Source organism: Hibiscus syriacus, unplaced genomic scaffold (assembly GCF_006381635.1).
Source record: "Hibiscus syriacus cultivar Baekdansim isolate YM2019G1 unplaced genomic scaffold, ASM638163v2 tig00110160_pilon, whole genome shotgun sequence".
NCBI lineage: Eukaryota > Viridiplantae > Streptophyta > Magnoliopsida > Malvales > Malvaceae > Hibiscus > Hibiscus syriacus.
This window is the reverse complement of record NW_024062608.1, coordinates 59,752-131,840: the sequence shown is the minus strand read 5'-3', so window position 1 is coordinate 131,840 and position 72,089 is coordinate 59,752. Positions and strand designations below refer to the sequence as shown.

The 72,089-nt window shown below is 34.4% G+C and overlaps 2 protein-coding genes and 4 pseudogenes across 4 annotated transcripts; 3 read left to right on the top strand and 3 right to left on the bottom strand.

The window, feature by feature from the left end:
• The first annotated feature begins 38,269 nt into the window (after nt 1–38,269).
• LOC120216337 lies at nt 38,270–40,655 on the top strand (annotated as a pseudogene).
• Nucleotides 40,656–45,076: 4,421 nt separating this feature from the next.
• On the bottom strand, nt 45,077–45,733 carry LOC120216477. The gene is made up of 2 exons (XM_039213893.1): nt 45,719–45,733; nt 45,077–45,666 (listed from the first exon to the last, which is right to left on the bottom strand). The coding sequence occupies exons 1-2, from the start codon at nt 45,731–45,733 to the stop codon at nt 45,145–45,147; spliced, it is 537 nt and encodes a 178-aa protein (XP_039069824.1). The 3' UTR covers nt 45,077–45,144.
• A 359-nt stretch (nt 45,734–46,092) lies between these two features.
• On the bottom strand, nt 46,093–54,394 carry LOC120216476 (annotated as a pseudogene).
• Nucleotides 54,395–61,969: 7,575 nt separating this feature from the next.
• On the top strand, nt 61,970–65,399 carry LOC120216358 (annotated as a pseudogene).
• A 925-nt stretch (nt 65,400–66,324) lies between these two features.
• Nucleotides 66,325–68,243, top strand: LOC120216357 (annotated as a pseudogene).
• A 272-nt stretch (nt 68,244–68,515) lies between these two features.
• On the bottom strand, nt 68,516–70,741 carry LOC120216355 (B-box zinc finger protein 19-like). 3 transcript variants are annotated; one of them, XM_039213803.1, is made up of 5 exons: nt 70,563–70,739; nt 70,037–70,133; nt 69,804–69,919; nt 69,498–69,701; nt 68,516–68,850 (listed from the first exon to the last, which is right to left on the bottom strand). In XM_039213803.1, exons 1-5 carry the CDS (start codon nt 70,653–70,655, stop codon nt 68,842–68,844), a joined length of 519 nt encoding a protein of 172 aa, XP_039069734.1. In that variant the 5' UTR covers nt 70,656–70,739; the 3' UTR covers nt 68,516–68,841. The 3 variants fall into 3 exon arrangements, with proteins under 3 accessions (XP_039069734.1, XP_039069733.1, XP_039069732.1); XM_039213802.1 differs by having other exon boundaries at nt 68,753–68,876; nt 70,563–70,734; XM_039213801.1 differs by lacking the exon at nt 68,516–68,850 and adding an exon at nt 69,007–69,048 and having other exon boundaries at nt 70,563–70,741.
• Between the last annotated feature and the right edge of the window lie 1,348 nt (nt 70,742–72,089).

Genomic DNA, 72,089 nt, shown 5'->3' with positions numbered 1-72,089 from the left:
GAATAAGCAAAAGAAGCTTTAAAAGAAACTTCTTAATGAAGACGATCATGCAATTCATCTTTTAATTCCAATGATTGTTTCTGGGTTTTACATCAAACCAAATCAGATAACTCAAAGAACACTTCCAGAAGATGCTATGAGCACATTCCTCTTCCAAATTCAATAACTGGTTCTGTGATTCATACTAAACCAGATCAGATAATTCAAAGAACACTTTCAGAAGATGCTATTGGGTCTCCTTATTTTTACTATGAGCAAATTCAACAACAACAACAACAACAACAAAACCCAATTCCCATGTGTATGGGGTAAGGGGGAGGTAGGGTAGTAGGATGCCCCCAACGCCAGGTTGAGAATAGCTTCCGTGAAAGACCTCCGGCAGTCAGAAAATTAAAAATATAGATAAAATGCAATGCATGTATAAATAATTACATAAATACATAGCTAAACAGTTTTCATATGCAGTCATTAATATCATATGTGCTTCTGTAATGGGGAGTAATCCCTGCAAAATAATCCCTGCGAAAGAGTCTCTGCATATAGACAGAAACCTAAGACCCGGCTAAAATTAACATAGGAAACATGATGAGAATGATACACATGAGACAACGATAGCAAGCCCAGTTCTAATATTTCATAAATACCAATAACAGAAAAGTATAAAAAGTAAAAGTCAAGGAAATAACTACAAATGCATTTAAAAGAAGACAAAGATGATACACCCTATAGATGTGACCCACACTACTCGACTACCCTAGTCTTAAGCCTCCATAATTTCCTATCATAGGTCATGTCTTCGGTAAGGCCTAAATCCCTCAAATCAGATCTCAAACAGTCATCCCACTTCCGCCTTGGTCGTCCTTTCCTTCTGGCACCGTCGACTGTAATCGACTCTACCCTCCTGACCGCATCCGACGGTAGTCGCCTAAGGACGTGTCCAAACCACCGTAGTCTTCCCTCCCTCATTTTTTCGGAAACAGACATCACCCCTAAGGACATCCTAATAGCAGAGTTTGTCGTCATATCCCACAGAGTCCTACCACATGTCCATCGAAGCATTCTCATTTCTGCGGCCTCTATCCTCCTAACGTGATCCTTCTTGGGTGCCCAACATTCTGATCCATACAACAGCGCTGGTCTTATTGCCATTCTATAAAATTTTCCCTTAAGTTTTAGAGGCACCTTCTTGTCACACAAAACTCCAGTAGCAGCCCTCCACTTTAGCCATCCCGCCTTTATACGGTGTGTAACGTCATCATCTACACCCCCATCTTTATGTATCATTGACCCTAAGTACTTGAAACAATCCTTTGAGGGAAGGACGTGTCCTTCTATGCATACTTCTACATTTTCATCATTTTAGTTCCCACTGAAGTTTGAACATAAATACTCTGTCTTTTCAATATTGATCCTTAAACCTTTTTCTTCCAAAGCAGTCTTCCAGGTAGCCAGTCTGCTATTCAACTCAGATTTTGTTTCAGCCACTAAGACAATGTCGTCAGCGAAAAGCATACACCAAGGTACACCGTCTGGTGTCGCACAATAGATGTCGTCCATAATCAAGGCGAAGATGTAAGGGCTAAGAGCCGACCCCTGGTGGAGTCCGATTTCCACCGGGAATGCCTCGGTGTCGCCAACTGTAGTCCTGACGTAAGTAGTAGATCTACAATACATATCACGAATCGTCCGGATATAAGCAGTTGGTATCCGTCTCGTTTCCAAAGTCTTCCAGATCGTATCGCGAGGAACGCTATCATAAGCCTTCTCAAGGTCAATGAACGCCATGTGGAGATCTCTAGACTTTTCCCTATATTTCTCCATAAGCCGTCGAAGTAGATGAATCGCCTCCGTGGTAGACCTGTTTGGCATAAAGCCAAATTGGTTTTTCGAAACCCTAGTGACTTGTCTCAACCTAGCCTCTATCACCCTTTCCCATAGCTTCATGGTATGGCTGAGTAGTGTAATACCTCTGTAGTTACCACAACATTGGGGATCTCCTTTATTTTTATAAATTGGTATCACCGTAGACTCTCTCCACTCCTCTGGCATCTTGACAGTCTCTAAAATAATATTAAAGATGTTGGTCAACCACTTAACTCCCTCATCTCCTAAGGCTAACCACACAGTGATAGGAATTTGATCAGGACCGACAGCTTTCTCCCTTCCCATCTTTCTAAGAGCCATTTTGACTTCCTCAAACCCAATCCTACTTGTAGGGCAGTCATTGGCCGTAGTATGATGGTCGGCTGACCCAACAACGATATTATCTCTACATGGAGAGGCACCGTCATTAAATAAGCCAAAGAAGTAACTACCCCAAACCCTCTTAATATCCTGTTCTTTCGTTAAAAGAACACCATTGTTGTCCTTAATAAACCTAATGTTACCTAGATCTTTTTTCCTAGTCTCCCTAGATTTTGCAAGTCTGAATATGCCATTTTGTCCTTCCTTAGTGTCTAATCTCTTGTACATTTCCTCATATGCCTTATCCTTTGCTTTAGCTACCGTTTTCTTGGCTTCCCGCTTTGCCTCCATGTATCTTTGTTTAGCTCCCGACCTTTCTTCGTCGTCATTGCATTGAAGAAACTTCTTGAAGAAAGTTTGTTTTGTCTTCACCTTAGTTTGGACTTCGTCGTTCCACCACCACGATTCTTTATGTTCCTTGGCCTTCCCCGTCGACAACCCAAGGGTTTTTTTGCCCACCTCTCTGATGTAATTTGCCATATTTTTCCATAACATATCTGCGTTATTTGAGTTTGTAGTTTCAAAACCTGTATTAGACAAAAGCTTACTCCTAAAGTCATCAGTTGTCGCTCCATGTAAGTTCTTCCAGAGGATCCTAGGTTTACCCAGTTTAGCCCTCCTATGCGTGCTCCGCCCGTTGAGTACGCGGAACACCAAAACCAACAATTTGTGTTGTGATGCACATGCCTCTTCAGGGAACACCTTACAGTCAATGCAAGCCCATCGTTCCCGATTTCTAACCAAGATGTAGTCGATTTGGGTACAATGTCCCCCACTGTGAAACGTAATCAAGTTCGCATCTCTTTTATTAAATAAGGAGTTAGTGATCACTAAGTCTTGAGCAGTAGCAAAATCAAGCAACGTACGCCCCTCATCATTCCTGTTACCATAACCGAAACCCCCATGAACACCGTCATACCCGTCGATTGCACTACCTATATGGCCATTGAAGTCTCCCCCTATGAAAACTCTTTGGTCCTCCGGGATGCTCCTAATTACAATATCTAACTGATCCCAGAAGCAACGTTTCTCCCCCTCCCCTAGGCCAACGTGTGGAGCGTACACTGAAAGGACATTCACCACTTCCGCTTCTATAATAACCTTAATCATCATGATCCTATCCCGGTATCTACAAACTTCAACAACATTCTCCTTGAGACTAGAGGATACCAAGATACCCACCCCATTTCTAGCGTTATCTACTCCTGAATACCACAACTTGTACCCATTACACTCTCTGGCGCGAGCCCCTTTCCACCTAGTCTCCTGAATACATGCAAAATCTATTTTCCTATTACTAAGTACGTCGGTCAGCTCCAGCAGCCTAGCATTTAATGTGCCTACATTTAACGAACAAACTCTAAGTCTAGTCTCCTTGACACCACTCCGTTGAGCCCTCCCCCTATACGCCCTATGGGATCTAAAAGAATGACATGACCTCACGTAATCATCTATAATCGAAGCTATGTGGGACTATGAGCAAATTCATTTTTCAATATCTCATGATTGGTTCTGTGGTTTCATATCAAACCAGATCAGATAACTCAAAGAACACTTCCAGAAGATGCTATTAACACATTCATCTTTCAAATTTAATGATTGGTTTTTAGGGTTCATACCAAACCATATCAGATAACTCAAAGAACACTTTCAGAAGATGTTATTAACACATTCATCTTTCAAATTTAATGATTGGTTTTTTAGGGTTCATACCAAACCAGATCAGATAACTCAAAGAACACTTCCAGAAGATGCTATTAACACATTCATCTTTCAAATTCAATGATTGGTTTTACCAAACCAGATCAGATAACTCAAAGAACACTTCCAGAAGATGTTATGAGCACATTGCATTTGTTCCAGTTAATGTTTGGATTGGGATATCACAGTACTTATTCGATGTAGAGCCAGAATTTGTAGATTCGAAGCATTTTCATGCTACTATACTGAAAAGGGCTATATTCATAATTCTGCTAATTAAGAACAGATTTTCTCTTTATTCTGCTTCCTCCATGTGCTGATGATTTTCCATTGACAAAGAAATGATGGCCTTCCTGGGATCCAAGAACAAAGTTGAACTATTTATAAACATGTACAGGAAGTGCCAAATTGACAGAAAGGATCTGTAAGGATCTTGAAGCTTATGGCAATGAGCCACATTCGAGTGTTCAGAAGTATGTTTTTGATGAGTGCTGAAAATAGAATCTAGTATGGGTTGGAAGGAATCAAGTTGCTCCACTTGAACCTGATGAGGCGGATATGCTTCTAGGTTTCATTAAAAACCATACACGAGGAGGAGGATTTGCTAGAGATATGTTACCCAGTGATATCGATGTCCTGTTTCTTTTTGCTGGAATCAGTGCTGCAGAGGTCGCCTTCTACTGTCTTAGTATATCTTTGAAAACAGATGTGCAAGAACTGAATGGTGATCGGTTGGAGCAATTGATGAGTAGATTTGGCGGATTCGACCTTGTTGTCGGTAGCATCCCGTGTAACAATCTTGATGGAAGCAATAAACATCATCATGATGAACTAGAAGATTTTTATTGGTGCATTTTCTTGCAATGACTGTTACGACAGCTGTCTCTTCTGCTATTCCAATATATCCCATTCTTTTCAAATCATGGAATGATTTAGTTAACAGTAAAACTGGTCATCCTCAACTTTTAGAATATTGTAACAAATGTTACCCTATATATCCAGAGTGCAAATAATGACTTGTTCATGGATTTATGATGATGAAGATTGGCTTACTTTGTATTCCATGCATTTAAAAGTATTAACATAAAGTGATATTCAGAAATCTTTAACTTATTTCAAAATTATGTTAATTTATAAAAGAATAAATTGAATTTTCGAAAATAAATTGAATCTCAAATAAATTGAACTTGAAATAGATAGAATTGTATTCAAAGTTATGGCAAGCATAAGAATGATAAAAATTCAAATGTCCCAACAAATTATTAGCATAAATATTTCTAAACTAATCAAACTGACACAATTTAGAGTAATGATGTAAGCTTTTGTCTGGAAGATCTCAAACGTTGTCAAAATGCTTGTATATGTGAAGTTTCTCCCAAACTGTCAAAATCTTAAGAGGGTTCAATTGCCAGATGTCTAATATCCACATGCATTTGAGCTGCCCTTTCAGGTTTTCAACTCAAATCATTCATTTGGTTACAAGATGCCCTTTGCAGGTTTTCACCTTGACCCCCTTTTTTTCTTTTTCTTTCTTTTTTCTTTTCTTTTCTTTTTTTCTTTCTTTCTTTTTCTCTTCAAGCATAATATTTCTTGACAGAATCCGAGTTTATTGGATTTCTCAGAATTTTTTCATCCATTTCTGCCAAGATCAACGCTCCTTCGGAAAAGGCCTTTTTCACAACGTATGGCCCTTCCCAATTAGGCATCCATTTCCCATGGAAATCTTTATGTATAGGCAAAATCTTTTTTAGTACTAGATCACCCTCTTGGAATTCTCTTGGATGTACTTTTTTGTCATGAGACTTCATCATCCGTTTCTGATACATCTGTCCATGGCAAATAACTTTCAATCTTTTCTCCTCAATAAGGTTCAATTGATCAAATCTAGCTTGGATCCATTCAGATTCATCCAATTTTATTTCTCTCAATATTCGAAGCGATGGAATCTCAACTTCAATTGGTAAGACTGCTTCCATCCCGTAGACTAAAGAAAAAGGCGTTGCCCCAGTAGATGTTCGAACAGTAGTTCGGTATGCGTATAGAGCAAAAGGTAACTTCTCGTGCCAATCTTTGTAAGTTTCAGTGGTCTTTGTAATGATTCTCTTGATGTTCTTATTTGCTGCTTCAACTGCCCCATTCATCTTTGCACGATACGCCACTGAGTTTGCATGTTTAATCTTAAACTGTGCACAAAGTTCGGTCATCATTTTGTTGTTCAGGTTCAGAGCATTATCTGTAATGATCCTTTCTGGTAGGCCATACCGGCAAACTATCTCTTTCTTTATGAATTTGCAGACTGTGGACCTCTTAATATTGGCATATGAAGCAGCTTCAACCCATTTGGTAAAATAATCAATTGCCACAAGGATGAAGCAATGTCCATTCGATGCTTTTGGTGTGATTGCTCCAATGGCATCTATTCCCCACATAGAAAATGGCCAGGGTGCTGTCATTACATGTAAAGGAGATGGGGGTACATGAATCTTGTCTGCATATATCTGGAATTTATGACATTTCCTTGCATAATCAATGCAATCTGTGTGCATGGTAGCCGAATAGTATCCATATCTCATTATTTTTCTGGCCATGGAAAGACCATTTGCATGTGTTCCACATATTCCACTGTGTACTTCTTCAATGATGCTTCTAGCTTCGCTGGTATTTAAACATCTCAATAGCATTTGATCATTGCTTCTTCTATACATAATCTCTCCATCAAGAAAATATCCAGCAGCCATTCTTCTCAAGGTTCTTTTATCAATTTCCGATGCATTTGGTGGATAACTTTGATTTTTGATATATTGCAAAATATCATGATACCATGGTTTACCATCTACCTCTTCTTTCACACTATAACAATGTGCAGGAATTTCATATACTTGCATTTTGATTGGAATCATATCAACTTTCTTAGTTGCTTGAAACATAGCAGCTAATGTAGCCAAAGCATCTGCCATTTGATTTTCTTCTCGAGGGAGATAATTGAAGTTGACTCTCTCAAATTCTTTCACTAATTCGAGGGTAAAATTTCGGTATTCCAACAATTTGGGATCTTTTGTTTCCCATTCTCCTCGTAATTGATACACCACTAAAGATGAATCTCCATATATTTTAAGACATTTGATTTTTCTTTCTATAGCTGCTTTCAATCCCATGACACAAGCTTCGTATTCCGCCATGTTATTGGTGCAAAAGAACTCCAGTCTACTTGTAAAGGGATAATAAATATTTTCTGGAGAAATTAACACTGCCCCGATTCCTCGTCCCAAAGCATTGGATGCTCCGTCAAAGTAAAGCTTCCAAGATGCAGATGCATCATTTGTCCTGACTTCTTCATTCATGGATATGACAACAAATCTTCATCGGGAAAATTGAAACTCAAAGGCTGATAATCATTTGATACACGACTGGCCAGAAAATCAGCTATGACACTTCCTTTTATCGCTTTTTGGTTGACATATACAATATCAAACTCAGATAATAACATTTGCCATCTAGCCATTCTGCCTGTCAAAGCTGGTGATTCCATTAAGAATTTTAAAGGATCAAGTTTGGATATCAACCAAGTAGTATGGTATAACATATATTGTCTGAGTCTTCGAGTAGCCCACACCAAGGCACAACATAATTTTTGTATTGGTGGATATCGAATTTCACAATCAGTAAATTTCTTGCTCAGATAATAAATAGCTTTTTCTTTCCTTCCAGATTCATCATGCTGTCCTAGTACACATCCCATCGAATTTTTGAAGACCGTCAAGTAGAGAATTAACGGTCTATCAGGCATTGGTGATACTAAAATGGGGGCATTGGATAAATATTTCTTAATAATATCCAAAGTTTCCTGACAGTCTTCATTCCAGACTTCAGGATTGTTCTTTCGAAGTAATTTGAACACTGGATCACATTTGTCATTTAATTGAGAAATGAACCGAGATATATAATTTAATCTTCCCAAAAAGCCTCGAACTTCTTTTTTTGTATTGGGTGGTGGAAGATCTTGAATTGCTTTTACTTTATCTGGATCAATCTCGATTCCTTTTTTGCTGACCACAAATCCCAAAAGTTTTCCAGAAGTTACCCCAAAAGTGCATTTAGCGGGATTGAGCTTTAATTGATATTTCCTCAATCTCTGGAAAAGCTTTCTCAGATTTTGAATATGTTCTTCTTCAGTTCGGGATTTGGCAATCATGTCATCCACGTATACTTCAATCTCTTTGTGCATCATGTCATGAAACAAAGTTACCATGGCTCTTTGATACGTTGCCCCTGCATTTTTTTAATCCAAATGGCATCACTTTATAACAGAATGTGCCCCACATGGTTACAAATGTTGTTTTTCCATGTCTTCAGGATTCATTTTTATCTGATTATATCCTGAAAAGCCATCCATAAATGAAAACCATGCGTGTCCTGCAGTATTGTCCACCAAGGTGTCTATGTGAGGTAATGGAAAGCTATCTTTCGGACTAGCTTTGTTGAGATCTCTGTAATCCACACACATTCGAACTTTCCCATTTTTCTTTGGTACGGGAACAATGTTGGCTACCCATTCTGGGTATTTGGCTGCCTGTAGGAAACCTGCATTGATCTGTTTCATCACTTCTTCTTTGATTTGCAATAACATTTCTGGCCTCATTCGTCTGAGCTTTTGTTGGACCGGTTTATATTCTGGATTGATTGGAAGCTTATGCATCACTATATCTGTACTCAAGCCAGGCATATCTTGATAAGACCAAGCGAAGATATCTTTGAACTCTTGAAGAAGATTTATCAATTCTTGTTTTATCTGGATTGTCAGAGTAGTACCAATTTTCACCTCTTTCATTTCTTCATTTGTTCCCAGATTCACAGTCTCAATCTCTTCTTTGTGGGGTAGAATTTGTTTGTCTTCTTTTTCTACCAATCTTAATAGTTCAGTAGGAACATCACATTCCAGTTCATCCTCACACCCATTGATTTCTTCCAGACATATGGGCTGCTCTAAATTTATCTCTTGATTAAATTTAGGAATGAACATGCTATTAACATGGTGACACCTGCAAATTTAAGTCGGATATATTTCCGAAAGAATATAGTAAATTTATGAAATAAATAAATGTAAAAATGTAAGAAAATGTAAAGAATGATTGCCATCTGAAAATTTTAAAGAAAATTTCTTATATTTAACATAATTTCCTTTACAAGATAACAAAAAGTTTTCATATTTTTGAGCTAAACATAAAGATTAGTTCTGAATATTACTCTGCATTAATATTAAAAACTATAGGAAGATCTTCAATGGTCCAATTGTTGAGTGTTTCTCCAGGAAAACATGGGCGAATCCTATCCAAGTATTTGCCAGTCTTGTTGTCATTCATGATCATGTTGATAAATAATCCATTATATAGCTTCTTCAAATATGCTTTGATCTTTCATCAACTTTTCTTCTTTAAAGGCCTCAACAAGCTGTTGTTCTACATTAATTGTTCCCCCTGATCTGAATGTGGTCTTCAACTGTGGGAAAAACATGTGTTCCCAAAGGATTTCTTTCCCTTTCAACCTTGCCTTTCTGTCTTCACATCTTCTTTTCATCTCTTTGTTCTTTTGCTGAAAATTGGGCTTAAATCCAAGCCCAAAACGATCTTTCTTCATCTGTATATTTACAGGAACCGAAATCCCTTGAATATTCTTTCCTAAACCTTTCCCAGCTTTAGCTCCGATGCCTAAAGTTTGTCGTACCGTCATCTTGGTGCAATCAGATAATCTGGGATATGGAATTTTGCTTCCTTCTGCAATGAAGGTTGCATTGACAAATTCAAGAGCTCGGAAAGAGCATTCAAGTGCATCATCATTGGTTTCAATATATGGAACATCACTTGTTATAGACGCAATGATTTCTTCTTCAGCTCCTACGCATATTAGTTGTCCATCAACAACAAATTTCAATTTCTGATGTAATGAAAAAGGAATGGCTCCTGCTGAATGAATCCATGGCCTCCCTAATAAACAATTATATGTAGGGTGGATGTCCATCACCACAAAGTCAATATTGAACACGACTGGTCCAATTAACAACGGTATTTCCATTTTCCCGAGCACCTCTTTTTGAGTACCATCAAAGGCTCGCACTACATTCTGATAACTTTTCATGTGTGATTGATCCACAGGCATTCTTTGAAGAGTGACTAGAGGCATCAAGTTGAGAGCGGATCCATTGTCAATCAATACTCCTGGCAACACATGACCATGACAATGTGTCGTGATGTTCAAAGCTTTTACTGACCCCATTCCGCCTTCTGGTATTTCATCATCCGTGAACGTTATGTAATTGTCAGCGGCTATATGTCCCACAATTCTGTCAAGTTTATTGAGGGATATATCCTCAGGGATAAATGTTTGATTGAGCATTTTCATCAAAGCATTTCTATGTGCTTCTGAATTCATCAATAGATCAAGAATAGAAATTCTCGCTTGTTGTTTGTGTAGTTGTTCAACCACACTATACTCACTATGTTTCAGGAATTTCAAAAATTCTTGGGCTTGTTTTTCTGTCACAGGCTCATTGAATGCTGGAGGGGATTCATCATCAAATACCTTCTGAGGTATTGCCATGGCTTTTCCTTTTGCTTTCACTTGTTCTGAAGCATTGGATGTTTCGGGAGAGTAACATCTCCCACTTCTTGTAAAGAACCCGACTTCGCTTACTGCTTCAGACGTTGATGTTGTATCCAAACTCTGTATTTTCTCTTCTATTTTTTCTAGAGAAACATATCCTCCTACCATTGAAACATTGGTAGTATAATTCCAAGGTACCATGCGGGTATCTTTGTATGGAAATGGTAGAGGAGTGGTGATAACTACTTTCGGCTTTATTGGTGCAGGAATCACCGTAGATGATTTCACATTAATGATCACAGGATCATTTATTCTTTGAGTAGGTTTAGAATCCTCTGATGAGCAAACATCATCTTCTTTTTTCCTTGGTTCTTCTTCAAAGAATTCTATTTCTCTGTTGTTCATCAATTTTTGCACCAAATCCCTAAACTCGGGACATAGTTGAATTTTATGCCCCTTCTCTTGATGATATTCACAATAATTCTTGCCTTCATTCTGCTTTGGCCTGAATTGTTGTGGAATTATACCGGCTAAAGAGAGTTGTTGGAATACCCAAACAAAAGGAGATTTAATTTCAGAAATGTCAGTTTTTGCTTTCTTTCTGTTCTCTTCCTGAATTGCATTCACGTTTTTATCTCCATGATTTGGCAATGGATGATTTGATGCAGATGGTGTATTGAATTCCAGCTTTCCAGTGTTGATCAAATTTTGAACCACCATTTTGAATGCCAAACAGTTTTCAATAGAATGATCCGTAATTCCTTCATGGTAAACACAGTGTGCCTTTGTATCATACCAAGGAGGGAATGGTGGTTGCATGGGAACCAAAGGATAGGGCCGTATGACATCTTCTTTTAACAGCGAATCATAGATCTCCGCATATGGTACTGGTAAAGGTGTAAAAGACAACCTTTCATTTTCCTTTCGAGATCCTCTGGACTCTGCTCGATTAGTGTTTGTTTCCTCTTTCTTAACCCTTGGCTGGGTTATTGTAACACTTTTTGATGAATCCTTGTTGTAAGAATTTGCATTGTTGACTTCATTCTCTTTTTTCCGGTACATAGGTCTTTTGGAACTAGACCCCTCATTTGATTTAATTTTGCCACTTTTCAAGACATTTTCAATGAGTTCTCCAGAAATGACCAAATCTGAAAAATTTCTGGTTGCATTCCCCATTAGATGATTTAAATAAGGAGCTTTCAATGTATGGACAAATATTACTGTGGCCTCTTTTTCTGACAAAGGTGGTTGAACTTGGGCTGCTGTGTCACGCCATCTCTGGGCATACTGTCTGAACATTTCATTATTCTTTTTCTCCAAATTTTGGAGAGTCTATCTATCAGGGATCATGTCTGTTACGTGGCGATACTGCTCTAAGAATGCTTTAGCCAGATCTTTCCAGGATCTAATGTTGGCTTTGGTCAATTGAGTATACCATTTTAAAGCTGGTCCTGTCAAACTATCCTGAAAGCAGTAAATTAACAATTTCTCGTCTTTCACATAGTAATGTGGGATGAAGGGCATGTAGTACCGTCATATTTATCAAATTCGGGAGCTTTGAACTTGATGGGGAGGATTAGGTCTTGAACCAAACTCAACTCACTAGCGTCAAACCCATAAAATGATTCAGTTATTTCCACGGATTTCATTCGTTCTTCTAAGCTCTTGATCTGTCTGGTCAAATCTTCATTTACTTTTTCTTTCTCATTCAGCTCATTCAAATCTGGGATTAAATGCTCAGTATTAAGATCCCATATTTTCACATCTGATATAAGCGGATTTTTGCTTGAAGATGCAGGATCCACTTGTCGATTTTCATGTGGTTTGGCTTCTTGAAATGCAGATGTACGAGCATTGATTTGTATAGGTGTAGTACCAGAATGATAAATTGGTTCTGGTGGAAAACCTAGAGGATACATAGGTTCTTGGTCGAAAGATACAGGATTTTCATGCATTTTTCCAATGATAGCCTGCCTTTTAAGCATGTCCTCTATTTTCTGTATCATGCTGTCTTGTGAATTTGCAATATTGGCTTCAATTTTTTCCAGCTTCATTCTCATTTCTGCTTGTTCTTTATTATGCTGTTCCTCAATACGTTGTATTTTATCCTCCATAATTCTCTTAGTAGCTTGTCTAGTACCGTAGTGATGTTGTATTTCTCTTTTGGCCAGAATAATTGCGATTGAAAAATCTTTTGATATTATTTTTTCCAAATTTTAATTAATGAATTTTATCTTAAAAAAATATCCATAAAGAAAATCATGAAATGAATAATGAATGTATGCAAAATGCATGTATGCAAAAAGGTATTGATCCCAAAAAGTTAACTGTCATTGAACAACTTTCATCGGCATACAAAAGTTTCTTTATAATAGTCCATAACTACATATAAGGCGTAGCTTTCCTATTAAGTTCTATAATTTCTTTCATTAACCATGACACCTTCTTTCCGCACTTAGAAACTGGATCAACGTGATGCTCAATTATTTTGGCTTCAACAGCTAGTTCCCCCATATATCTAGCAACTTCGCTCATTTGTACCATGGCCTCGAACACCATATTACTTCTTTCTTCGCTTCTTTCAACATAGAAATCAGTTGACTTTTGCCATTGTTCATTCGTTCCTTCAAGAGTTTGCTCTAACTTAGTGATTCTGACTTGACAATTGTGCAGAATTTTTTCAAGATCTCTAATGCGTCTTCGCAGTGAAGCACTTTCCTCATTACTTTCTTTGAGATCATTCGGTCCTAGACAAACCTTTTCTTGAAATAATGATTCTTCAAGTTGCAAAATGTAAGCGTTAAACTCTGAGTTTTTGTTTCTAGACTGATCCAGATCTTCTTCAAGTTTTGTTCGTGCTTCTTGCGTTCTTTGATTAATCTTCTGGATTTGAACATTCTTGTTTCTGCATCTTTGCATCCAATTACTAGCCACTTCTTGCTCTATCTCAAGTTTGGTGTTGAAATTCTTTCTTTCCAGCTCCCATTTTTCTTTTTCAACATTGAATTCTTCAATCTTTTGGCCCCTGGTTTCAAGTTCGGCAATCAGCTGGTTCATTTCAGATTCAAAACCCTTGAACATGATATTTTTCTCACCTTCAAATTTATCAAAAATGTCATTCTTCATCTCTTCTAAATCTTTGGCTCGATCCCTTTCTCTTTGCATTTCATTCATGATCTCACGGTGTCCAGCCTTGTGTTTTATAATTCGCTCTCTTCTGTCGACCTCAAAATCTTCCATTTTTTGCTTTCCTTTCTCAAGGCTTTTGAGTAGACGGGTATTCTTTCCTTTCAGATCTTCAACTCGACTTTTCTCGATGTTCAATTCTCTGGTCATCTGTACCGTCAATTGGCTTGGTCCTGATGCTTTCCGGGATTTATATAACTCTTGGTAATTTTTCTTTAATGCTCTAAATTCACCATCAACTTTTTCTTTGTTTTCTCTCAACATTGCACATTATGATGAATGAAAGTCAATATCCACATCCAACATAGCTTTATCTCGTCTCATTTGCTCAAATTCTCTTGACCAGCCTTCTCTTTCTGCTTCAAACTCAGCTCTCATGATTTCAATCTCTGATGGAACCACCTTAATGCGATCTTCCATAGAGATATCCTCATTTTGATCTGGTAGAGGAATATTTTCATTTTTCCTGACATATCTCCATTCTTCATAATCAGGAGTTAGCATTTCTTTTGCTGCTTTAGCTCGGATACAAAAAGTTGTTTTCCAAGCTGTAACAGCTTCCATGATATTTCTTTTATAATTTTTGCTGTGGAATGCGAACTCAGATGAATGTAATCCAGCGGTGACAGGTACAAATTGACGACCTTCATACTGTCTTATGACCAGAAGTGGTGCGTATCCAATTCCTCCCCATAATCCGAGCAGCATTATCCAATTGTAATCTCCACATTTGTAAAAGAATTCCCTTTGGATTTGCCACGGGGCTCGCCAAACAATGTCATTGCTTTGCAGATTTCGAAAGGCATTAATCCACATATCTTTCTTAATTTCTTTCGGCCATTCCTGCTCCAGAAATTCTTTTAATGGTGAGTAATCCGTATTAAAGCGTCGGTATGAAACCTTTTCTGTCCTCTAGAAATGACTACGGATCCAAACATATAACAACTGGGTACACCCTGAGAATCGTCCACCTCCTAGCTTTCTACAAGCATTTAACGATCTGAAAGTTTCCGCTAGAATTGCAGAAGCATGATTAATCTTTTTCGGTAGCTGTTCAAACAAATCTACCACTGCAGCTTCAACATATCCCAATACTTTTGGGAAGATGACCATACCATACATACCCAGAGCAAATAAATCGAATCGTACTTTAATATCTGGATGGCTCTGAATAAGTTCTTTAATGTTGGTCCAAGCAATGCCTTCGCTTTCGCCTTTTTGTTTTGTACGGGATGCCACCCATTCTTCTCGTACCCCGGCAATCTTTGCTAATTTAACTCGAAAGGGTTGAGTTTTAATTGACTTTGAATAGATTCGATTCTCCAAAGCCCCTTCGATATGTAACAAAGTTATGTACTCTTCAATAGTAGGGACCAAGTCCTCTTTATTGAGAGTGAAGCAATTGTACCCTGGATTCCAGAATTTAATTAGGGCTCTGAGTAATTCATCATCAACTTCGACATAGAGCAAATATGGGATGTCTCCGTAAGTCTGATAAAACTGCAATTTTTTGTTTGAATCCCAACTTTCCCAAATACTTCGCAAATCTTGCATATCATTTCTTTTTAGCGAAACTGGAGCATAACTGGCCAAGTCAGATACATAATCATTCTGCAGACTGTCTCCTTCTTGTCTTTGTAAGTCCTCAGCCCACTGTCTTACTTCTGAGTTTAGAATTACTTGATTTGAACACTTTTTATCCATGGATGAAGGCTTTCCAATGAGACAATTAACACGAGGATCAATTCCTTTTATCCTGTACGATGCTATGCAAACAGAAAAGATAAAGAACACACAAAAAGAAATGAATTAGTTTACATAATAAAGAAATTTAATAATAACATTTACCTAAATATTTTTATTTAAACATGCTTTTTCATAATTTAAATAATTTAAATATACATGTAATTTAATCAGTAAAAAAATAAATTAACAGAAAAATTAGAATTCATTTCTCCTGTGTGTACACCTATTTTGGACAAAATTTCGGCATGACTTCGGATCGGAAGAGTTTCTAGGGTTTATTATATGCAGGGTTTCAGATCTAAGAATAAAGGTACCCGAATTGTCTTTGTTAGTGCCCCCTTGGGTTACTAACCCTCAATCCTAGTCCATCACAGACTAAAATGGATCGAGTTTAATTCGAGGGGATACATTTCTCTATGCCTGACACGGAGAATAAATTCTCACGAAGACATAGAGCATATGAACCCCGAAAGTTACTTGCTAGGTCTGACACGGAGAATAAATTCTCACGAAGACGTCGCTTTCACTCCCACTTAAAAGGGACAAACTCAATTATAGAGCTTATGTTATGCAATGTAAGTATTGTGTGTGAGGAGAAATGTTCAAACCTTTGACAGAAAAATAAATAATGAAATAACATACTTGTAAATAAAATGAAATATTAATAATATATATAAATACTATAAAAATAATATGTATATATAAAAAAAAGAATTATAAATTAAATATATGAAATTTTAATTTATAATTAATAGAGACAATTTATAATTGATTTTTAAAAGTTTGACCAGGTCCCCAGCAGAGTCGCCAAGCTGTCGTAACCGGTTTTCGTCCGGGCACAAAATTTTTATTTGGCGGGAAAAGTGATGTGAATAAATGGTTTTTGAAAATAATTTGAGAGTCGCCATCGGCCTTTTGGGTCAGGTAGGTCGAATACCTGAAAATTATTTTTTAAAAGAGTTTTAAGAAATCATCAATTAAAAAATGAACTGATCTGCGTTTATAACCAAAAATTCGTTCTTTTTAATAATAAAAAGGGATTCGTGGTCGGTTACGTTTAGGGAAGGATTAGCACCCCTACAACGCCCAAAATTGGTACTTTTTAATTATAAATTGTCTCTATTAAAAAATTTTAAAATATATTTAATTTATAATCCTATTATTTCGAAATTAAAAAATATTTATTTATTTAAAAATACCGGAAAAGGACTTCTAGGTGCCTTAAGACAGTTCTTTTCTTTGATATTAATAAATATTAATTTACATAAAATTAAATAATATTTTTTATAATATTTAATTTTAAAATACCAGAATAGGAGATCCAGTTGTATTAAGCCTGTCCTTTTCTTCGATATTGAAAAATAAATGTTTAAAATAATTTATTTAAAATAAATATTTATTTACTATATATATATTTATGACTACATAATAAAAATATTTAAATATATAAACAAGTAAAATTAAATGATAAAAATACAATTAGAACTATATTTAAAAACAATAAAATAAATAAAATTATTTAAAATTATTAACTAAATTATAATAAATTAAAATTAAAAACCTAATTCAATATTAATCAAAATTATAGGGATTAAACATGCTATTTTCTTATTCATTAATTTAGTGACTAAAATAAACTTATCTAAAATTCGAAATATCAGATTAAAATAAATTAAAAATATAAACTCAGGATTAAAATATTACTTATTAAAATTGAGGGATTAAATCTGTTATTTACCCTAAATATATTATTTTAATATAAAGGACTAAAATAAATAAAATTAAAATTAAAGATCTGAATTAAAAGGATTATAAACTCGATTTAGTGACTAAAATGTAAAGTTTACAAATTCAAGGGATGGCGGACGGGATTTAACAATTAAAAATTACACAAATAGCCCTCCCCAAAATGACGTCGTTTGGGAAGGGCTATTTAATGCCCAAAACCGGCTGGCCCGAAGGGCCAGTCCTCATTTTCTTTCTTCCTTCTCTCTCTCTTCTCTGAGACAAATCAGAATTCTCTCGCTTCTCTCTAAAACAGAGAGAAACACACCGGCCGGCAGCCGTTCGCCGGTGTTGACCTCGCCGCCGGCCACCGCATCTGGTGGCCGGAAAAAAAAATTTTACGCCTAAAGATAGATCGGACCATCTTATTGATGGTTTCGATGACCGTTTCCCTTAAAACAATCCCTATCAGAGCAAATCTACAAAAATACCTTCGGTTTTCGAAGGTTTCCGATGACGCGTAAAGGTTCCGGTGATGCTGCAGCTTCCTCGGTAAGTATTTCTCCGTCTTTTCTTTGCTTATTTTGACGTTTGGAGTTGCTAGTTTGATCGATCTTTTCTTTCCTTGTTGTTTCTTTTCTTTTTTTTTCTTCGTTTGTTCTCGTGGTCTCTTCTTTACAGGTTGGGTGATGGCTTTATAGCCATCACCGGTGCTCGTCTCGGACCGGTCCGAAGGGTGGAGTTCGGTGAGTCACCGGACTCCCAGTGGTGACTCACTGTTGGGATGACAGGTGTGCGGCCGGAGTGGCGGCGAGGCTGAAGCAACGCCGCGTGGTCTTCTGGAATCTATGGCGGCGCTGGGACGTGTCCCTAGGGTATTGATACCCTAGGGTTTCCTCTGGCAAACTGTGGACCGTTGGATCAAACCAGTTCCAACGGCTGAAATTGAGCAGCGACAGCTGGATAGAAAACCCTAATTGGGTTTTAGGGTTTCTGATTTGGGCCAGTTGGGTCCTTTGTAATTGGGTCGGTCCAATCTGGGCCTGTTTGTAATATTAATAAATAATATATATTAATAATAATAATAATAATAATTATTATAATAATAATAATTATAATAATACTAATAATAATAATAAAATGAGTAAAAAAAAATTTAGTATCTTCATTTCGCATATATGAATAGGATTAAAAGGTATTTCATTTCTTCGAGTCAAATTACCTGCACGTTGGTAATTATCACATGATTTTTCAAAATAAGTAAGCATCACGAAAAATATGAGGCCAAAAGAACCTGCATTCCAAAATTTTATGAGCAGTTCGCTTTGGTTTGAAATGTCCACCACATGAATAAGAATGACAGAAATTTAAAATTGAGCTTACCTCACTTTCAGGAACACATCGTCATATTACCTAGTCTGAACAATGCTTCCAAAGATATGGATCGTCCCATATGAAAAAAATGAGATTTTCTTTTAATATGGTTTACTTCGGCTCTCATCAAATCAGATGGTAATTTACTTGTGGCTAAGTAATTAACTATATCTGCGAACCAAGGCATTGACTTCTATGCCATCATCAAGTTTTCCTCTAGGAATTCCTCACGAACGGGAGGATCAACTATAGTGATTGGAAGCCGGCTTAAGTGATCAGCCACCAAATTTTCATATCCTTTCTTGTCCTTGATTTCCAAATCAAATTCTTGGAGGAGTAAGATCCAAAGGATTAGTCGTGGTTTCACCTCTTTTTTGCTAAGCAAGCACATCAAGGATGCATGATCAGAGAAAACAACTTTAGTGCCAATAAGATATGATCTAAACTTATCTAATGCAAAAATAATAGCAAATAATTCTTTTCCAGCTGTTGAATAATTCTGTTGTACGAAATCTAAGATGCGTAATGCATAGGCGATAACATGAGGCTCTTTCCTGATCTTTTATCCGAGCACGGCTCCAACACTTCCATCCGAAGCATCACACATGACTTCGAATGGAAAATCTCAATTTGGCGGTTGGACTATGGGTGCTGAAACAAACTTTTCCTTTAAAACGTTAAAGAATTCTCTATATTGTTCGTCGAAATCAAAGATTTTATCCTTCTGTAACAACTCACATAATGGTTGTGCCACATTAGAGAAATCCTTAATGAAAATGCGGTAAAAACCTGCATGACCAAGGAAATAATGAATTTCCCTCACCATAGTGGGGTAAGGAAGTGAACGTATTATATCAGTTTTTGTTTTATCTGCCGCAATTCCTTTAGACGAAACAATATGGCCTATAATTAAACCTTTATCAACCATAAAATGACATTTTTCATAATTCAAAACAAGGTTAAATTCTAGGCACCGACGCAACACATTTGTCAAGTTTAATATAAACTCATAGAATGAATTACTATAAATAGTGAAGTCTTCTATGAAGACTTCAATACATTTCTCAATAGAATCAGAAAAAATACTAATCATACACCTTTGGAATGTGAAAAGTGCATTGCAAAGTCCGAAAGGAATTTGTCGGAAAGTGAAGGTGCCGAAAGGGCATGTAAACGTTGTTTTTTCTTGATCTTCAGGTGCTACTGGAATTTAGAAGAAACCTGAAAATCTATCAAGACAACAATAGTGAGTTTTACTAGCTAACCTTTCTATTATTTGATCTATGAATGGAAGAGGAAAATGGCCTTTTCGGTTTAATGAATTCAACTTCCTATAATCGATACAGACTCTCCATCCATTCTGAACTCGTGTTGGAACAAATTCTCCCTCATAATTTTTTATCAAAATAACTCTTGTTTTTTTAAGAACTACATGTATCGGACTTACACACTTACTATCCAAAATTGGATATATAATATCTACATCAAGGAGTTTTTATATCTCCTTTTTTACCACTTCCATCTTCGGTGGATTTAGCCGGCGTTGGCCCTCACGTGTTGGTTTTACGCCTTCTTCGGTTTTAATTTTGTGCATACAAATGAATGGACTCAAACCTTTTATGTCAGCGATGGTCTATCCTATAGCCTCCTTGTGTGCACGCAAAACTGTTATTAAATCTTTTTCTCCCTCCTCAGATAATCCTTTCGATATGATCACTGGTAAAGTGTTATTTACTCCGAGGAAGGCGTATTTCAAGTGATCCTGCAACAGTTTCAGTTCAAGTTCAGGCACCTGTAAAACAGAGGGTAAAACTTTAGGCTTATAAGAAATCAATTTCAATTCGGCATAATCAAAATATATGTTCTCATCATGATCTTCTAGCTCTCTGCATAGATCAAAGGAAAAATAGTCTTTAAAAATTCATCAGCCAAAAGATTAATTTTATCAACATAATTTATACTTTTCACTTTATCAGGATATCTCATTGCATTATATAAGTCAAACTTAATGACTCACTGTCAAATTCCATTGTTAACATCCCGCTTCGTATGTCAATCTTCGTGTTTGCAGTACTTAGGAAAGAACGCCCCAATAGGATATCAGAGGATGTGCTTGTGCGATCATTCTCCATGTCAATTATATAAAAATCTGCGGAAAATATTAAGTCGTTTACCTCCACCAATACATTCTCTAAGAGTCCTTCCAGATAGATCACCGATCTGTCGGCAAGCTGAATTGAGATCTTTGTATCCTTCAAAGGCTCGTTAGTAATCATTTTGTAAACAGATAGAGGCATTACATTAATAGAGCCACCAAGATCATACATGGTTCGTTTTATCCCAACTTTACCAATTTTACAGGGTATTGTGAACATACTTTGGTCTTTTAGTTTCGGTGGTAACTTTTATTGGAAGACAGCCGAGACGTGTTCTCCCAAATTCACCTTCTAGACCCCAGTAAGCTTCCTCTTTATTGTAAAGATATCCTTCAAAAACCAAGCATACCTTAGAACCTTTTGGATAACCTCAAGGATAGGTATGTTAACTTCCACCTTCCAAAATACGTCTAGTATTTCCTTTTCCTCAGCTTGTTTATCCCTTTTAACTAACCTCGATGGAAAAGGTGGTGACACATCATAAGGAGATGGTGTCGGATCCGTTTGTTCTTCGTCACTCTGATTCTGGGATCCTGAATCATCAGTCTTCTTCCCTTTTTGGACTGCTTCATCTTTTAGAACAAGTGGCGCCACTACTGTACCACTCCGAAGAGTGATGGCACTGACATTCTCCCTTAGGTTTACCTCGATTTGAGACGAAAGCTTACCTTGTGATTCCAACCGTCCTACGGTTTGAGCCAGTTGGCTTATCTGTTTGTCCATTTCTTGGAAGTGGGCTTCAGTAAGAATCTGAAATTTTTCTTGGGAAATTGCTAACATCTCGACAATTGGCTCTAATGATGTCTTTTGCGGCTGTTGTGGCGGTGGAGGTGGCCTCTCTTGATAACCTTGATTCGGCCTTGAATTTTGAGCATAACTGAAGTTTAGATGATCCCTCTATCCTGGGTTATAAGTATCACCGTAGATATTATAAGCTCTTTTGGGAGGTCCTGCAAAGTTTCCAACTGCATTGACTTGATGTGTCATCTTCATTCAGTGGACAATCGTCTGTTGGGTGATCAGGTAATGCACATATTCCACACAATCTATTTGGTCATGTCTTTCCTGAACAAGAGAGTTGACGACTTCAGTTAATTTATCTATCTTATTTTCCAAAGAAGATGAACTTATCTCATGAACCCTTTGAGGAGGTTCATTATTTATGCGGAATTGTTGGGAATTTGTAGCCATTGTGGAAATTAAATCTCTAGCCTCAATATGAGTCATGTTCACCAAGGCTCCACTGCTGGCAGCATCGATCATCTTCATTTCCATGGGAGTTAATCATTCATAACAGTATTGAATGAGTGTTTATTCAGTTAAACCATGTTGTGGGCAACTAGCACATAACTTTTTAAACCTCTCTCAGTAGTCATAGAGCGACTCTTCATCAAGCTGCTTGATTCCAAGTATTCTCCTTCGTAGTTCACTTACTTTCGACGTATGGAAAAACCTGTCAAGAAAAAGACGAGTTATTTGAGCCCAGGTAGTAATAGAATTAGGGGGTAGATAAAATAACCACTCCTTATCCTAAGGAAAAAGGAAAAGCTCTAAGTTTGATTTTGTCCTCGGTTACTCCCTGTGGTCTCATGGTGGAGCAGACCATGTGAAATTCTGTGAGATGCTTATGTGGATTCTCGTTTGGCAATCCACGCAATGTAAGGATGATATGAATAAGGCCAATTTTTAACTGGTATAAAGTTTCACATTGGGGAAAATCAATGTACAAAGTCTCTTGTTCAGTAGGTGTCGCAGCTAACTCTCTGACAGTGGGATCGGCCATCGAAATCGGTTATGTATTAATATATTCACTTGAATTTGATTTTGGATCTGATTGTTGTCTCTGTCTTTCCCGAAGCATCTGTGCATGAAGTCTCCTAGCTCTGGCTTTGATTTCCTGGTCGTACTCCACTAATACGTCTGGATTAGTCCTGGTCATAAAAAGCAAACAAAAATTAGTAAAATTTGCGAAGTTCTCCGGCAACGACGCCAATTTGATAACTATCGTTTTGATGTCAAATAAAATTCATTCTTCTCGGTTAATAAATAAGGAAATTCGTTGTAAAGAAAGGTACGGGTCGATCCTCAAGGACTTGGTAAAATTCCAAATTTATGTTTGAATGGTTTTAACTAGGTGAAAAGTAGTAGGGGTTTTATTTAAAATGCGATTAAGTAGTAAAAGAGATTAAATAAATGAAGGTAATTAAAGTAAAAATATGATAGTAAAGATTGTAAAGATTGTAAATGGTTATGGTAAAAACAGCCTCAAGCTTCGCTTTGACTCAATTTCTTTTAGATCATCGAATTAGATTTTACCTTCGGGATTCACGTCGGTTACTTTATCTACAAGGTAATCCCCGTGACTCTATTTTGTATACGGAATACCCAAGGCAATCTTTGATTCCGGCTTCAGAAATTAATCTAATCAACATCAATTGTCGTAGATCAATTACCGTTTAAGTTCGTGGAGACCGACTCGGATTGTTGCTTCAATAGCCGCTAATTCTGATCTCAATTCTCTCTTGGAGAAGCTATCTCGCCAAGTGTGTTCACAGGAAGTCGAATGTGCTTTTAATAAGTTGATCCTTCCTCCCACACATTAAATCGCAACAACCTCTTGACCAAAGTCAATCTTTGATTTTGAAAACTATTTTGATTTTGAAAAAATAAGCACAGAGATTGAGAGATATATTCCAAAGTTATTAAGGGCCTGTTTCAATTCTCCAGTTGAAATTGAGTCATCGCTTCAGCTCTCGGCTTATGAGAAAATTAGCTAAGCATGACAAAAGTCATACTTAGCATATTTGAAAACAAAGCTGAAAAATAATGTAAAAACCTAAAAACTTGAAAAATAAAATAAATGAGAGAACTTTTATAAAGCTAGAAAGAAAAGAAAATCGTAATCTGAGTTGTGAGTTTAGGCTCACCCCAAGAGGGTATTTATAGCCTCTAAAAACCTAGAGATAAATAAAGAAATTAAAATAAAATAATCCTAAAGATAATTGTTTTTCCTAAATTCAAACTTTAAACAAGTCTCCTAATACAACTATGTTCGTCCATCTTCCAAAAGGCGCGCTGACTATATCTTCTAGAAACTGTCGCTGACTGAACCTTCTAGAAACTACCACGTCAGACCATGTCGTGCCCAGAGTCGTGCCCATGTCTCCAGTAGTGACCAAATAATAAAAAAATGCAGAATGAGTTCGTTTTACCACTAATTCTGGAAAGTAAGTCCCTGCACGAAAACAAGCATAACATAACCAAATCAGCAACAATAATTTCATAAGATCGAAGAATTAACGAGCAAATACTACCGATTTTGAACACTCATCAACTAGTTAAAAGTTATATCGAAGATGTCTTACTGATACAGGTAGTAGGTGTGATTTCTAAAAAGATGCTCGGGAGGCTCCTCATTGCATGTCTTGATCTCTATATGAACCTACGCATGAAATCATCACGCGCTAAGTATAACTTAATGAGGCAGTACTAACTCAAGGTGAAAATAAACATATAAAATATCATGTGTAAATTAAAACATTCAAAAATAAATTAAATAAAATTTCAAAACGTTCAAACCAATATATTCACTTTTCCTCTTCATCAGAAACCTGAAAAGAAACATCTTATGATTTTCTCAAAAATCATTATAATCAATATCAGACAGAATAATCGTATAATATTTATTTCCAGTCATATACTTTTTAGTACTTTCATATTTTGTTTTCATAGCCCAAAGTGTATTTAAGATAATGCAAGGTACGTGAGTCAGACGAGTGTGCGCAATAAACACTTCAGTGTTATCATCAAATCAGACTATGCACTTTAAGTGCAATCATATAATCTTTACCAACGGTGCTACACATAATGTACATAAATGTACAAAATAAGAATCAGATTCACTCCACCTCATAGCATATCAATTGTACCTAAGGCTCTCAATGCAACATTCAATGGGCTTTCAAATCATTTCAAATTCATTTTATAGTCAACATTTCAATATTATAATCATTTTTAATTTATCATCATAAAATATAAATTTCGGTAGTTCATACCCTAAAACATTCATAAACTTTATAAAAATAATATGGAAATAATCCATAATTAAAACATAAATTATACTTTTAAAATAATATGAGGTTGACTTATTGGAAGTCGTCCTCGATCAGAATAATTAAATAAGTAAATTGTATTCGCATTTGCCTCATTACAGAACTTTTGTACAAACACCTACTCGCGAGCTTTTTTCTTTCCTTTCAAATCGTTCGGACAGCTAGATTTTTCGTAGTCTAACAACATTACATAATAACACAAGTATTCAAATCATATGTTAGTATCTTACTAACATAATCCCAACTTATTAATATAAAAATCTATAAAAATAAAATCGATAGGAAATAAAATCATATTTCCAACATAGTTTCAAACTTCTCAAAATATTTATTGTCATCATAAACTTTTTCTAATTTCACAATCAAGCCACTAGTTATTAATTTTTTCTAGAATTCACCTTATTTTTTCCATTAACTTCATAATAGCCCTTCACCATTATGATCATTTCACCTTAATTATTAAAACTTCTATTAACTTGAAATTTCATCCTAAATTTTCTTAGGCTTTTCGAATTCAACCTCTAATCTTTACAAACTTGCAATTCAATCCTAACTCAAATAATTAAACCAAAAAATCTGTATGTTAAGAAAATTTCCAACATTGCAATATCTTACTCAAATGATACTTTCACATTGAATAAACTTGCAACCAAGTCCCTATAATATTGAGACCTTTCGAATTCCACCATCAAACTTTACCAAACTTGCAATTTGGTTCCAATCAACTTTCTACCTTAAAATTCCAGCACTTCAAATATTAATATTCAGCATTGACACTCCAATTATCACATTTATACAATAATGTCCCACAATTCACAAAACTTGTAAATTAGCCCTTTTTCCAATTCAAGCTTCCAAATTAATTCAACTTGATTTCCAAATCACATAGAATACTTTTAATATCAATTCAAGGCCATAGGAAATATTTCAACATTTCCCCCCTAATTTTCCTTTATAGTCGAATCTATATGGTACTTTAGGGCAAGGTTTTCATTCAACTTCAAGCATGAATTCAACCTCTTAACACCAAATTCATGTTATTCTAATCATCACAACACCAAATAAAATCAAAATCCAATCAATCCCTAAAACCCTAATTAGGCCGAATGCTTTAGATTACTCCACACTTGATTTTAAACATCACAAATGCTTGAAAATTAATCTTTAACATCGAAAACATAAAAATCTTTCATCAATTCTTCAAACTCCTTAAATCCTATATAAACCCATATTTCCCATCTCAACACATAAACATCTTCACCATGTAATACTTACACCAAATGACAGAGAATTTAATGTAGATCAATTTTTTATTTCAACTTAGTCCAAAAATCAATCATGTAGCTTTAAAAATCAAAACAAAAATTCTTACCTTGCAACAATGGTGGTTTCGGCCTTAAGAGAGTTTGTAGATAAAAATGTGCAATTTTTCTTGATTGTTCTAGTATCATAATCCTCGACACTTGGCTTATTCCTAATATAATTGAATTTAAAATTCAATTAATGAGAAATCCCAAAATTACCATTAATGAAACTTGATAATTACTATTTTTTGTTGCATTATCTTCCATTAAAATATTCTATAGTCAAAGATGAACAAATCAAAGATGAACAAACTTGGCTTTGACTTTCTACTTTGGCCATGTAATTTTTAAAAATTACATTTTAGTCACTAAAATTCCACTGTTCCACAAATTTGAAAAAATACGCAAATATGTGCTAAATTTCTAAAATATAAAATATGGAAATAACATTTCCATCCCTTATCCATCATCTTTCAAATTTTCGTGAAATTTCAACTCGATCCAATTATCTAATTTCTATACGAAACTTTATCGCTTTACAGCTTTTAACACAAATCTCGTATCGAAAATCTAATTGCTACTAAAATTCTTGTTTTAGGCCAAAATGTTCATTTACGGGATAAAATATACAACTTTTCAAAATTACATTTTTGGTCCCTAAACCTTTCAAAGTTTATAGCTATCAAACTTTTAAAACTTACATCTTAGTCACTAACCAAATTTTGGGGTATTAGAACAATAAAATAATTTAACTCATCTGCCATATCATCAACCGCCGTAAACTGTTATGACAGTACCGTAAAATGTCATATCAACATTATAACGGTCAATAAAAAAGTTATTAATCGAAATATCACATTGAGTTTTTTTTAATTTCGAGGGCCACATATACTTCAAAAAAAATGAGGGCCACATTATTTTAAAAAAAATAATACAGGGACTTTATGTACGCTTTTACCTAAAATCTTATTAAGTCACGGGTCTTTCCAAAACTTATATGTAAGGATGTGTTTGGACCCATAAATAAATTTGATGTATTTAATTAATTATTATAATTAATAAGAATATTATATTAGGTGTAAATATATATATATATATATATATATATATATATATATTGAAGAAATAGGTGTAATTATATTTCTTTCGCCGACAACCGGACTAAATTTAGTGTTTGTTATCATTCGTCAGTATTTTTTATTATTTTTATATTATATTATATTTTTATTTTACTTTTATTTTAATTTTTTAATAACTATGCTTTTTATATAAGTTTTTTTTAATTTTATTATACATTTTTTCTATATTTTGGTATATTTTGGGCTTTATCAGTCGTTTGACTTTTTCTTTTCATTTATTTTTTAAGATTATATTTGATATCGTATCGAATGAATAAGAAGATGCTATTTTGTTATCCTGTTAATATTTCTTGCTTTGAAATTTTGGATTAGATTTGAATATGCGATCTATGTTTGTGAATAGTTTTCTCATGTCGCTTGACTTTAATTTATTGTTTGTTAGTGATATTTTAGTTGTTTGATTATCTTCTGTGGTTCAGTTGCCGATACAGTTATATTTCTTTGTATTTATTAGATTTTTATGATCCTTTTATGATCTTACGTGATTAATTTTTTGTGACCATCGTTATAAAAGATATCTTAATTATTTATTTAATTTATCATTATGATTATAAGCATTCATTATAATTTTAGATGTTTATTTTTTTCATAAATTTGGTTATTTTATGAGAAAAATAGTTGTAATTAAAACATTTATTATTTTCGATTTTTTTAGAAAAAGTTGAAAATTTGAGCATACAATTATATGTCTAATTAATCAGTAATAATGTTATTTTATCATTATTTTTAAAATGTCATTGGTTGTAAAGCCGGTGGCATTTCCTTGAGCTTCCATCTCAATTTTTTTTTTCTAAAATAAAAATACAATAATGTGAAAATTAAGTTTAGAGAGCCTTTTTTTTACGCATTTGCTTTCACGGTGTTCACAGTAATTGTATTATTTTATTAATGTGTGTCTTTATTCCATGGCTATCTATTTAACTAACTAGATATGTAATAATTAAAAAAAATGATTTTTTATATAATAAAAATGAGTGGTGCAGTGGCAGTGGTACTAGAAGAAGAAGAAAGCAAAACGCAATGGGAGGGAAGAGAAGAGATACGGAAAGGTATTCAACCATGGGAACAAGCACAAGGCTCGAGAATTACTGACACACAGAAAGGACCGCTGTCACTCACCCACACAATTATTGTCTCCCACTTTATTAATCTCAAAACCAGAGAAGAGAAGAAGCTTCTCTTTCACCAATATATTTTCATGCTTTTACACTGTTTTAAATGAAGGTGCTAATCATGCTATCTATGCATTCCTTTAATAACAGGATACATAAATAGATTGTGTTTATTGATCAAAGAAAAGGAAAAACTGTGGAGAGGACATGATCTTAAGTTAAGCATGGAGTTATTGGGTGTCAATTTTGCAAATCACCACTTCAGCATCCATCTTTCTTCTCAATGTATGGCTCACCGGCACCTTCTCTTTAGTAATTGAGGTGCTTACCAGCACCTTTTATGTTGGGAAGCGTTCTTCATCCGGGACATATTTGGTTGTGGAGTTGTGGCGTTTAATATTTCATGTTTTTGGGTTTCTTTATAATTTTGGAAATTAGTTTTGGGTTTTAGTTCTTCTTTTAATCTTGTCACTTACATTTACTGTATTTTTCGGTGATTCAAAGTATCTAATCGAAAAAATTGTTTATACGATAAGATTATAGTATTTGATTCTTTTGAATTGTTTAAGACAATTATAAAGTAATATTTATGCGGAGTTTTTTTAGCATTGGTAATGTGCCCGTATCCACAAATATAATTATTTAAATTTATGGCACAAATTAATTTATCTTAGTGGTTAAAAGAATCGTTGTTGTTATTAAAGGTAACGAGTTTAAGCACCGGATGCTGCAACATGATGATTGAGCGTTTATTATCAAATTGTTAAAAAATATTTAGAACATATATTACTTTATAATCACTTTAACTTAATAAAAAAAATTATTGAATCTATGATATTTAAAAATAATAATATTTTCTTCATTTTTTTACCCTGAATTTATTTGATGGATTCGAAGGTATCTTATTTACAAATATTTTTGTTAGCAAGTGATGTAATACTACCGACGGTGAATACGATTTGGGATAGTTTGTGTTTTATTGGCTTGTTAACAAAATACATGGAGATCTTTATAATTTTCAAGAATTTTATATAATTATTTATATCAACTTAAATATAATTAGTGTTCTTGTACCATGCCGAATTACATCGATATAGTAAGAAATAATAATAATTAAAGGCAGAAAAAGGAAGTAGGCAGGGTGGCTCAATGTTCCCCTCCACCACCACAATTTATACCTGAAAGACTGAGACATGATTAATAATCAATTTTAAGAAACCGATAAAATTATATGACACTGCCCTCTTTTTCACTGCCCAAATCTCTCTACATTGGTAAACTAATCCCAAATTTTAATTTTCGAAATGGTGGAGGTGAATTTGCTTTACAGCTGCATTTACGTAAACGAAACCATCAAAAGAAATTACAAATTCTAACCGATGAAGACAGTACCGGTCAAGCCCCCCATGAAACATCAAAGAGTAGAATTCGAGTCCAACACAAAACTTTGGATGCGTGAAGACCTCAAAATGACACAAACAGTAATATTATAAAATGTTTTGGTGTTTTGAATTGCTATCCAAAAACACATTTAATAAGATAAAATGTCTATTTTGGACATTATATTATAAATTAAAAATATATTAATTTAAATTATAAAAAATGAAAATTATAATTATAATAAAAATATAAAATGAATTTAAAAGTTTTTTCCTGGACAAAACTCAATTAGTGAATAATTTATAAAAACAATTGAATTATAATTTTTTTCCTGGACGAACTCTAAGTTTAGCATCAAGATGATATGTTAATAGATAATATTGGAATTGTACATGCAAAGAGATATGTTGTAGTTGATAGATGAATACTTTAAGATGATATGACTAAGAACTGTACTTGGCAAATCTATAAAATGAGCTCTAGGACTAGATTTGAAGGTATTTATCTTATATGATGACTGAACAAATGATCATTTGAATGTGTTTGGTTTATTAGGATTTTTGATGTATGTTGTGTGTATTTTATGTTAAAATTTGACTCATAAATGTTCCTTGATGACAAAGGAAGCTCTTACTTATAGTTAAAGAATGCTAAAATTGTATTTAAAGACACAGAGTTTTGAAACTCAAATGTAAAGTTTCAAAATTTCCAATATCGTAAATATTCCTTGATGGTCAAGTAAAGTAAGTTTTCCGAAATTTCGCTCTTTCTATACTCAAAAGGTGGGTTTCAAAACTCCTCTACAAGCTTCAAAACTCATAGATCCAATATCGTAAGTTTTCATTTTTAACCTATTTTTCTGATTTGAGAAATCTACCTGTTTGACATAATTAGTATTTGAGTTCCTAATTTAATATCTGATGACTGTTTGAATGTTCGATTGTCCAAATTAGTTTTGATTTGACTTTGATTAAGTTTTGATGATTAGTCAATGTGATATCTCTAGTTCGATTTTCGTATAGGCCGGATTGCGGGTGTTACAATGATTATGTCATCAAATATTAACGGATATTTATGATATTATGTCTAATAAAAAAATATGTTCATTTATGATTTATTTGACATTCACAAATATATTTTTAATTATTTATTAATATATTTAATTTTATTTTCGTGAACATAACCTTTTAAGGTTTTTGAATATATTTGTTCATTTATCTTGTTCACAAATACTGAACGAACATATTAGTTTATATTAAATGAAAAAAAAAGTAAACATACCTAGTTATAGATAAACAAATACAAATAAAATTTATTTTTAAATAAATATAAATTAAACATAAATAAATATAAAATTAAATATATATATATATATATATATATATATATATATGTATTCGTTTAAAGTTAGTTTATTTACAGCCTATACATAGGAATTGACTACCCATGAAAGCAACTTAAGTATTGGAGAAATGTTGCCCAAACAATAAAATTTCTTGCCCATCAAAACTAAATTTAGAAATAAAAAGATTTCATGCAAAGACTCAATTTAAAGATTTTTTTAAACAATCGCAACTTAATTTCATTAATAAAAATAGAGAAATCAAAATTACAACACATCTAAAGATAAAATTGGACAATAGTAACTAAAAAATCCTACATAAAATAAAAATATTAAACTCAAAGAAACGAAGAGAATGAAACCTCTCAAACATCAAAACACTCCAATAACCTTCATAAAACTCATTGTCTCTGTCGAACGAGACGCTTTACAAAGTGATAAATGAGTGGTAAGAGAACCAAACATTTTGGTGAACTGATTTGCTACATAATTCTGATTATATCGACAAACGACCATTTACAAAAGAGGGGATCTGACAATACGTGCTCACCGACAAGCCAATCAGAAAACAAAATGTCATGAGGATCTTTGTGGAAGCACCAACACGACCGCAGAAATATGCGAAAAATTTACAGAAAACCATAAGAAACATGCCACAAGAGCAGAGAAAAAACGTGTCATAAGAGCAGAGAAAAGCATGTCACAAATACATAGATTCTTATTTAAAACTGAAAAAAGCCAAGAAAAAAAAAACAAATACATAATATAAAAAATAACAAGAAAAATAATAATCATCTGCGGTCGACAACTAATATTAAAATTAGTTCCACTACCGGCTAGACAAAAAATAAAAGAAGAGAAGAAGACGACACAAGAATACTAATAGATATTTAAAGATTATTTTTAACCACATGTTTTTTGCATAAATATTTATCACAATGATTGAATTTAGAGAAGTAATTACATGTTTATGCTGTCATATTTTTTTATATATGAAGTGTTACATGTTTATATAATCTTTAAATATATTAATAATTCATTTTATATATAATTATATATATATATATATATATGTGTGTGTTTATTTTGCTTTTTCAGAAAAGGCATGCAATAAACATTCCTATTTCTCTCCACATATTTACCACATTTTATGTCATGTTTCCACTTGTCACAGTAGCATCTGCATTGGAAAAAATATTGTTCCAACGGCGTCGTTTCCAATCCAAAACAAAAAAGAAAAAGGCATCCATCAAACTTCCCTTTTGTGAGTTTATTTAATTATTTTTAATAAATTCTAAATATAATCTTAATCCTATGTAAAGAGAGAGAAAGAGAGACATTATTTTTTTAATGAAACTCATGGGCCTCATTAAAAACCCTTCTAAACCTAATAAGAGGAAAAGAGCGTCCAAAATATATTAATCAAAGATCAATGACATCGTTTTTAACATTTTGAGCAATGATGTCGGGACAAACCGACTTAAAAAAACAAAGAACCACCCGAATGTAAAGCCCACCTACCTAAGGCGTGAGCAACCTGATTACATTCTCTAGAAGTATACAAAATACAAAAACGAGGATTATCCTGAAAAATAGTACGAGCCTCTTGAACATACACCCCGATGATAGAAATAGCCACAAACGTTTGTGTAATATTATGGACTAGCATCAAGGAATCAGTCTCAAATTGAACATCATACCATCTCATATCACAAGACATTCTAAGACCAGCGAGTAAAGCAGATAGTTCCGCAAAACCCGCCTCAAAACATCTAACAGAAGATTGAGTCAAACCACCAAAAACATATCCACACTTATCACGAGCAACAACTCCAATTGTAGACAGTCGGCGCTACGCAACAAAGGCACCATCAACATTTACTTTAATAACCTCTTCCAAAGGTGGAGTCCATTGTATAGCAGAACTTGCATACCGTTGTTTATTCATCCCCACCCTAATAGACCTTAAATAATCCTGATGCAGTATTTTTGCATTAGTCACCAATAGCCAAGCCGGTTGCAACCTGTTAGAATGAACAAAGGAGTTTTGATTATTCCAGACATTCCATATAATTATAAAAAACTAACAAAAGCATCAATTCCTAGAATGGAGAATACTTCCTCCATCCATAATAAATGATTATCCATAATACTCAAATATATAGAATGAGGTATATCTGCAATACATAAAGCCTCCAAAGTTACAGGACAGCTCCTCATGGCATGTATAATCGTCTCCTCCCCATTAGAACACAGGAAAAATTACATCACCAAACCCTGCACTTTTAAGCCGACTACTCACATGCAATGCATTCCAGGTAACCCGCCAAGCAAACACATGGATCTTAGAAAGAATTTTCAATTTAACCATAACCGACCACAGTTTAAACTTTCTCTCATTATCATGATGTCATTTTTGTAACCACCAATAACCAGATCTAACTGAGTACAAGCTCGAATCATGGTTAGCCCAAACATTAACATCTTCAGCACAAGGTGCAATAGAAACTGAAAGAATCTACAAAGCATATTCTTTAGAAAACAACCTATAAATCAAAGATTCATTCCAAACATTAGAACCATCAATCATAAGATCAGAACAATAAAGAGGATTAATATCAGAGTCAGAATAACTCCCTGTTAGAAAAACAACTTTTAAACCACCCCAGATACCATGATGAACCCGTTTATTACTTCATATACCAATATGCCAAAAAAAACCCTACGCATCTCTTACATTGTATGATATAAACCTTTCCATGCATAAGAACTTATATCCTTTAGATTGACATGCAGTAGATCACCGTGGGGAAAATATTTAGCACAAAAAACTCGAGCCACCAAACTCTCCGGATCTTTAATAAAGTGCCATAGTTGTTTGCCTAATAAAGCCAAATTGAAACTATGCAAGTCCCAAAATCCCATCCCACATTCTCTTTTGGGTTTACACATTGTTTTCTAAGCATCCATTGGCCAACCACGCCTATTAGCATCGCCTGACCACCAGTAGCGCCTCATATTACTCACCAAATCCTAAACTAAATAATCAGGAAGCCGATAGTAAGACATAATATACAATGGAAGAGCTTGGGCTACTGCTTTAAGAAATACCTTAAGATCTCCAAAGGAAAGTAGATGTTTCGTCCACCCATCAGTTCTCTTAGAAACTTTTTCTTTTAAATATCCAAATGTATTTGTCTTATTCTTTTCAATGTGAAGAGGCATACCAATGTAGTGTCCCAAATCAAACACTGCGCCAATACCCAAGATACTCGAAATCTTATCACGATATCCTTGTCTCGTACTTGGACTAAAATATAATGTCGATTTTTCAAGATTAACCTTTTGACTAGAAGCAGCTTCATAAGCACCAAGAGCATCGCGAATAATAGAAGCCTCCTGTAAAGAGTTCTTAATGAAGATAAGGCTATCATTAGAAAAAAAATAAGTGAGTTACCTTAGGTCCATTTTGACTTGCCCTCATTCCACGAATCTTCTGTTGAGCCTGCAAACAGTTAAGTAAAACGGATAACCCCTGAGTAAAGAAAATAAATAAAAATGGAGATAAAGAATCACCTTATCGTAAATCTCGATTTGGCCTAAACTCCTTAGTAAGACTACCATTGGTACGAATAGAAAAAGGGACGGTTTCCACACATCTCATAATAAGATTAACCCAACCATCACATAAACCTAGCTTTAACATAACCTTTTTCAAAAAAGGCCATTTCACTCTATCATACGCTTTTTCCATATCCAATTTAATAGCAGCACCCTTATTCAGACCATTCTTTGAAGAGTTCATATAATGAATAAGCTCATGTGCCACCAATATGTTATTCGAGATTTAACGTCCAAGAAGAAAGGCAACTTGTGTTTCATGAATACAACTCACCATAAGCCCCTTAAGCCGCCGAACTAGAACCTTGGAAATAATTTTATAAACAACAATACAAAGACTGATTGGGCGAAAATGCTTCATTTGTTGAGGATCATATATTTTTGGAATAAGAACAATCACCGCCTTATTAACCAAACTCATGTCTAATGAACCATATAATAATTGTAAGCACAAATGGACCACATCAGCCCCAACAATATCCCAATACAATCGATAAAAACTCGACGGAAGACCATCAATACCAGGTGACTTACGTGGATGAATATCATGAAAAGCTGCAATAATATCCTCAGTAGTAAAATTCGCACAAGGCGCACAATTCATTTCATCAGTAATAACCGGATCAATAACATCAATAATAGAATCATCACAGACAGTAACCGCAAAAGCAAATAAATCCTGAAAATAGTTAACCTCAATATCAATAATATCCTACTTACATTCCTTCTATATGCCATTTTTATTCAATAAACCCTGATCATTATTTTTCTTACGACAACCATTAGCACGAGCATGGAAATAAGAAGTATTTCGATCTCCATTAATTAACCATTGAACTCGAGACCGTTGCATCCAATGCACATCCTCCTTATCAAGCAGAAGATGCAATTCCTCTTTATCTCTTTTGAGATCCTGTAATTCTGTCTCCGAAGTATGACGATTGAAAGAAGAATTAATTTTATTCCGAAGAGCGTGAATTCTGCTATGAGAGGTAGCCAAACGAACCTTTTGCCAAGAATTAAGAGTATACCCAAACTCAATAATTTTCCCCATAATATCATAATAAGGTAGGACCCAAGCATCCTTCATTAATATTCTACAAGCTTCCATAGAAGCCCAACATTGTTCAAAACAAAAATAATCATCACATCGATCCTTGGTTAAAGGTTGAACCCAAGAAGTATCCATTAATAAATAACAATGATCGAAAATATCAGCAAACTCATTAAATACCTTACTATTTGGGAATATATGTAACCAACTTTGGGAAGCAACAAAACAATCAATATGTTCCTTAATAGCATGATTCTCCGACCCTCCATAATGCCACGTAAACCAACCTCTAGCAGACTTATCATCAAATAAACCATTATTGGCAAGGACCATACGAAACTCATCCATTTGAACTCTTGTTTTCCTTTTGCCCACCTTGTTTTTCAGAATCATGAAGGATTGCAATAAGATCTCCACCTAATAGCCATGGAAAATTAGAAGCATTTCGTAAAGAATGAATAGTTGACCAAACCTCAGTCTTGAGATTATCATGATGACTTACATATAAACCTGAGAAATTAAATTTCTTAATAACATCATCAATAATATAGTCAATATGAAAACGAGAGTACGATAAAATCGAGACATTAATATTATTATTCCACAAGAGCATTAACCCAGTACAATCATTACTTTTGCCTACAACGAAACAATTATCCATACCAAGCTTACAACGTATATAATCACTATTGTTTTGCTTTATTCGAGTCTCGCTTAAGAAAACAACATTAGCACTCTTAAGACAGATATATCGGCCAATCGCACGAACTGTCGTAGCGTTGTTTATACCAAGACAGTTCCAACATAAGACAATCATTGATCACGACGGGGTTGAGTCTCAACCGCCGCCACAGAGTTTTTAGAGCTGTTCATCCCAAGATAATTTGTTGAAGTATGTGTGAATCTTGTTCGCTTAGACAGAATCGAATTAGTAACCTCGTATTTTCCTTATACACCATGCTTAGACAAACGATTTGTTAAAATATATAGACCATCTTTACCAATTTTAACCATCGTAACAGGAGTATTGGAATATTCAGTATCATCCAAAACTAAAGTTTTATTGGACATATTTCCTGTTAAAGGATTCTCGACCATTACCTCTGTACTTATATTCTCAACAATTTAACCAGATTCGGTCGACGATAATGGACTCAACCCATTATTTTCAATAGGAACCACACCTTCGACCTCCTCATTACCTTGTGCACCATCAGCAGCAAGTGGCAAACCTTCCACCAAAATTGGTCGCTTACCACGGTCAACCATAGGAGCATCTAGACAAGGCAAAGTTGTTGATTCCATAACAGAAATATATTCAACACCCTTTTTTTACCCGACTAGGTCGAGTAGTCTTTGGAAGAGGCACACACATCCACTCGTCATACTGAAGTTTAGAAGTCCTCTTAGTAGATTTAAAATTTATGATATAAAAAATATAAAGAAATAAAATTTAGACAAATTATATGAACGATTATAAGATGATTATAAGATAATTTATGTTTCTTTAATAGTATGAATTATCATGGGATAATCTATTTTGAAGAGAATATTTCAATCGCCTGTTATACCTAATCAGAGTCCTGAAATCGCATGAGGGGGAATTGCTTTAAAACTGCAATATAAATTATCACATTATCATTTAATAATAATCTACCAAAAAGGTTATAAAGGAGAATAGGAAATAGAAATGGGATGTATTTAAATTAAAAATATTCCAAATAATTTAATAGATTTAAAGAATTTAATTCGAATTTTTGTTATTAAGTTAAGATGATTATAATATAATATATATTCTACGTACTTTTAATCATTTGATCATGAATGACCAGTTACTCTACTGCAATTGTTGATACTCAAATTCATGAGACAATAACCTTTAGAAACAATACCAATTCCTTTAATGAAATAAGTTAATTTGTGCCAACTTAAAGTTATTATTTATTTTTGTATGGTTTAAACTAAAATTAATTTAAATTAAAAGTCAATGAAAACAAATTATTCATAATTAATCTATATTTAGAATTACGAGAACTCAGATTGAATATCCAATGATTTAAACAACTCGAATTTGATGAAATTTAAACTTAAAATAATTTTAAAATATTAAGCCGTACAAATTAGTGTTATCTAAAAAGTAAATCTCGGCCATCCAATTGATAGATGGGAGGGATTTGTCGTTAGCATAATCACACGTATAAATCAAGTTTTGGGGATTTAAGGCAATTTCGTTAGAACCAAAAATTAGAAAAAAACAAGGTAGCGGGTTTCAAGGAAAAAGGATAGAGTTACGACACGTGGCGAATTTTAAACCGTTAATGGGAATGAGAAGGTGGGGCTGGGCAGCAGTTGATCATTGGATTTGGAGATGACATGACATCTGCCTCTGTGAAAACCCAGCAAACTGTTAATAGAAAACAAAAGCAAAGCCACAGTTCCCTTCTGTTTACATTTAACAATTAAAAAGAAAAAAAAAACATTTATTGTCGCCCTTTCTGTATCTGGTTTTTGTTCGTTCATCAGAGAAAGAGAGAGAGAGAACCTGCAAGAAATCAGAGAAAGGAAAGAGATGGGTTTAAGGGAAAGGAATTAAAGTGGGGGGTTTAAAGAGCAGAAGAAAGAGAAGGCGGCGTTGGCAGAAAAGAGCCGTAAATTCTTGGGTGGTTGTTTGGTTTATGAAATGCACCCACCCTTTGCAACACCGAGAAAAAACAATTGAATTTAAAGCGAAGGGGCAGAAGATAGCACGAGGGGGACAGACTGCTTCTGTTCCTGCTGCACCCAAATCCAAAAACCAACGAAGTTGTTAAAGAGACGAGAGAGGTTTTATGTAAACAAATACCCCACCATAAATCAAACACGTAACACCATAGGAGGAGAAATTGGGAAAATTACAAGCTTCTTGGGAGATTTTATGACATGGATTGTCTTTCACTGTTGAGTTCCGGAAGAGGCTTAGAGGAACAAAAATGGCGGGCTTCTTTTCACTAGGAGGAAACAACTCCCAACAAGACGATACGCCCAACGAAATACAACCCGAGACCTGCTTTTGGGACAGGAATGAAGATGTTCCTTACAAGGGTTTCGAGCTATGGCAACAACAACAGCAGCAGCAGCAAGATCTTTATTTTTCGGCAGCTGGGTTAGGGTTTGTCCTAGTAGGACTTCGATTAACTTTTCTAATGATTCTTCGTCGAGATCGGGTTTCATAATGATGGCAAGTGGCGATGGTGGTGGTGGTGGTGGGAGTGGTGGAGGAGGAGGTATAAGCTGCCAGGATTGTGGCAATCAAGCTAAAAAGGATTGCCCTCACATGCGGTGTCGAACTTGTTGTAAAAGCCGAGGTTTCGATTGCCAGACTCATGTGAAAAGTACATGGGTTTCTGCTTCTAAGCGCCGTGAAAGGCAACAACAACTTGCTGCTTTGCAGCAACAACAACTTCAGCTTCGGACAGAAAATCCCAGAAGACATCGAGAGAATCGGTCCTCTTCTTCCCTTGCCTACACTCGTTTACCAGTTAACGCGTCAGGTACAGTTTTTTTCTTCCTTTTTCTACATTCTATTGACTATTTCTTCATCTTTTCCTTTTACAAACACTGTCTCTTAGTAATCCTGACGATTTTTTGACAGTGAAGAAACTGTTTTCCCTCCTCTTTCCAATGATATATTTGCCCTCTTTCTTCTTCCTTCTTGATATTTGTGTATACGATAACCCCTTTGTTTCCCGCATATAATCATGGTAACCATCAAAAAATGGAAAACCCAATTGTTTTTTATGTACTTGTGTATATATCTGCTGAAGAGTTGATTTAGTTTTTCCCTTTTTAGGGTTAGAACTGGGTAATTTTCCAGCAGAAGTGAACTCAGAAGTTGTGTTTCGGTGCGTGAGAGTGAGTGGCATTGAAGATGCCGATGATCAGTATGCTTATCAAACGGCTGTGAACATTGGAGGTCATGTTTTCAAGGGAATTCTCTACAATCAAGGCCCTGAAAGTGGCTACGACATGGTTACACCATCAGTAGCTGGTGACAGTTCTTCAGGTGCTGGGGTGGTTCAACCGCTGAATCTCATCACCGCCGCGGACACCCACACGACTAACGTTGTAGCTTCCGCCGGTAGTGGTGCTTCTCCTTCATTAACGACCGCTTTTTAGACCCTTCCTCTCTCTATGCAACTCCACTCAACTCATTCATGGCTGGTACGCAGTTTTTCTCAAATCCAAGATCTTGAAAAAAGATAGGGAAAAAGCACACCCCAGTCCTTTTTTTTCTTCCACGTCTCGTCGTCTTCTCTAATATTGTCACCTTTCATGACATTGATAATTAAGTGCTACAAAAATTTGACATCCACCATTTGAGCTTAGGGAGTTGTTAAAAGGGTTTTAAAGGAAGCAAAGAAAGAAGGAAATGCGGGAGATATTTGTTCCTTTTTTGTAGTACAAATTCGAACGCTTTTGGATCAAATCATCAATATAAATTCTTCTTTCTTCTTCCTTCTTCTACACTACATTCTCCCACTTGAATGAAAATCTCAAAGCCGTTTTGTGTACAAAATGTGCACGGCATTGTAGCGTGGCGAGCGAGTGTTTATTATTTTTGGTTAAATTTGCGGATTCCCATAGCACTTGGTGGTTGGTTTTGAAGAGGGGAGGCTGCCTTTTTCCCTGTTTACCCGAATGTTTGCCGGTTTTCAAAGGGAATGGCTTCTTCTTCGGTCGGAACACCTTTTTTAGTTCTCAAGGCATGGGCGAGAGAGAGGAATGAGCATGGCATACGAATTCCAAAGGTGAAAACATAAAATTCTCAATCTCTTTTTTCCCTATCTAATTTCATATGATCGTCATCATCGTCACTGTCGATGCTCTTCTTTAGATTCAATATGCATGAGCGTGAATGTGGCCTGATAAAATGGGAAATATTTATTGCCTTCCTGCAAAGCAACCTGTTGATATATTATTACATACATCTTGTTCATCTCCATGTAAAGGATTGTTGAAGCTTTTCGTTACTCTAATTAAAACTTTAGCTTCGGTTTTCTATGTTCCTTCTCACTTCCCATTGAGTGATTATATCTATATGCATTGGTTAATCGGGTCCATAATACTAGTAGTTTTTGGTTTTGGGATTTGGGAAGGGTTTGTTGCTCTTACACGCCTTTCTTGGACAGGTTTGTATGGCATGTTTTCAATTAATGCTACCACATAATGCCAGCTGCTATGTACTCATTCTCTTTCTTTGTTTCATCCCTAATTATTGAAGTTAATTCAGTCCAACTAATTTTGTACTAAAGCATTAACCAGAAATCTTTATCCATTTACTGTTAGTTTAACCTATGTTATTCACACTAGGAGTAGGCGTCGGATATAGGTATATATCTATCACATATGTTTTTAAATAACATTTTCATATATGTGGAGAATCATAATGTTCAAAACCGTGGATTTGATTATGTTAGACATTGGTATTTTATGGAAATGGAGAGTTCGAGTTGAGTGATTAAGTTGACAGTTGTAGATTGTATAAAGCAGAAGCTGTTACTGTTTGTTTCCTTTTTCCCTTTTTTTATGGTAATTGCTTCCTCATGGCACCAATTATGGCGTCAGATGTGGAAACCTCTTAATCACACGATCTTGTAAAAATAGAAAAATTTCGAAACGGAATGTATATATGCTTTCCACCCAAAGGAATGTAGGGTTAAAGTACAAGGGTGGAACTACGAGACTGATCAACAAAACTGCCATTGGATTATTTTATATATATATAGAACAATGACTAAGGCGTTTAATAACTCTTCGAGAATGCTATATGAATCAAATATGAGTGAACTTGACCATATTTTGAAGCTGCATGAAACCTTGAACTGTAAAATTAAAAGGAAAGCAACGGATTAGCCAATTTTGTTTTATATTCATCTGACGGATACATCAAGTGCCTCTTGTTAAATGAATCTGTCTGTGCCTTTCGAATATGTATGTTCTTTTCATGAAATAAAAGATGTAAAGAAACTCAGGTTTTGGTCATTCCATATTTAGTATTTGTTGATAGAGTTGTCCAAGGGTATTTACAGGTGTACACGCAAATTCATCTGATATATGTACTTATAAGAGTTGAAGAGGTATTCCATTATGCTGTTTCGTGGCCTGTGTTTTCCTCCCTCCAATAACTTGATTTTGGATATGATAAATAGAGCAGGAAACATTCCAATTCTAAACTGCACCAGATATATTTAACTGCAGACTATCTGTGTATTCTTTAAATGCTTCGATGTGCTGTTTTATTCTATGAATGTTTGCATTTTGTATTGGCATGCATGAATGCTCAACCTACTTGTTTACATGAAAATTAAGAAGCAGGAATTTGGTGATTGTAATCTGTCTGGATAGTCGGGAACCAAGGAACAAGCCGGCCACATCTCTTTTTAATTTTTATTCTCTTTGCATTTAGGGACTGAATTTAATGGATTGCATATATCTAAGGGACCAAGGTGGCTACAATATTAAAATAGTTTAAACAACTGAAATACGTTTGCCTTTAGGGTTGAAAGCGACACATGTGGATTTCCTTGGTTAAAAGGGGAAGTACCAACTACATCTTATTATCACCAGTTTCCACTGAAGACGGTTTTAAGTCGTTCATATTTCCTGCAACTGGCAGTAAAACTAGAATATTCTCGCTGCTGATAAAACTAAATACCGGATTGTGTTTCTTTCCCTGAAAAGACCTCACCACAAATGAAACTTGAAAAACAAATCATAGATGTATGATATATCCCTTTCCCAATGTGTTGGTGAAACTTTACCTGCGAGTTTTTGGAGTATTTGGGAACCCAATGCTCCCTGGCCCTGAAAAACTCACTTTTTCTCGGTTTCTCATGTTGAGAAGACAAAGAGGAATAATATTTATCTATGTTGTTTATATCAAACTCTGACTCACTTTGGTGGATTCTCCCCTTTTGTTCAGTATGTCATAACCGTGGTCAATTCACTGAAAGAATATTAGTCTCTTTCCGTCTGTTTTCATTTTACCCATCAGTTATTAATAGTGCATTCACCAAAGTTATATGATACATCACAAGAACGAGAGAATAACAAAGCATGGGGCCGTTTGTGTTTTGGAGTAGAGGGAAAGGAGGAAGAGGAGTCAATATCATAGCAAGCAACCGGAGGAGCCGCAATGATTAAGCACATCAAAAAATGGTTACTTGAATTAAAGGCCATGAAACAGCCAAAATATCATTTAAGCACTGGGATTTGTTATGACATCGATGCAGTGCAAAGGAACCCTAGTGTCTGGCCACTGACCACTGGACAGAGAGTGCTGGAAAAAGACAAACCTTTACGGTATTTGTAATGGATGTGGTCCCGAAACTGGCTTTTCTACAAGCATACTTTGCTCAACTTGCAGTTTTTTTTTTTGGGTGGTGGGGTTGTTGAACACTAAAAAAACAAATGAGATTATAGTGGTTGTGAGATTTGCAGCGGTCTGTGGGTGAGGCCCTGGATTGGATTGGATGAGGACAGTCTTTTTTCTAGAAAAAGGAAGAAAAGGGGTTGCTGTTATGTTGCAAATTGGGGTTCCTGATTTAGAGTTAAAAGCTGTTGTAATCTATGTAAGCAATGAATAAATATAACCTAGAAATATGGCTCTGGCCGTTGGAGACGACGGGCATTTTTCCCCCCAATAATAGAATGGTGTTGGGTCTTCTCTGGACCAAAAATATGAAGTCCTTTTGCTCCTTGTCATCTTCCAACTTGTCCCGTAAATTGGGTTTCATTCGGCTTCGATGTTTGAAGCTGACAAAGCTTAATGGATATGCCTTTGTTCAAATAAATATGGTTTTCAGAATCGGACCGGTTAGCGAACCGGTCATGCTATCAGTTCACTAGTTCAACCGGTTGAACCGGTTCGACCGGTCAGAAGAACCGAACGACGTCATAATTATTTAAAAAATTAAATAAAAGTATCAAAAATATTTAATAAAAAATAATTTTTTATATCACAATTCATATTCAAAGCAAGTCATAACATATATAAGTTAAAAATCATAAAATCAAGTGAAACAAAATGATTCAAATTAACTACAACATAATATTTAAGGTAAAACATATTAAATAATAAATATAATTATATAACTATAATTAAAAAATAAATTTGGGGCAAAAAAAATCATAACAAAATGATATTGTTTGGTTTAATTTTTTTTTAAAACAATCCCACATGACTAAGAAACATAGAAGATCATCCCAACTAACTACTATAAATAATAGAGGTAATTTGACATTCAAAATCATGGAGCCTTTTGGTGAGCATTGAGTGAACTATTCTTTCACTTCAATCAAGCTCGAATTTTAGGCTTCAATTAAGCTTCTAAATTTTTTTTGAGTTCAAGCCTTTTTGGGTTCAAGTTTCAATATTATATTTCGAGTTGAACTTGATAATTTTTAGCTTGTGAGTTTGAGTCGAGTTGAGCTTACTTTTAAATTTTTCAAGTTCGATTCGAGCTCAGCAATACTCGAGTTCGACTTGGCTCGTTTAACAAACGACGTCGTTTGGTTTAATTTTTTTATTAAAAAACCAAAATTGATTGTTTTTTCTCGGGTTTTTCCGGTTTTCAGTCGGTCCAGTTTGAACGGTTCAGCGGTTCCGACCGGTTCACTAGTAGCGGTTCAACCGGTCTAGATTGAACCGGACTAGACAACGGTTCCTGGTTGAACCGGCCGGTCCGGTCCGATTTTCAAAACACTGCAAATAAAAGTATGAAATTGCTTTGTAGTTGTAATACTATTATATTTAAATTAAAAAGTTATACAATTCATAATAAAAGTTATACAATTCAAATCTAATTTTGATTATAGCTGAAAATATATGAAAGTTATGACCGAAATTGTTATAACATTTATATGATCTGTTGTGGAGAATGTAATATTTTTAGTTCTAGTTTAAAATATTACCAATTTATTGTAAAAGATTACTCTTTTAATAAGATTTTACGTTACAATTAATTTTTATTTTACTTTATTTTTACCAATTTGTATTTTAGCTAGGCAAGGGGTACATGCTGGTGGGCTAGCACTAAAATAGACATGGCAATGAAAGGGTTTTGTGAGGCTTTTCTACCTCGAGCTGTGTTAATGGGTATTTCTCATGTGGCCCATAAAGACGAGTTTCTATAATCAATTCTGGTTCTGTCATGCTCGCGTTAGGATTGAACAGAAGAATCAATTCATTTCTATTTCATCAAATAGAACCACAAAATCCAGAGCATTACTTTTATGTTGTCAAAACCCGACAACAATAATCGACGAACTTAAATCACAACAGAAATGAAAAAGGAAAAAAAATACTACAATTTAAGATGAATTGGGTGTCGAGTCCTTGGGATCTGATTTATAAAGCTTATTATAAGCCTCAAGCTCCTCGTAATACACATCCCAAACGCACCGTACGCACCCGCTCCCGCAACAGTCTCCAGGCTCGGGCTTCTCCGGCGGCGGCGGAATTGCCTCAGCCGGTTCTTCCACTTTACCTCCTTTATTGTTGTCGTCGCCGGTACCCTTCATCGGCGTGTCTTCCAACTTGGTGGCCATGGGTTTGAATCGAACCGGAAGCAGGCGGCGTGGATCTTGAAATCGATGGGTGTTGATTGAGGAAACAAATTTAAGGTGGAGGTGGGGTGCCAGTGCCTGATGACGGTCATTGGCGAGGCCACATGGGCATGGGTTGGGGCTTGGTTGAGGAAGGTTCTTGGAAGGTGGTGATAAGAATGAATTGGCATCCAGAGCAAAGACGCTAGGCCACGCGAGTTTTTTTGGGCAGATTCCATGTTTACCTATTCCCCTACTGTCTGCTATAATTTTGAAATTCCGACTTTTCTACAACACAATAACGACTTCCTGTGCAAGTGGCGGCGTTTTATGCATGCACTGCTTCATTATCCATTACGTTTCGATTCCCTTGAACCATTAAAGTGGCTCACATAAGTTAATTACATATTACTTTTATTCAATTATTTTTATTAAATACATATAATTATTTTTACATGTAAAATTGAATCCAACTAAGATATACATGCAATTGCACAAATTGAACTTCATATATCACATCAATATATAATTTTCAAATATCCCCACAGGAGTAAGGTTGTATATCTTGAGAAGAATAATTATTATAAATAATATGTTTTATCATCGGCTTGAATGCTACTGTTACAAGTTAAATTTGGAGAAGCAACAAAGCAGGTTACTATCACAAATAATGAATACATAACTAAAATTCACACAATTGATATGGTAACCTATTCAAGGGTGGAAATAACTACGTGATGCTCCCCGGTCACAATAACCACTCTCATAAAGCTTACAGATCCGCTGTCCTTTGGGCGGCGGTCTAAAAGGACCAACTCTGTTTGGAGGACCATCACCGTACGAGAGTGCCTATTCCATGGGGCCTGGTTCTAACAAAACTCGAATCTCTATCGTGAAAATCACGGTCTCTCAAATTGACATGCCTCTGTTAGTCCTTAAGGTCTCTGTTGGTCTCTTAGATCTACGAGCCAGTGTTGGTCCCTCGGATCAACATACATCTGTTGGCTTCCCCAATAGGTTGGATTTCCTGCAGAAGTGTTTGAATGGATGCTGCTGCCATTTTCCTGGATCATCCCATGACCTAGCCCCTAACTGAAGGTCGTAGTTTCTTGCCTTAAATCTTCCCAATGAAAGTTGACATTTCCTTGAAATGCTCCCCAATTGTTGTCTGCAGTTTCATGCCCTGCTCTCCAAGCATTACCCAGAGTAGTCATGCCCTAAGTTGTTGTCAGTAGCGCGGGAGGCTGCATGTCTGAACCAACTTTATATTGGTTAACCTAGACATCGACGGGCCTTGTATCTTCATCCATTTCAACACTCGTGGAAGAATGTCTGTCCGAACTCTTTTGAGCGTTTTCAGACTTAGTGACTCCAAATAGCTCATTGGTTAAAGCCAACAGAGAATAAATTTGTAGATCATTAGTTGAACTCAAAGTATCGCTTTTTTCAGGATCTGGTGCAGGGCTCAATCCTCCCACGGGACTAAAACAATCAGGTTCGGAACCTTGAGCCAAGTCCCCATCACAACGCAAAATTAATTTAGGTCAAGGAGGTGAGGTCATGCCATTAAGTGACTCCATCGCTTCAATTTCAGCCAAGAGATCTGAAACTGATTCATCGCCCAAAGAATACTCATTGGGTTCAAGAACAATTGGACCCCATATAGATTCATTATTTGTAGGATCTGTGGGAGAAGAATGTGTCAATTGACCACTTCCTGAAGTTGGACTAGCATCATGATCACTTCCCAACTTAGTCGGTTTCATAGTAGACTTGGGAACAAGATCGAGGTTCCACTCCCCTACAGAAGGTCTTGAAGAATTGGAAGAATACCCTATACATTCACCAGCTACTTCAAGAAGTTGTGGTCCATTACCCACTATACTCGAAGCAGTGTTCCAGGTAGAACCTGAATCCAGTTGAGCAACATTAGGAGAAGGATATTGTTTACTTTAGTAGCCTAAACTTTTGACTCTTCTTGGTTCAATTTTCCCTCATTATCATATTGCTTCACATTTCCATCAATAATTTGACCTTCGTTCTTGCTCAAGTTCACATTAATGTCAATCAAACCACAGCCCCATCTTTCAACCCCATGAACTTTGCTAACTTGAGGAGACTGAGTTTCACATGGTTTCGCAGATAATGTAGATGTGAGAAGCAAACCACTCACGTGAGGATGGCTAGGGAAGTAACTATCACCCTCATGGGGTCACTATGTGGCGAACAACTTCCTACTATCTGTAGAAGTATTACAAACAGAAGATTGAGAGCCCAACTCTTTCCCTGTTGTAGAGTCATCGTTACCATGACAATGTCCACTTGCATCATTATTGATTGGGTTCAAGCTTCCCTCAACCTATTTAATTTTCGTCTGGTTCACCTTCATATCCCTACTCTCCCTAGCATCTACACCCCTGTTCTGAAATTCAATATCGGAGGCAATACTTACATCCTTAGTTGGTATGGAACTACTATGAAACAATTGATATGCTTGGCTGTACCGCCCAACCAAAGCATCAGTTAAGATAACGGAGTCATCTTGCTTTGACTTACTCTCCACATTCTCAAATCAGGAAGGAAATGACCACCCGTGCTCCACACACATGACATTGCCATAGGAAATGACCCTTGAATTTTCTCATGTGGGTCTTGATAATGCCATATTTTATCTGTCTCGGTATTATCTACAGATAGCTCCATTTCTATAGAGTGCATAGAAAGAAACAAGCTTAATTAACACCCAACACACACATATACGCACCCTTACCTACCTATCTGTACTTACATAGCTATACAATACCAAAACATTAAGTCTGACATAGTAAAAACAATGATAAAAAAATGTTTTATGTCTAAAACTGCATCATACCTTTTTTCTTCTCATCCATTTCTCCAGAAACTTTATTATACTTGAAAAATAGATCCCTATTTGAGTCACTGTGTATGTCAGGAATTTCATGCAGCCTGCGGTTTTATTCATCAGGTGTGTTCATAAGCTGCAATATTTCTTCATATTCCCTAAGCGTTCAACATAGTCAGGGAATTCTTGATAAACACATTACTGTTTACTTAACAACAGAAAGGCTTAGGAGCAAGCACAACTGCAAGTATTGGGGTCACACAGTTTCATAGCATGATTAGTAGAAGTTTTTTAAAATTGCATAGCTTAAGTGTTAGAGTTTGACTCGAATTCAAAGTGTCACGAATTAATTAATATTTAAATTTGGGAAAGTAAGAATCCTAGTTTGATTAAAAGTAATAAATTTATTAAAGTGGATTTTACTTTATTTAGTTTTCCTTTGTAATTGATTATCTATTCCTATAAATAGATACTAAGGGTTAGAGTTAGAGATTAGGTTGTCCATTAGGACTCCTCTTGTATTATTCTTCTCTTGATATTAGTGAATTTTCTCCTCTTCTGCTGGTGGTTTTTCCCGAAAGGGTTATCCACATAATCTTGGTGTTTATTTTTTGGGAGATCATTATGCATGTCATTATCTTATAACAAATTGATATCAGAACAACCGAATTGTTTAACTTGATCACGATAATGACATCTTTAAAGTATGAGAAGTCACGATTGGATTGCAACACTAGATTCAAATTGTTGAAGGTAGATGTACGTAAATTAACAAGAGCTCTCTTGATGAAATGGCTAAGGAAAACTGCCAAGTTTTATATTATGCAAATTTCAACAATTATAGAAGATGAACTATAATTTTTTTTCTTAGTGGCAAATGAAGATTTTGTGTTGAACAAAACAACCATGGGCATAACGGTTTGAGAGAAGAAAAGTATTTTATTTCGTGAGAATAACATATTTGAGAAGAAAAAGAGAGTTCAATTCCGTGGGCATAACAGTTTGAGAAGAAAATTTAGTTATTTGAGTATAACAGAAAAGATAGAATTGTCATTGATGATCGGGATGGTGTTGTGCATGATATTGTTAGTAGTGAACAAGTTGTGATCGAAGTTAGCACTTATGATTTTCTTCTTGATGTGAAGACTGAATCCAAGTTTTAACAAGCTTTGGATTCAATTGTCAATCATTGTTGAAGAATATGGGATTTCGTGAAAGAAGTGGGAAATATGTTCTCAAGGTGGAGAATTTGTTCATTGAAGTGAAGAATTGTTTTTTGTTGAGTTAGGGTGTCTCATCGGATTTTGGTGTTTTGTCTCGAAACTTTCACACTTCTAGAATTCGTGTTAAAGTGAATATTTGTTAAAATTTGACTAGAATTCAAAGTGACACAAATTAACATTTAAATTTAAGAAAGTAAGAATCTAGTTTGATTAAAAGTAGATAACATTATTAAAATAGATTTCTACTTTATTCAATTTTACTTTGTAATCAAGTATCTATCCCTATAAATAGATACAAAGGGTTATGGTTAGAGATTAGGTTGTCAATGAGGATTCCTCTTATATATTTTTTCTCATGACATTATTGAATTTTCTCATCTTCTGTGTGGGTTTTCCCGAAAGGGTTTTCCACGTAAAATCTTGGTATCTATTTTATTGGGTCATCATTATGCATGTCGTTATCTTATAACATTAATAAAAATGTTGAATAAGTTTATTGTTTTCTTACACATAACTGGACCTGTAAGGCCAATCATTCTTTACCATACGATGCAACAACTAGCTAAAACCAAAACATGTTCAACAAAAAATAACTGCCATAAACTAAAGCAATGTGTCCTGATGATAAATGACAAGGCTGGAGTTGAAAAGGCTGAACTTATTTGTTGTTGGTCATCTCTGTTAAACAACGAGAAAGCAAAGGAGCATAGGCAAGAACTATGAAAAGGACTTTGCATTCATTGATCTGTCTAAGAATATGATACTAAGTAAAGAATAACGAGCATGATTGGCTTAAGATAACAAATTAACATTTATATTTATTTTTTATTTATATTAGCCTCAATTTACTCATTAACCTCTGTCGTTAAACACTCAAGCATTTTAAACTTTTCTTTTTGCATAATTAAGTTATTTTCCCAGTTCAATGACAAATAGAACCCTAACTAAAATTCGAAACTATAAACCTAACTCTTCATCCCTTTTGTTTCTATATGTAGAGTTCATGCACATTAGATATCCTTACATGGCGTTTTTGTTAGTATGTGCAGGGTTGAAAATGGGAAATGTATGTTTTGCAAACAACAGAGGGTCCTTGAAATAAACAGAAACAAAACAAGAAATGACACAAAATAGAAGTGAAAAATACGAATAGAGGAAACATATTTGGGCACCTTAGAAAATTTCTGATTTGAAATTCCATCAATGGAGACCACTTTTTTTTTTTTGGGTCTAAATTTCATGATATCAACCGTCTTTTCACCAATTTTATATGGTTTGGCCACTTGTTGGTACCTGCAAATAAACACGTCATTAGCGAATGTCTACGATAAACAAATCAAAATTAATTAGGGGAGCTACTTGGACAAGCCTATACATATCTCGCTTCTCATCGATACCAGTTACCAATGGAGATTATTAACAGGGTGTTAGGCTATCCTGTTCTCCGTTTTTCTTTATTTCGGGATTCATTTATCTAGACATAAACCAGGGACGGGGTTTTCAGTACTCGATCAACTTATTTAGCTCTCCTTCGAGAAAATGGGTTGAACTTGGGAATGATATGTCGTGGATTTGGAAACTCTCTTTACCTTTTCGCTGGATTTTTTTTTTATGGCTGGTTTGGAAAAATCGTTTAATTACGAATGCTAGACGCGCTTCTTGGTCTGCTGACTTTCTTTCCTATTGCCCGGCTTGTGGCAGTTTAGAGGAAGACATGATCCACATCTTGAGGGAGTGTAGCGTTGTTAGGGGAGTTTGGAAATTGTAATATTTAATTTGTTTTTACTTTTTTACGTCAAACACGACTAATTATCAAGCAAATTGTAAATTTTTAAAATATTATTGTTGTTTCAAGGAAAACAACAGTCTTTCTCTCTCTCTGTATATATAATAAAAGAAAATTTATGTATTTAGTCTCCCAATTATTCTCATAATTATATTTTGGTCACTTAACTAACTGTTTTCAAAATTATCAGTAAGATTACATTTTTATTCCATTTGATAACCCATCATTAGAAAATTAACATAATTATAGATGTGATATTTTTTTTTAATATTTTTTAATGATAACACTTTAATATCATTGTTAATTTTTCAACGATATATGATCCAAATAGAACAGAAATACTATAAGTTTAATGATGATTTTAGAAAAAAATAGTAACCAAAACAAAACTACAAAAGTATTTAGGTGATTAAGTATGTAGTTTACCCAAATAAAAATCAGGAATGAGAGAAGCTGGAATCGCCCGACTGATTTAGCCGACCCTTTTCCCTGCTAAGGTTAAGTTCCACGTGGCAGAACAATGTGTAAAAGCCAAAAGAAGAATGGGACCCACAGATTTGGAGTTTGGAAACATATAGGAGTATTTCTTTTTCTATGATCCACCTGCTAGTCTGAAAATTCTTTCCAGTTTTAGTACTTCCCCTTATTTTTTTTTAATTCATCCATATTGATACATCAAAGAATTTAAAATTAAAGGTCTAAAATTTTAATAAATAATATTTCTTTTAATAGGTAACAATTTTTTTTTTATAATTTTTTAATATATTAAATTAGATTTAATATTTTTTGTTAAAAAATAATAGATATAAAATAACGCTCTTATAAGGCTTTGTACATCTACCACCGTTCATCTATGGCACCACCACCATCTTTAGTTCTTTCTTTCCCACCACCGACACCATCCACGAATCTCACTGACGAAATCACTGATAAAAACATATGTCTTCACCCTGCATCCTTCTTTTCCATCTTTTTCTTAAATCAAATTTTCTTCCATTCGTATTTCGCTATTTTCTTAGAGAACATAAATGACAGATTTTAAATGATTTTTCGCTCTATTGTGAAAATGTTTATGTAATTTTAAGTGTTGCCTCCATTTCTACTGTATCTTTCTTCAAAGATTTTTTCACAAGAATGATAGGTGAATGTTGTTTTCATATTCCTTGAAGTGGATACGAACCGACTGTAGGAGCTATGTTCTTTTACAACGTATGGGTATAACACAGTTCACACTAACAAACAGGTTGACGTGTCCAAATTAGCCGATGAAGTGCGCCAATTACAAGTTATAATAAAAGCACCATTTGTATGCTCAAGTTTTCTTTCCTCCATATTTGAATATTTCAACTTAGTTTACTGAATGACATGACCTTGGTTTTATTGAATTACGTGAAAATAGGTTGAACAATTTTCCCCCCTCTTATATAACAAAATATTTAAAAATTATTTTTAGCATAACCCCTTAATAAAACATTTAATGAAAAAGAGAATTATTTTATAAAATATTAAAGCTCCCTTTTCATTCTTAAAATTGATTTTTTAAAACCTATACTTCTCCCCCTTTTTTATATAAAAAATAATTCAAACTTTTAGGTTCAAAAATAACAATGGAGAGTAAGTAGAGAATTCAATCATAAAATCATTTGAAAAACTTAAGTTCCTACTAAACAAATGCATTCCAAAAAAAATAACTTTAAAAAAAATAACACTTAAAAACTATTGAATTTCAACAATGATGAAAAAACATGTTAGTAACACATAAAATTCAATAAATCCAAGTCTATTATACTTTATGCAATATTAACATGAAACATTAAAGTTCTTATGCATAAAGCTTTCTAAAAATTTTATGCATTTGAAAAATTGATATCAATTGTTAGAGAGATGTCATTTGTAATAAAAAAACACATGCATAAACATTTAAGTTTAAGGTCAAAAATCAAAGTTTGTAAAAACAAAACATTAAAAACATATTTGACCAAAAATCATTATGATGAACAAAAAAATCATTACATACTTTAAAAATGTTCAACATAACACATTTCACATTACATGAAGTAGAAAAACAACATATAATCATTTATGCTTAAAACTCATGCATGCACAAAACAAAATAGGCAACCAATATACAAAATTAAAAACTTTAAGCTTAGAGGTTACCCATTTCTCATCTTGTGCGGATAGAACATTTGAATTTCTTCACCTTTGTCAGCATTGCTCTCACACATTTACAAGAGACATTTATTTGGATTTTGGTATCCAAATTGCTTTGGGTCCTTGAATGTTAGTGCAAAGGTCTTTTATTCTCGTGGGAACCCATACTTGTCTAATTTTAAAAAAATTTCTAAGTTTTAAAGGACAAGTATGTTCCATGTGACCATGAAAATGACAATATGAGTATTTTGCCAAATTTCTAACTTTTAAATCATGATTTTCTTTTTCTAAATCATTGATTTTGATTTTGAAATCTTAAAATCATTTTTCAAAATTTCATTTTGTTTTTCAAAATCCAATTTTACTTTCAAAAGAATATCATTTTCAACTTTAAATTTTGAAATCAATTTCTTATGTTTGGAATTCATGGTCTTAAATTCCAAATACAATTCAACATAGACATAGATTGGCTACTTCATCTTCTTCGATGGCCATGAGGCATATATTGGTTACTTCATCTTCATCATTGGAGTTATCTTCATCACTCCAAACTGCTACAAATACATTTTTCTTGCTCGATCCCTTCTTCTTTAAGAGAGGACAATTATACTTGACATATCCCGCTCTTTGGCACTCAAAGCACATCGAGAGACTCTTCATCTTCATTCACCTCTTCACTTGAGTCTTGATTACTCTTATTGGTGGATTTGAAGATGATTCCTAGCTCATTATTTTTCTTGTTCTTTTCATTCTTCTTTTGGAGTTTCACCTAATGAGTGAGTAATGAACCGATGAACTTATTGAGGTGTACAAATTCAAATCATTGGCTTCTTTGACGGCGGTTAATTTACCTTCCCATGATATAGGCAATGAGGCAAGAATTTTTCTCACTATTTCTTCATTGGGATAAAGCTTCCCAAAGTTCTTCAACTCATTAATAATTGAAGGAAACTGATCGTATATCATCTTTATGTCTTCATTGGGTTTCATTTTAAAGTTCTCGTAGTTGAGAGTGAGAATGCCAATCTTGGACTTCTTCACTTGGCTTGTTCTTTCATGGGTCACCTTCAACTTGTCTCATATCTCCTTAGCATTAGAGCATGAAGATACTCTACTATATTTGTTTGGGCCAAAAACCCAAAAGATGATGTACATGGCTTTGGCATTGAGTTAGACAAGCTTCTTATTTTCACTTGTCTATTCCGAAATGATTTCTTAGAGGAACGAGAGAATTGTCTACGATGGTATCCAAAACCACAAGATTAATGTAATACCCCAAAAATTTGGTTAGTAACCAAAATGTAAAATTTGAAAGTTAAATAGCCAAAGTATAAACTTTGGAAAAAATAAGGATTAAAGTGTAATTTTAAAATAGTTATGTAATCCGACCCTGTAAATGAATAATTTACCCCCAAGAATGATGTTTGTGTGGGAATAAGATTTTTCGTACAGATTTTGAATTAAAAGTGATAAAGTCCTATAAAAATTCGGTAAATCGAATCGAATAGAAATTTTGGAAAAATTTGAAGGATGATCAATTAAGCTTAGAAATATTATTTCCACATTTTAAAATGATGAAAAATAATATGGAGCATTGAATTTGATAATTTATTTCTAAGTTCAATTTGGACCGTTGGATGAAAAATGACAAGATTGAAATTTTGGAAAATGGCATGGTCAAAGTTATAAAGGGTAAAGTATTTTACCATCTTTGACTTTGAAAGATGAAAGATTTATGTGGCTTGGTATTATTTTAAATATCAAGTTTCATTAATGGAAAAATGACATTTCTCATTAAATGAATATTTTATTCATTTAAGCTTAATATAAGGTAAATTAACATGAAATTCATTAGAAATTTCATGAAAACTTAGTCATTTTCAGCCAACATTTCGTGTTCCCCATGAACAAGATTGAGTGCTTGAAATAAATATCAAATATTATTAAAGCTAAGGAGAAGCTTAAGGATGAAATAGGAAAATTCTAAGGAAGTTTGCAAGCTAAGGCCACTAGGTGAATGCAAATTTAATTTGTACTTATGTTATCCAACAAGCATTGGCTTGCGATGAGTCAGTTACGGAGTTACTATGGTAATAAGTGACTCCTAATTGCTATGTGATTTGTTGTTTATGCATACATATGCATTTGGTGAGCTAATGAATTAGTGAATAAGATGAAAATGCAAATTGGTAAAATCTGCCTAGATTTGTGTTTGAATAGTAGATTTATAAAATCACCATAAATTCTACAAAAATGATTAGAGAATGATATTTATATCATTAGATTAGTATATCAGTCTAGTTTTGTTTGGATAAACAGAAATTTATTTCAATAAGTATAAAAAAATAAAAAATTTAATCAGTGATAGGTCAGAAAAACATGACAGCAATTTTGTCCAAGACAGCTTCTATCAGTCAACTTTCAAATTTGCTATAAATTATAAAAATTGAAATAGAAAAAGTGACTTTTAATGGTTAGATTTGTATTTGAGTCTAGTTTCTATTGGTATAAACAAAATAATTTTTAAATATGTATATTAATATAGAATAATTTCTTTGAAGGTACGCAAACTATCAAAATATGAAATGTAATAAATTCGTAAAGAAGTGATTGGAAGCAAGAACTAAGCTTAAAGTTTGGTGAGGTTTATATTTTGGATTTGAATATAAGTAAATGTGAGTGCATTTTACATATCTATATAAGTGACATGAAAGACTTGTGATGAGTCACCTCGAACGACTTGAAAAGAAATTAATTTCAATTTGTTTTATTATATTTTATATTATTTTGTTTGATGATTTCTTATGAATGATTTTGGATATGACTGCCCAATGTATTTTTATATGATATTTTGATATGTTTTATTTTTGAATACTTTGGTATTTAAATGATATGTGAATGTGATGGAAAAGCCCTTTGTATGTGTATTGAGATTTGTATTGTATTTACTTGATTTCGTTAATGTTTAAAAGATTACTATGAGTGAATGATGTATGACTTGATTGTGATAATATTTGAAAAGATTCTGAAAGGTGAATGATAAATGATTTAAAGAAAGTGCCCATTGTAAATGCATTGAGAATCATTGGTATAGAGGTGAGCATTTAGCACGTCTGACGTCTTTGTGATGGTGGTGCTACTATTAATGATGATGTAGCATTTATGACGTCTTTGTGACAGTGGTACTACTATTAATGATGATTTAGCATGTCTGACGTCTTTGTGATGATAGTGCTACTATTAATGATGATTTAGCACGTCTGACGTTTTTATGACAATGGTGCTACTATTAATGATGATTTAACAAGTCTAATGTCTTTGTGATGGTGGTACTACTATTAAGGACGATTTAGCAGTCTGACGTCTTTGTAACGATGGTACTACTATTAATGATGATTTAGCATTCTGACGTTACTTATTAACAATGGTGTTTATTTGTATGCTCATATGACTCGAATACTTTGCATTCTCAGTGGTTTACATTGGGCTATGAAATGAAAAAGTGAAAGGTAATGCTATGAGATGAAATGATGACACAACACTACGGTGCATTATTAGGTGAACAAGGCTCGACCTCAGCACTATGGTGCAATATTTGACTCCTATACCTGGGTCCTCATATGGTATACCTTGCTATTGTTTATTGGTTAATAAATGATAGACAGGTGAATAAGTTTTTGAGCTTATGGGATAAATGACAAGTATATTGGTATGAAACTTTATATCCGGTTATGTCATGTTAATTTATGGTAACATGGATGGTATACATGTAAAGTGATCATTGCATTGAATATTTTTATTCCTTTAATTGCTTTGAATATTTATATAATTGCCTCACTAAGTGTATACTTAGGTGTGATGATTTTCATGCGTAGGAAAAGGAAGAAAATGAGTAAGGAGCTGATTTTGGCATCAATCTCCAAGGAAATATTTACAGGTAACAATGATGACATCGTACTGTGTTCTAGAAGTTCTAGCTTACATGTATACGATAATGAAATGTCTGCAATTTCTTAATAAAGTTAGTATTAAATATAATTAGTATGATTAATATTATGATAAACTATGCTTAAATAAATTAATTTGGGTTTTAAATCAACATGGTGGACAGACGTATTATTTTATGAAACAGAATAGACTGTCTATCACTGCCTGAAACTGGTTTTGAATTGGTAACAAAAATATTAGATTACAATTTTTCTGAATAATTATTTATAATAATTGTTCAAGTTATGAAACTGGAGATGTTTGAATGAAACAAAATTTTACTCAGTTCAATTAAAGAAATATTTTGAATTTTTTATGTGACATATGTAACTCATATTGGTTCGTGTATATAGGTTATGGGCGTTACAATTAACGGCTTGGATGAATAAACTCATCTTATTTTCCCAATAGGAATAATTTGCTCCATTGAAGTAGGGTGACCTAGTGATGAAGTGAGAATCCTCGAGATAATACGTGCTAGATATGGAAGTTATCTTTTCGGTTGAAAAGGAAATTGATAAAGAGCTTCAAGGATCTTCACAAAGTGTTAAACCGTCGATTGTGACCCGATCTTATACTAAATTTTGAGATTTTGTTGCTCTATCGATAAACTGAAAAAGTGCCAAAAAGATGTGAATTGGCCAATTGAAATTTTGGTATGGAGAGAAAGAATATGAAATTGCATAAGTATTTAGAGTGATTCAACTTCCTTAAATGAAGTCTACATCTTCTCTTAGCTTCACACTATAGTGAATTTGTTCTTTCTTTTTCTAGGCTCAAGAATAACCTTTACAATTTCTATATTTTTTACGGCTAAGATAAACCACTCCCCATTTTACAAAGGTTTAATAAATGTAACAAGAAAACCTCTAAAGGTAGGAGTTTCAATTTAAGCTCAAAACACTCTATGTACAAGAAAAAGGAAAAATAAGATTGAAAGAACTTTTCTCTTGATGTGGATTGCTTGGATTGGTGTTGTAACCTTCTTCAACTGTTCAACATGTTTTTATATGTTGGAATGAGTTTGTAGACGTTTCTAGTCATTGGTGAGTTTTGGAGCCGTTGGGGATTAATTTTCTGCAAAAACAACTGCTTAGTACAGTGATGATGAGTATCGATATTGTCTTTAAAGAAACTAGTTGTTTTAACCATTGGGTTGAGTGAGTATCGATACTATTGCTATAGTATTGATACTGCTATACATGAGTATCGATACTTCTTTGAGTATCAATACTATTTTAGCTTACTAAAATATAAACACATTTGAAACACAAGGCAGTATCGGTACTACCATGAGAGTGTCAATATCTTTCTTACCTTTGGTATTGATATTGCAAGAACAATATCGATACTATTCATGTGATATCGATACTGTAAGAACAATATCAGTACTGTGTACCCAGAAAAACAATTTTGTATTCAAATTCAAATTTTATGAACTTTGAATTATTTTTGAAAACTTTGAATAAATTCAAAAAACATTTTGAGCTTAAATTTGTTATATCGGAATAGGTTCAACAATTGCTTTATGCTTGAATATCTCAAGTAGTTGTATTATTGACCGAGTTATAATTTTGTAACTATTTTGTTGTTTTTGAAACTTTACTTTTAAATAATGGTAACCGTGCATTTTTAATTTATTAATTGTTAATAGTTATTACAACTTATTTGATTGGGGAGATGATAAATTATGGAGTCAATATTGTAAATAGAAGTTTGAATCATATTATGCAATATATATGCATTCAAATTTGTTTGAGATAAAAAACTATTAAAATCTAATGTTTATTCTATTTAGATGTTCATCCTTTTTTTCTCTATTATATCTAAAAAAAATTAAAGTTTAATTATTCATATTATTTATAAATAAAAATAAGTGATATTAAATTTTAATTTGATGTACTTATAAAATAAATATTATAATATATATACAAATTTTATAATATAATATTATAGTAACGAAATTAATTTTTTAAAGGGTAAACTACACGTTTAGGACCTAAAATTTCACTTTTGGTATGTTTTAGTACCCAAACTTTCAATTTTTACAAAATCATACCTAAAGTTTAATTTTTATTTCATTTTAGTACCCTACCATTAAAAACTTAACTGCAGTGCTGTGGTCCATGTAAATTAACAAAGGCTTAGCTACCGGGCTAAACAAGTTAATAGTTAACAACTCACTACAAAGTTATATTTAATTACGCTCCATTTCCACTACAAAACAATAAATTTTAATTAAAAAATAAATTATTTAATTATTTAAAAATACAAAATATTTTTCATTATAAACCAAATTACTTAATTAAAAATTAAATTATTTTTAACTTTATTTTAGAATAAAAATAATTAAATATATATTTTAAGAAATAATATTAAATTATTTTAAAAATTAAATTTAAAATATTTATTTATTATCATATAATATCTCAGTACCTAAGAATAAACATATAATTATATTGATGTAAGTATGTTTCTGTATTTCCAAATAAATAAAAAGTTAAAAATATATATATATATATATATATATAATATATATATTAAGTTATTTGTATACAAATTTTATTAAATATATATATAAATTATAAATAATAGAAACTTATATTAATTTATTTATGTAAAAATATAATAAATTATAAATATAATTATAAATTTAATTTATTAACAGTTAACAGTTTATCAAAATTCGTATCTGTAACATTAAACGTTAACCATCATTTTTAGCGGTTTGGTTAACCGAAACCGTCTAGTATTAATGATTCGGTTAATTAACCTGTTAAATATAACGGTTATACCAATTAACGGTTACGTGTTTTTTTAACACCCCTAGCTACGTGGCAATTTAAAAAATAATAAAAAATTATCACGTTATGCCACATCAGCATTGCAGTTAAGTTTTTAATGGCGGGGTACTAAAATAAAATAAAAACTAAACTTTAAGTATGATTTTGTAAAAATTAAAAGTTCAAGTACTAAAACGTACTAAAAGTGAAATTTTAGGTACTAAATATATAATTTATCATTTTTAAAAAAGTAAAAGATAAAAAATAAAGACTGTAATGTATATTTATTTTTCTAAAAACATATTTTGAAAAATATTTTCAGAAAAATTTATCAAAAATTGGAAAATGATTTAGACAATATTATCCAAACATCAAAAAATGATTTTTAAAAATTGTTTTCAAGAAAATATAATATAGTTTTCAAAATTAATTTCTTCAAATTTATTTTCAGTGAAGCAAACAGATCATTAGATAACAAAAAAAAATCACACTGATTTTTTTTCCTCCAAACAAACAACTGCAATAAAATAGGTTTGAAAACCAATCACATGACACCATGAGATTTGTGATGTAACATTTTGGCACATGCCTGGCCGGTGCTTAATTGAGGAGTATAGTTTGGGAAGCAAAATCCCTAAGATATTGATAATGATAGTAAATTCATTAGGAAAGCAAGTGTGATTTATTCATCTTTTTGCTCTCATTTGAGAAAGCGACTACTGAAAAATGTTGTCATTTGGATTGGTTTGGGGTTATAGTGTTCATTTGGGCAATAAATGACCTGCTGTGGTTTTAGCTAATTGTTTTTGGGTTAACTACATGATTGATCCCTTATATTTGTATTTTTTTTTATTTTTTACTGATTTTAAAAATTATAATACATGATCACTTTCGTTTTTATTTAGTTAACGTACAATCAACACGAATTACCTACCGTTAATAATTAACATATTAGATGATGTGAAAATTAAGTGCAAGAGAATAAAGGGGAGTCAAGCCAGTATTTCATTGAAGATAATAAGGAAGAAGAGATGCAAGTAAAGTGCGGGCATGATTGAATTACAACTTTTTTAACTATAATCTTAAAAAATAAAAGATTAAATGCATTTTTCCTTTTAACTATTACAATATTCAACAGTTTTATTAGATAAATATAAAATATAATAAGATTAAAATTTATAGATTTATAGAAAAATGATCATAATAATTGACCAATTTTATAAGCCAACAGACTAATTATAAATCAATTATTAAAAATAAATAAAAATTTATAAGAAAAGATTAAATTTTAATTAAACAATTTGAAAAATAATAAATATAAACAAATATCACAATCGATGGTAAAAGATAAAAGATAAACGTTGTCAACACTAACATAAAAAAATAATAATATCGAGTTATTAACACATTAACAATATAATTTTATTGTGAATTATTTTTTGAGGTTGTAATCGTAATCAAAATCTATGAAAAAAATCAATCTAATAAGATAAATTAATAAAAAAATAAATAAAAATCGATAGAAGAAACAAACATAAAATACAACAGAAAAAATATACCATAATATCGAAATGAAAATATGCTACAATAACAAGAAGAAAGAAAACAATAGAAAGATTTATTAAAATAAAATGAGAAAAAGAATCAAATATATAGGCAACGGAGACTTGCCCAACGGTGTCAACGTTTCCCGAGGTTGTAGTCAGTATTAAATAGGTCGATTCGGTTTAAAGCACAGCAGTTTCACGTATATAAGCTATACACGCCACGACGTCTTTTTTGCGAAAGTAACGGAGACTTGCCCCAAACAACAACGAAAGAAACTCCATCCCCCCCCCCCCCCCGAAAAGAAATGTTGCAGAGACCTGGACGTCGCTGTGAAGGCGCCGCTATGGGCGCCATCGTTCTCGATCTCCGCCCCGGTCTAGGTGTCGGACCTTTCACTCTCGGTTCGTTTTCATCGTAATATTTTATTTAATTTCATCAGAGAGATGTATTTGATATTGTATAATCCGACGCGAATTTTGATCAGTCCATTAGTCGCGATTTATTTTAATCAAATTATCAGGTTATTTTTCTCCACAGCTGATTTTTGTTACCAATTTCGGAACGCGTGAAATCGATGAGAACGATTGGAATTGAATCGTTTTTAATCCTTTTTCCCAATATGAGCATGGTTATTTACTTGTTGCCAGGTTTTTCTTGTTCACTCGAAAAATAGAAATTGCGACTAAAAAATTGTTTGTTTCAGGAATGCCGATATGTGAAGCATTTGCTCAAATAGAACAACAGCCTAAAATTTACGATGTTGTTCATGTGAAGTATTATGATGAGGTTTGTACTGAATCATTAATATTTTTGCTTCCTGTCAGATCGTCTTTTGGTGATTTGACGAACTTTTTGGTGAGGTGGAACTCTTTAGTGTGGAATTTGGATTGTCCTAATATCTTTTTTTTTTCCCGACCAAATTGTCCTAATATCTATACAGTCTGCCTCGATTGCAATTTTTTCCTTTGATTTGGCTGTTAAAGACAATTTGGTGGATGCATAGTAGCTATATAGTCCTGGCAAATCTACATTAATGCCAACCTTCCTTATTATGTATTTTTATGCAGGAGCCTCTAAAGCTTGATATCCTTATAAGTTTTCCAGATCATGGCTTCCATCTCCGTTTTGATCCTTGGTCTCAGGTTTATTTTCAATTAGCACGTGCATATACACATCATTTTAGTACATTTTTTTATCTTTTCTTTCACATGATTCCATAATCTTATTTGATTCAATTTGGGTTTTGTACTAGAGGTTACGCCTTATTGAAATTTTCGATATCAAACGGCTGCAAATGCGCTATGCCACTTCTTTGATAGGGTAAAGTTAAGTGCTAAGATTTATTTCCACATTTCATAATTACTAGTTTTGATAGTGAAGCTGGTTTCTGTCTGCAGGGGACCTTCTACTCTTGCTACCTTTGTAGCTGTCTATGCTCTTTTTGGTCCAACATATCCCGGAACTTATGACAAGGATAGAGGTGTTTATACCCTATTCTACCCAGTACGTGCCTAGATTACTTGATTGATTGCTTTTCTATCTTGGTATTTTGATTATTTGTCTCTAAGTCTGCAGTTTCTTATCTTGTTATTTTGCAGGGTCTTTCATTTGCTTTTCCTATTCCGAGTCAGTATTCAGATTGCTGTCATGATGGAGAAGGTTTTTATTCACTGCTCCTGATTACATTTCATGCCTACTCTTCAACACTCGACTCCTAATTTATTTGCTCCAAATTGATTTTGCTCTTTTACTTGACAGCGGAGTTGCCTTTGGAATTTCCTGATGGAACCACCCCGGTTACCTGCCGGGTATCCATCTATGATAGTTCTGCAGGCAAAAAAGTTGGTGTTGGATCCTTAATGGATAAGGCATCTGCTCCTCCATTACCTACCGGCAGCCTTTACATGGAAGAGGTGCATGCCAAGGTTTGGCATCTATCTTCCTTAGAACTGTTAATATGAGTCGGCTATATCATTATGGTATTGACTACCTTTCTACTTTCCGTCCTTCTAGAGTCAATTTTTGGATTATGTCTACTGAAAATAAGTATCTTTTTACAAAAGGGATGCCTGTTGGGTTTGATATTTTGATTGACCTAATGGTTTGCTTCAGTGGCATCTAAAGTACCAATATCCTCATAGTCTGGAGACTGATCTTTTGAATCCTATGTCTATCTTTCCAGCTTGGGGAAGAATATTTTTCACTGTTGGAGGCCAGCATATTCCCTTTGGTGCATCACCACAGGTAAATATCAAATTGATTACTTGATATTAAGCTTTTTTTCCTTTCTCCTTGTAAATTTTATTTGTTCTGTTACAAATTTTATGTTATTTCCCTTTCGTGCAGGATGTCTGGTCTGAATTAGGGCGCCCTTGTGGAATCCATCAAAGCAGGTAGGTAGCAACAATGCATGAGATCTTGTATAGCCACTTTGTATGCTTGAATATTTTTGCATGTTACCCTCATAGCAATGATTGATTTTGTTTACAGGTTGACCAAATGGTTATTCACTCTGCTTCGGATCCTCGTCCTCGGACAACTCTTTGTGCTGATTATTTCTACAATTATTTTACTCGTGGCTTGGACATCTTATTTGATGGACAGGTATCCAAAACATATACCCTAACACCCAAAAAATGAAGGATCCTTCCTACATAGTACACTTTTATTCTCTGTTTTGGTTTTCTCCATAGTTAAGAAAGCATTTCGACATATTTTTCTGGCTAGCATTCCCATGTTATTTACATTCTACATTCATTGTACTCTTAGAATTAATGTTGTTAAGAAATTCTTAGAACGGTTTTTGATTTTGCAGACTCATAAAGTCAAGAAGTTTGTTTTACACACAAACTATCCTGGTCATGCAGATTTCAATTCATACATGAAGTGCAATTTTTTCATCCTAGGTTCTTACAATCAGCCCTTTTCTCAGCCTTTTATCATCATTACAGTTATCTGTGCGGGTGATTGATTGTTTTTTTGTTCCTTTCCTGCAGTTGGGGGTCCTTCCCAGACGTAAACAACTTCAAAAACAGAATTACTCCAAGCACCAAATGGGAGCAGGTTAAGGTAACTATTTACAGTTGAATACATACTAATATTTTTCATTTTCCTTAACATCAACCTTTCTTTGTTTGCCCGGTCCCTCCACTGGTCCTGTTTCATTCTTGTGTGAGAATAATGGTTCACTTAGAATGACATTTTTACTGCAGGAAATCCTTGGCGATTGTGGCCGTCCAGCTATACAAACACAAGGTTCTACGAGCAATCCTTTCGGCTCTACTCTTGTATACGGCTACCAGAATGCTGCATTTGAGGTAAAAGTTAGTTCAAATTTCTCGCTTGTTTTGCATTTTAGCATTGGGCACTACTCTAATGTTGGTAATATTTACTCTTAGGTATGTGGTGAAAAGATTGCTAATGAAGATCTTTGCTATTAGCAGGTTATGAAGAATGGTTATATTGCAACGGTGACACTTTTCCAGTCTTGATGAGCCATCTCTTGCCCGATAGGTTGTTCCTCTGCATCCGAAAGTGGATTATTAGTGCACAAGTAAAAATTTATAAACAGTATGGGGAAGCAACAATAATTGTACGGTGATGTATTGATTTGTATAGTTGATTCGTGCTGTAGCATACATTGCCCATGTATTGTCTGTAATTATTCTTCCCGTGAGGATACATCTTTGTTTCTCAGCTTTGCCATCTTGGGTCTTGTGAGAGGATAATCGTTTATGGCCATGTTTTTATAAAAGGGTGCCATCTAGTAACGACATCAACTTTACAACTTGATTTCTATAAACTGCAAAATCTTCCTCAACGTCCACAAAGAAAATTTGTTTCTGACATGCTTGATTTGAACCACCTGTCTTTGCTATCAAGATATTCGATAATTTTTGTTCAAGGTATGTCATTTTAATGAGATTTTTCTCCACTACTCCAATCAATGGTGTCTGAACATTTGTTGTTTATTTAGCTGGGAGTACCTTAGATCTTTTGGCTGTGGGACCAATTATGTTACAAGTTGAGACAATGGTTGGGTCGTGAGCTCACTTTGCATCTTGAGGTTGCTAGTTAAGTAAACACTGATCTTTTAACTGTCCTTGTTTGAACATTGTTTGTTTGAACATTGTCTTTAGGGTGCGGAATCAGTGGCCACTTGCCAATGCCCTTGTTTGAAATGTCTGCACATTGTCTTTAGGGTCTAGGTTACCTCTTTCTCATATTTTTGGATTTTGGTTTTATTGTCGTATAATGTTCACCGTTGCTTCAACTTTTTTTTTTCAGTGGAGAAGTTAATTTGTTGGTTCATACCCTCGACTTTATTTAAAAAGTAAAATAAACAGAAATTATTCCTAAATTGATGTTTGCGTCTTGTCTTGCCTTTAGGATAGTTTTCCCAACCAGCAAAAGGCCAAGAAAAAGAAAACACAGAGACAAAAATAAAAATAAAAATAAAAATCAATTAATCAGCTCCAAAAACATGAGGGTTTTAGCACAAATTCCATTTTTTTCTGGTTTACAATTTTGAGAAAATTCAGTATCATATCAGCCACTCCTCTGCCATATCAACTTGCCTGGGACTAGGAACTATAAATTGGAGAATTAGAGCCAAAAGAAAAGAGCTCAAGGGGAGAGATAAAGAGAACCATCTTTAACAACATCTTTAACAACACAAAAAATGGCTTCTGCATCTCTCCTCAAGCCTTCACCTGTTGTAGACAAGTCCGAGTGGGTCAAGGGTCAGACCCTTCGCCAACCTTCAGTTTCTGTGGTTAGGTATCACCCCGTTGCTCCCTCTGGACTCAACGTGCGTGCTAGCTCATATGCCGATGAGCTTGTCAAGACTGCAGTAAGTGTTATATAATTGTATTGTCTTCCACAATTTGCTTAAAATATGCCTACACTAGAATGACCAAACAAAAGAGAAAAAAACAAATGGTATTATACGCGTTTGACAATCAGAAACTGTAAATTTTCGGAAGAAACGGTGATTTTACTTATATGGGATTGTTGGCATGTTTGTAGAAAACTATTGCTTCTCCAGGCCGTGGAATTTTGGCCATGGATGAATCCAACGCCACCTGTGGGAAACGTTTGGCCTCAATTGGGCTAGAGAACACAGAGGCTAATCGTCAAGCCTATAGGACATTGCTTGTTTCAGCTCCTGGACTTGGGTAGTACATCTCAGGTGCCATCCTCTTTGAGTAAACCCTCTACCAATCCACGGTCGATGGCAAGAAGATGGTCGATGTTCTCGTTGAGCAGAACATAGTCCCCGGCATCAAGGTCGACAAGGTAAAGTCTCATCCCCCATTTGTGGGAGGGATGTCCACTATGTAGTTCAAATTTAATACTCAGCAGTATCTATTAGCAAGAGCTCGATACTATGAATACTGCAGGGTCTTGTTCCACTGGCTGGCTCAAACGAGTCATGGTGCCAAGGTCTAGACGGCCTTGCCTCACGTTCTGCTGCATACTACCAACAGGGAGCTCGTTTTGCAAAATGGTATCCCATATTCCATTTCGTGTTTGAACATTTTAAGTTGCTTTTTGTCATGTTTATGTTACTATCAATATTTTTAGGCGTACTGTGGTAAGCGTTCCCAATGGACCGTCTGAACTTGCTGTGAAGGAAGCAGCTTGGGGACTTGCTCGCTATGCTGCCGTCTCTCAGGTTAGATTATTGAATGGAATCTTATTACAACTGTCTTGATTATATTGTGGCATTGGATGATGTTTCGATGTTTTGGGCCATGCAGGACAATGGTCTGGTTCCAATTGTTGAGCCAGAGATCTTGCTTGACGGTGATCATGGAATCGACAGGACTTTTGAAGTAGCCTAAAAGGTGTGGGCTGAGGTTTTCTTCTATCTTGCCCAGAACACACTGATGTTTGAAGGTATCCTCCTCAAGCCAAGCATGGTCACTCCTGGTGCAGAGTGCAAGGATAAGGCTACTCCTGAACGGGTTACTAGCTACACCCTCAGCCTCCCGCGCCAAAAAATCCCTCCAGCAGTGCCTGGAATCATGGTAATTGGTTATAGACCTGCAAGTTCTTTACACATTCTTAGATAAAACTCATCAGCTAATGGTTAATCAGACATGGTTTTGGCAGTTTTTGTCTGGTGGGCAGTCTGAAGTTGAGGCTACCTTGAACTTGAATGCAATGAATCAAGCACCAAATCCATGGCACGTGTCGTTCTCATACGCAAGAGCCCTTCAAAATACTTGCCTGAAGACGTGGGGAGGCAGACCTGAGAACATGAAGGCGGCTCAGGACACACTGCTTGTTCGGGCAAAGGCCAACTCCCTTGCCCAACTTGGCAAGTACACTGGTGAAGGAGAGTCCGAGGAGGCCAAGCAAGGAATGTTTGTCAAGGGTTATGTTTACTAGGCTGTTTTGAATCAAACCCACAGAAGAAGACAACAGTGACGATAAAATTATAAATCATGTATGAGTTATGAAGATCTTTGCTGTTATCCTCATAGCTATTGGACCATATATCTGTTGATAACAATCCCAGAATGGCACTTCTATTAGATGTTTGACGCTCTATAATCTTGCTAGTGTTGGTAAACAAGCCAGCTTACCGTTTTCTAATATTTCATGTCCATTTAAACCCGTACCGCTAAACATGAAGAGGTTAAAAGAAGAGATAAATGACTGTTAGTTCAACTGTACAGTTCTGGGCATTATCTGAAATGAGAAAGCTATTCGGGACATACTTAAACAATTGGTATTTTCGTCACTTGTGAGATCTCTCTATCTGGGAATATAACATTACTCTTTAAGCATTAATCTCAAACATTATCAATTATTTCCAAGTTATTTGAGAAAGTCATACAAAAGTACTGTTTTCACAATGCGATTTCAACCATTACAAACAAACATCACAAAAGAATGGCATATTACAGATCATTTCTTGGCACTGGATGCGGATTACATTCTTTCGCGTTGCAGTATGACCCTTGGAAGCTGTGAAACTGGTGTAAACAACTAAGCTCAGGAGATTGAAGTGGAGATGATAGATTGACTAATTATGGCAAGAACTCTCCCAAGCTCAGGCTTCTAAATAAAAAATAACCAATCAAAACCATGATTCCTGATCATTGATCATCACCACCTCTGCTGAGAATATTGAATCATAGTTCCTTCAGACATCAAAACAGGTATCGGGGGTCAACATGTGAGCTTAAGAACAATCCAAAGTTTATAGACTATAGATTTTATCCTGAACATGCGTATTCCATGTAGGTAAAACCTATATCATGAGGCATTCATATCACACTATAAACTTCAGAATTTACCATTCTTCAATGTAATCTCCAAGTCTAACTTGAAAATCCAGAGAAAAATGCAATATGTCAACAAAATGAACTTAAATCACACAAATGCACCAGAATCGAAATAAGGTCAGATGGGCTGTGCATGAGCATAGAGGGAAAGCTTCGATTGTTGTACAATTGTGGATTGCTTGGAACACATGCATCTATTAGATATGGTAGAAAAGGAAATCATGCTTCTTTTTTTCGGATGTATAAACAAAATACTTTATTAAAAAAATAAGCAAATCATTGTGTAGGTTTATGTTTTTCTTTCATGCATCAAAACGAAGGCGTGATTATTGCACATGCAAAATGAAATTTTAAGGGGCTTCCTAACAAGACATGTATCCAATGTCTCTCCATTATTGGATGTTGAAAGAAAGAACAAGAGCATGTGTTTCAAATGTAGTGTGAAAGAAAAAGGAGAACCAACAAATCGGTTCCGACCTGATTGTTTGAGGCTTGCCCATGCATTCGATGAGGCTTCATATTCAAATCTATCATTTTAGTATCGGTCTCGAGGTTTTTAGCACCCATCACTTGTGCAGGAGAGACCTTGTGATTCTGTTGGTTCTCTCCTATTGTTGGTTTAGCCGGCTGAGTTTGGCCTCTTCCATTCTCACTCGGATCCACCGGTGTATCCCCTGGAAACTGCAGAAAAAACAACCCAATAAAACTCCCAAAGGGCAAACTTATACTCTTGGATAAATGTAATACATGACTCAATTCTAGTGGAAGATACAAGCGACAGACCTCTACTCTCTGCCTTAATAGAAGATTTCTTCCATGGGTCTTTTTACCTCCAACATGTACAATCATATCACATTGCAAACAAAGGGAACTTCCATCTATCTCGCAGTAAAAGAAAGCTACATACACAATTCCAAGGGATGAACATACGTTTTAACAGAACCTATACAGATCTTCTTATAAAGCAAAAAGCTTTATAGTGGAAAAGTAAATGACAGAAAACAACATCTGCATACCAGGAGCATTTTCACATATATCACAGCGAGGAATATCACTGGGATTTGCTAGACCCACCCGGACATGGCGGCTAGCAAGCTTATTGCACATATGGACCTGAAACATTCATCAACAGTTCAAACCACAGGTTCCATTTTCCACAACAATCTAGAACAATGTTAGAACAACCTAGAAGGGTCCTTTCTGATAGAAATGCATAGGAAATTATTGAGAGGAAACAAAAAAGATTCAAATGTATTCCCTTGACTAGGACTATTCATCAAATTCTGGAACTCCAGCTGAGAATTTATAGAAAAATCCAGCAGTGGCACAGAAGAGACCCCGTAAAAAATCAATCTTGAAGAAGAAAGCAAGGGTCTTTTATTATATCAAGTAAAAGACTAGCAAGAAAAAAACTACAAGAAAAACCCGTGCTCCCACACAGAAGAACAATAGACAAACAAAAATTACACATGGGGTCCAGTTAACAGCTAAAAAACACACAACCCTAAGTGTTCAGTAGTAACACGAGGAAAGAACGGACACCTTTTCATCACAGGCACGGCAAAGAGCAGCCTCATCGGCAGCACAGAAGACAATAGCAGGAGCACTTTCACAAGCATCACAAAGGATTCGCATAATTCTCTCTCACTTTCATCCTCTCCCAATCAAAACCAGCAAGCAGCGTTTTTGTTGGTGTTTTGGGGAGTGATAGTGATGATGATTGATGATAATTGGGAAGAAAAAAAGGATAACAAGATGATGTTATATATATATATATATATATATATATATAACATACTAACACGAGAATGGGGAAGGATGGAGAAGGGCGTGGGATTTAAAAAGCAGGCAACGAAAATGAAAAAGAGAGAGAAGGATTGGACTCTAGAGAGTAGATTTGTCAACTTTTGGTTTGATTCATTTGATAATTTGATCACTTGATTTACACCACAAGTTTTTCAAAGACTCACTTGTGGGGCTGAGAACCTCTCTTCCCTTGTAATCTTGCCCACCAGTCACATATCTACCAGTGTTTTTCTTTGCTGAAAGCCTGGCCATACACAAAGCATCTTCTCTCTTTAATTTGTACCTAATTTGTTCCACAATCAACTCCCTTGTGATTAAAGTGACAGCTGATATCTTCTCATATCTTGTTTCCCATGATTGTTGTACCTAATTCCCCTGTTTTCTCTTTATACATGAAAAAACAGTTTCCCAATTTTTTTTTTCAGGATTGTATCTTAATCCAATCCAACTGCTCTATTTTTCATTAACGATTCTACATTTTCAGTGAAAAAAAAATTAAATTCCTTAAATGTTTACCTTCAATTGTGAACAAATACCACCTAATCAAGTTCATAAATGCTTGTGTTTAAAATCTAGCCTCAAGACCTGGGGGAAGATAATCAACATGTTGAATTAATAATGTATATACAGTCTAATTGGTTCTTTCTATGATTGATTGGATATGGTGGATTAGGATGAGGTTCAACAACGTAATGTAAAGATTATAGGTGGCCAAGAATCATCATTTGGAACACTAATAATTGCCATTAATTTAATTTAAATGTTTTAATATGATGTGGGCCAATGGATGATTTAGACCTACATTATATGATGCAGGTGTTTATAATATGAATTCACATTCAACATGATAATTACCTAAACTTTATCAAATAAATTAACCATCACCACAATTTTTTTTTTCATCATGCATTTACCTTAAAAACAAGAAAAAAATCCAAAAAATAGAAAAGACCCCAATACTTCAAGCAAGAGGCAAGCACATCTTCCTACAACAAATGGACGAAGGGCAATGAATGACAAGTCCAATCAAGTTTTATTTATGATACAAGGTGGGGCTAATTCAAATTCACATGCTTCTGAGTTTAAACAACTAAGAAAAAAAAATTAAAGGTAGAGGGAAATATTCTTTTTTATTGAACCAGATAACATAACACCCTAATTTTTTTCGAATCCGAAATCTCAGAATTCGGAAATTTATTCTTCAAATTCTTAAATTGAGTATAAGACCAAATTGAATTTTGATAGAATTTCAATGACCATTTT

What these genes read in the sequence shown, in the direction of transcription:
- LOC120216355 (XM_039213801.1), bottom strand. Translation starts at nt 70,655, where the DNA reads ATGCGAATCCTTTGTGATGCTTGTGAAAGTGCTCCTGCTATTGTCTTC. An exon ending in GCCGTGCCTGTGATGAAAAG is followed by an intron (nt 70,134 to 70,562) that starts GTGTCCGTTCTT and finishes TGAATGTTTCAG; the next exon opens with GTCCATATGTGCAATAAGCT. An exon ending in GGCAAGCCTCAAACAATCAG is followed by an intron (nt 69,049 to 69,497) that starts GTCGGAACCGAT and finishes TTAGACTTGGAG; the next exon opens with ATTACATTGAAGAATGGTAA.